This window comes from Phaseolus vulgaris, chromosome 6 (assembly GCF_000499845.2).
Source record: "Phaseolus vulgaris cultivar G19833 chromosome 6, P. vulgaris v2.0, whole genome shotgun sequence".
NCBI classification, from domain to species: Eukaryota; Viridiplantae; Streptophyta; class Magnoliopsida; order Fabales; family Fabaceae; genus Phaseolus; species Phaseolus vulgaris.
The window spans coordinates 7,175,150-7,247,238 of NC_023754.2; the positions used below are offsets into that span (position 1 = coordinate 7,175,150).

A 72,089-nucleotide genomic window follows, 5' to 3' on the forward strand; every position below is an offset into this window, starting at 1 on the left:
ATTTATCTTTGGTGTGAATGAACAGGGGTCACCATTTTCAATATCATCTATGGTCTCCCCTTGTTTTTTGCCGTGTAAAACGACATACCCGTGTAAAATCTTTCCGGTATAATATACAATCATTAGGACATGCATGTATCTTTTTGTACTCCATACCCATTGGACAAAGAACCTTTTTGGCCTCGTAATTATGATTAGGTAGAATATTTCCCTCTAGAAGCATATCCTTCAACAGCTGGAGCAATTCCGTGAAGCTTTTATCAGTCCATCCGTTTATTGTCTTCAAATTCATCAATCTTAACACCGCCGACAACCGTGTGAAGTTACTTGATCCAGGATACAAAGGAGTCTCTGCATCTGTTGACATACTTCCATATCCATGCGCTTTTGCAAAACACTCAGCTCCCGCATCACGAATCATGTCCTTCAATCGATCGTGTACTGCTTCATCCATGGTAGAACCCACATATTCTTCAGTTACGGAAACACGTGGTAAATTTAATAATTCACCATGCCATGTCCAAGTTGTATAAGATCGAAGAAACCCATTACATAGCAGGTGTTCCCTCATGATATTCACATCCAGTATCCTTCCATTCAAATAGTTAACGCACGGACACCTGATCTTTGCTCCATCATGACCACTAATAATCGCGTTACGCTGCGCAAATTGTATAAATTCCTCTACTCCCCTTTCGTACTCATCACTTATACGAACAACATTAATCCAACCTCGATCCATTATATATTCTGGAATAGTTAGGATTTTCTAATAATTAGTATTCTATCTCACACATTTGCCGAGGGTCGAACACCCTCAGACTCAATCCAAACACGATAATTCTATTCTAAAAGTAACAACTAACATAACATAAAACTTTTATTAAAATGTAATTAACAACTAACTAAATATATAATATAAATTTAAGAAAATACAAATTTATATAATAATATATAAATTATAATAAAAAAAATATAAATTCAAAATATTAAATAAAAATTCAAAAAATTTTAAATACAACACCAATCTTTCCGTGAACCAAGGTTGCTGGTGATCGGAGTGGCAGAGGCACGCGACAAAGGCAGCGGCGGAAGCGGTGGCGGTAGTAAGGAATAGTAACCTAAAATGCAAATGCGCCAACGAAGTAAGGAACGAAAATGATGAATGAACGAACAAACGAAACTTAAAATGGTGAAAATGCAGAGAGGAGAAGAAAGTGAAACTGAGCGCAAGAACAGTGGAAACGAAGAGCGGAGAAGAAAGTGAAATCTGAAACTGAGTGGCGCGCTTCAAATTTTTTAGGGTAAAATGCCGTTCTAGAGTAAAACCGCATTTGTAAATCAATGCCAATGATTTACAAATTCCGTTCTAGAGTAAAACCGCATTTGTAAATCAATGCCAATGATTTACAAATTCCGTTCTAGAGTAAAACCGCATTTGTAAATCAATGCCAATGATTTACAAATGCGGTCATATGAAAAACCGCATTTGTATTGATTTACAAATGCGGTTTTACTCTAGAACCGCATTTGTAAATCAAATTAATTTCAAAAATGTCACCGTGTTTTTTACAAATGCGTTTATTCGCAAACCCGCACTTAATAAGCAGTATTCTTTTAATCTTTTTGCACTAGTGACTTCACCTAATAATATTGGTTAAAAAAATATTATAGTCAATTTTTTTCTTCAATTACAATTTTGAAGCAGTAACAACCATACCAACTTATATTAGTACAAATTATTCCTAATAGTACAACTTCTTTGTACAAGTTTGTTCCTTTCCTTTCCACTCCCATCGTCTTCCAACTACTCTTGAGTTTATCATTATTTAAAATAAATATTTATTTTTTTATTATTCTGTTCACATAATATCCTCATATGCAACACTAAGTTTAATTATTTAATTTTATTTTTATATTAGCGTCCCACAAAGGGACAGTAACTTTATTATTTTTAATATTTTGGTCTATCTTGTGTTGCCTAAACCTACAGTATAGTTTAAAGAATAAATAATTTATTTTACTTTATGTAGGCTTAAGGGACACTAACTTGCAATTAAATAATAAATAATTTATTTTACTTTATGTAGGTTTAATGGACACTAACTTGCAAATAGTCGTGTCCCCCATAGTCCCCACTAATTCATTAGCAACCTTTGGATTAGTGTCAACTTTTAATGGGACACTAAACTCACTCTAATTATCATTTAGTGTCCCCCTTTTACTTTTTGTGTGGGATTTGGGGAGGCTAATATTATTATTTCTTGAGTGTAGGTACAACATATTATAAGTCATATTTTATATTAGAATGTATGGCTTTAAACTAGAGGTGGGTTTAATGGTTTAAAGAGGGTTTTCGCAAACTTTTAAGTCTAGAATGAAATTACTTCAAGAAAAACTTGAATCAGAATTCAGTTTGCCAAAACACAAAACAAATAAGCACAACACCAGAAAAACAATCGGTTGTTTCGCAAAAACAATTGGTTGTTTCACAAAAACAATCGGTTGTTTCGCAGAAACAATCAATTGTTTATACCAATTCACAAATATAAAACTGAAATTAAAGAGTTTAAGGATAGAGAGAATGCACACAGAGGTTTATACCGGTTCACTCTTAACCAAGAGTTACATCTAGTCTTCCCAAAAACCACTGGGGAATCCACTAAGCAATCAACCCTAGATTACTTACAACACCACCAAAGAAGTGACCTTGATCCCCTCAAGACACACACTTCCTTTGGCTTCAGCACAACACCACTAAGAATGATGATTTTGATAACCTCAAGAACACATAACACTTCTCAGCTTCACACACAGAGTTTCTTTCAATGTACAAAGGATTACACTTGTTACGAAAAAGATCTAAAATGAATACAAGATGAAAATCCTATATGACACTCCCTTTGATCCAACAATCTCAAAGCAATCTCTAACTCTTTCAAAAGCAAAAATCAGTGAAAAACTCAAATATGTTTTTCTTTGATTAAAACTAAGTTGTTTGTTACAAAATCTGAACAAACTATTTATTGCAATTAAAGACTGGTCAAAGCATTCAAAATTGGAGCGTAATCAGTTATAAAATCATTTAAAGCTCAGTCAAAGCACAAAACAGCTTTCTGTTATGGTCCCAAAACAAACAATCGATTGTTTTCACGAATCAATCGGTTGTTTTGGTTTGACAGCAACTCAACCATCAAAAACAGTTTTCAACCTTTCTAAAAACACCTAAGTATAAAACAATCGGTTGTTTCGACAAAACAACAGGTTGTTTTTCACTTAGTTTGAGAAACATTTTTCAATTAAAAGGTTTGAGAATGCTTATGCTTTGGATTCAATCAAGAGTGGATTTACACATAAAATCTACCCCAGATCCTATCTAAAGATAGCTCAGCAACAAAAAGCACATCCAACCTTTCATCAACCTTCAAAGGGTTTGGATTCTTCAAAGCTTGAACACACTTGATTCAACAATCTCCCCCTATTTGATGAAGACAAATCTCTGGTTGCTTGTGTTGGTTTTGATTGAATCTAAAACAGTTCCTGCAAGACAAAGTTTAAGCAAAACACATTATCTCTGATATAGGGTTAGAGTAAAAACAGAAACAGTATATCAGCATCTTAAAAAACCAGCAGAAAAAGGTTTACTTAAACACTCATAAACCACATAGAGTTTTGCAGAAATTTAAAAAAAATAATAAAGCAACACAGCATAACAGCATAAATCTCCCCCTATTTGTCTTCACAAATAGACAAAAAGAAGAGATAAAGAAATAACTGTTTCAGATCATACAAAAATTTAAAGCAAAAGCAATTAAACTAATACATGACCAAAAACAATCGGTTGTCTCATGAATTCAACCGGTTGTTTTTCTTCTAATCATCTTTGCCATACTGGAGTTCAAAAATTTGATTATGAACAACTTTTATCTGTTCATCCAAGGTCATAAGGCGTGTGTTCATGATGTTGAACCTGTTATCTATGCTCTGGAAGTTGCTTACACAACTCATTGAGATTTCTTTGATTCTCGGCAAATCCATCAAGCCTATTGACCATATATCTTTCAAAAGAAGACATGGATGGAATTTCATCTCCTTGATTTCTTGCACTGGTTCCAGCACCTAGATTGGTTTCAGGTTGCTCTTCTTGATGGAAATCCATGTCAGTAGTTTGATCTTCTTCATCAAACTCAGCAGCAGCAGCACTTGAAGAGGCACCATGATCACCATCTTTGCTCACCCATTTGCCACCTATTTTGGTGAATCCCATCTTGCTAAGAGAGCCATTGTTCATATCTTGAGTTGACTTAACCAACTCAGATGACTCATCTTCCAGATTCACTTCAAAATACAGCAGAAATTTAGAAATCAAAACAGCATAGGGATAGTGATAATCACTTAACCTCATGGCTTTTTGCATGTGTTCCTTGATGATGTGGATCCAATTGATTCTGGTCTTCTTCATTATGCAGTAGATGTACACAAGGTCTTCTTCTGTAAGAACAGAATGATTGCTCCCCCTTGGAGTAAGAATCCAAGTTACAATAAGAGCAAGCAATCTCTCATCTAGCTTTAAGCCTCCAACCGAACAAGTTCTTACTTGGGCATTTTGATTCTTCAAGCAACTCTTGTAGTATTGGACTTTGTTGAAATCCTCCACTACTTCCAGATTTCCCTTGTTGATTCTTAGGCCAGCATACTTCAGACCAGCAACAATAGTCCACACATCATATGTGATCTCCATGGCAACCCCCTTCACATGAGAAACAAGGTTGTTTCCCTTAAACTTGAGGTTGATGTAGAACACCCGAATCAAATCAGGGTAGATGTTTCCCTTCATCAACAAGAATCTTCTTAGAGATTGATCTTTGAGCAGCTTCCTCACATTATCTAGCTTTTGACTTTTCAGCCAATCAAAGGAAACAACTTTGGGGTTGTTTATCACCTTTGTGCTAGTTTCAAACCTATACCTTTCAATGAGCCCATTGTCTCCAGAAAACCAGCCCTCTAATCTCCCTCCAGACCTCACTGCTCTGGCTTTGACCCTCTTTGATGTAGGAGGAGTTGATTCCATGACAGCAGAAAAAGGAACAAAGAAAACTCACACAAGGAGAACAAGAGATGTTGCAAGAGATGGCTCAATTGGTTGTTCTTGTGAGAGAGAACAGCTGCAACAGAATTTAAAGAAGAAACAGAACCATACTGCATTCAATGACATGAGTGGGTTTCAGATTTTCAGAGAGAAAGGACTTGACCAAGACTTACAAATAAAACGTCAGAAAAAGCAGAAAACCACATGGTCATCACATGTGATCTTTGACTAGTCATAAAAGGTCTTTAATTTTCAAGATTTTGGAATATATTCCTTTATGACATGTTGTAACTTCTTTCAGAACATAATCAGCTTTCAACATTGCTTCATTGACCAAGGATTCTTTCATCAATGTGATCTGCAACAACCAGAAATCAAAAAGAAATTAAATCCATTCCTTCACAGTGTTGTCAGACACAAAACAATCGGTTGTTTCGAGGAAACAATCGGTTGTTTTTCTGCAGTAGCAAAACAGATTTTGAATTTTTAATCATAAGCAGAAAGGATTCAAATCAGATGTATTTGAACATTTTAAAAGAGATATTTAAGCATGAATATTGATTTAAGAAGGAATTAAAGATAGAGATAAGGAAGGTCTCATTCTTTGTGATGTTCCTTCAATGAGCCATATGCCTTTCGATCAAGCAGCCTCTTTTGATTAATAAGAGCCTTGGACTGATACATAACATTGATTCAGCTTCAATGTTAATCTTTTTCTTCCAAGAACCTGATCAGTTGACTCAGTTCCTCATATTCTTCTAGATTCCCTGCATAAACATGAATTCAAGCAACAAGGTTTGGTCCCCTTACAAATTTGGGTCCATTTGGTTTACTGTTTTCATTTGAAACCTCACAACCTTTAGGAATCCATTTCATAAAGCCTCTGGGAACCGAAAATTTTCTTATTTTGCATAATCTAACAGAATGGCCTTTCTTCATGCAATAAAAGCATGTAACAACCGGTTGTTTCGACTTAACAATCGGTTGTTTACTTGTTGTTTTGGAAAATTCTTTGAAAACTTATCTTTCTTGTTTTGTGGATTAAAACCTAATCCAGCTCTTCCAAAAACACAGTTTTGAGATGGCAAGACATTCTCAAAGTTGGATTTTCCTTTAGAAAGCTTATCCATAGTACTTACAAGATAATGCACTTTCTTTTCAAGGTTTTCACAATTTTCACAAATGAGAGTGTCACACTTGCAAGAAGAGTTTTTGAAATGTGTTTCAAGATTTTTAAAATCCCTTTAAGATTTTTCCAGCTCTTCTTTAAGTGCCTTCACTCTCTTTTCAAGCCAGCTGTTAAGATCTTTCAATCGGTTGTTTGAAAGAACCAATCGATTAGCTTCATCATGTGTTTCTTGAAAAGCTTCAAGCAATTCACTATAATTTTCTTCATTTAAAGAAGTACATGAACTTACCTCACTTGAGCTACAAGACTCATCATCCCCTTCAGCAATCAAGCATATGTTTGCTTTTTCTTCTTCACTTGATGATGAACTTGATGAGGAGACTTCATTCTCATCCCAAGCTATGTAGGCCTTTTTTGTCTTTCCCTTCTTTTCTTTATAGCTTGACTTCTTCTCCTTGCTATCTTTGTTTGGGCAATCTGCCTTTATGTGCCCTTGCTCACCACAACCAAAACACGTGTAGTTATTGGAATTAAAATCATTGGATTTCTTGTTTTCATACCTTTCTTTGTTGCGGTTCCTTTTCAAGAATTTGCTAAACTTTCTGGATAGCAAACTAAGGTTCTCTTCATCACTATTATCACTGGATTCTTGCTTGCTTTTGTGCTTGATAGCTTTTAAGGCAATACTCCTTACATGCTTGTCTTTGCTTTCTTGAACATTGAGTCGATTCATTTCTAACTCATGTTCCCTAAGCTTGACAAACAAAGAAGTCATACTCAATGATGTTAGATCTTTAGATTCAGATATAGTAGTTACCTTAGGTTGCCAAGACCTATCAAGACACTTGAGGATCTTGATGTTTAGCTCTTCTTTTTCAAAGGTTTTGTCAAGGCTCATGAGATGATTGATGATATGCGTGAACCTTTTCTGAACTTCAGCAATTGTCTCACCCTTGAGCATTCTGAACATTTCATACTCTTGGATTAGAGTATGCTTTCTAGCTCTTTTCACCTCATTGGTACCTTCATGAGTTACCTCCAAGGTGTCCCACGATTCCTTTGCTGATTTGCATTGAGAGACCATGAAAAATTCATCTGAATTCAAGGCAGAAGTTATTATGTTTTTAGCAATGCAATCAAATTTGGCCTTCTTACTTTCAGAATCAGTCCATTGAGACCAAGGTTTTTCAATGGAAGATCCATCTTTTTCAAATTTTGGAACAAAGGGGCCATTTTCAATTGCATCCCAAATACCTTTGTCAAGTGATTCTAACAAGATTTTCATTCTGACTTTCCCAAATTGGTATTTCAAACCACAAAATAGAGGTGGTCTGTTGATTGAAGCACCTTCCCCAAAAGGTAGTCTATCAGCCATTTAAAAACAGTTTTAGGATCACACTTGAATAAATTTCAAGAACCAAGCTCTTGATGCCAATTGTTAGAATGTATGGCTTTAAACTAGAGGGGGGTGAATGGTTTAAAGAGGGTTTTCGCAAACTTTTAAGTCTAGAATGAAATTACTTCAAGAAAAACTTGAATCAGAATTCAGTTTGCCAAAACACAAAACAAATAAGCACAGCACCAGAAAAACAATCGGTTGTTTCGCAGAAACAATCGGTTGTTTATACCAGTTCACAAATATAAAACTGAAATTAAAGAGTTTAAGGATAGAGAGAATGCACACAGAGGTTTATATCGGTTCACTCTTAACCAAGAGCTACATCTAGTCTTCCCAAAAACCACTGGGGAATCCACTAAGCGCTCAACCCTAGATTACTTACAACACCACCAAAGAAGTGACCTTGATCCCCTCAAGACACACACTTCCTTTGGCTTCAGCACAACACCACTAAGAATGCTGATCTTGACAACCTTAAGAACACACAGCACTACTCAGCTTCACACACAGTTTCTTTCAAAGTACAAAGGATTACACTTGTTACAGAAAAGATCTGAAATCAATACAAGATGAAAATCCTATATCACACTCTCTTTGATCCAACAATCTCAAAGCAATCTCTAACTCTTTCAAAAGCAAAAATCAGTGAAAAACTCAAATATGTTTTTCTTTGATTAAAACTAAGTTGTTTGTTACAAAATCTGAGCAAACTATTTATTGCAATTAAAGACTGGTCAAAGCATTTAAAACTGGAGCGTAATCAGTTATAAAATCATTTAATGCTCAGTCAAAGCACAAAACAGTTTTCTGTTATGGTCCCAAAACAAACAATCGATTGTTTTCACGAATCAATCGGTTGTTTTGGTTTGACAGCAAGTCAACCATCAAAAACAGTTTACAACCAACCTTTCTAAAAACACCTAAGTATAAAACAATCGGTTGTTTCGACAAAACAACAGGTTGCTTTTCACTTAGTTTGAAAAACACTTTTCAATTAAAAGGTTTGAGAATGCTTATGCTTTGGATTCAATCAAGAGTGGATTTACACATAAAATCTACCCCAAATCCTATCTAAAGACAGCTCAGCAACAACAAGCACATCCAGCCTTTCATCAATCTTCAAAGGGTTTGGATTTTTCAAAGTTTGAACACACTTGATTCAACATTTTACACACATTCTGAGAATATAATGACAGGTATATCAATGCCACCCGGTATATCAGACATTGATATGAATGGAAATTATTCATAATTGTCAACACTTGAGGTGAATATGAGTGAAAATATATCAGGTACAATAACTCTTATCCAAACATATGTTTTGCATTTCTTTTTTGTCAAGTAACAGTGTCTAATAAGAACAACTTCAAAGATGTAATTTTTATTACACCGCATATTAATGCAATAACTTTATATACAATTGAAATTTAACTAATCTTAATATTTTGGAAAAATGCAGTTGATAACATACTGATCAGGATACCCTTATCTGAGATAAATAACAGTAAGTTATTTTTCTTTTTGTATGAAGTATTTGTACTAACAACTTGTTTTGTATATGTCATTTTGACAATTACGAAACTCAAACTCTATATTATACATCAATTTTATCATTAGAAATCAATATTGTTCAATTTATTATGAACTAAAATATGTATTCATTGTGTTAGAAGTACAGGACAAATAGTTTCGTCTATTGAATGTGTTGGCAGCACGAGCTATATAATTCTACGCGAAACATATTAAGATGTTATATAGAAAAACCAAAAACAATAAACACTCTTTCAATTACGAACCAAACAAAGGTAATTTATATTACTACATTTTGCATGCAAAATGTCTTGCTTAATTAAAACAGTATCTTACCTTTGTTTTCACTTGATATTAGATGATGAACAAAGCAATTTCATCTCTGATTTGTATGAAAAAGTTTTAACTAGGTACATTTCTAAAAGGGTGATTGTGTTATTATTATATACTATATCTTATTGCAAACATGATTAATTATTCCTTTTTTTTGGAAATTAGGAATTCTTGAATTTGGACAACCTATTATACAGTGTGACCATTGCATGGCTGATGTTTGGTATGAGGAAAGATCGGATAAAACACAAACATATAAAAAAATTCATTTCTCCATATGTTGTCAAAAGGGAAAAGTTCAACTTCCTTTTTTAAAAAATCCTCCTCAATTGATTCAAAGGTCAAGACAACAGAAGCAATCATTATTTACAAAACATTTGGAACTACAACAATATGTTTTCATTCACTTCAATTGGTGGTAAGATTCATTCTTCAATCAATGATGGATCTAGACCTCCACAATTCATTCTGAATGGCCAAAATTACCATCAAATTGGGAGCTTGCTACCAGAAAGTGGAAACACTCCTAAGTTTGCACAATTGTACATATATGATACTGAAAACGAAGTAAAAAACAGAGTCTTTAACTTTGAGTAAGTGTTCATAGATTGCTTTTCTTTTGAAAAATGTGGTACTATTGACAACTAAAAACTTTCAATATGAATTATACAGGTCCAAAATGAAAGACTCTAGATTTGATAAGTCATTGATTACAAATTTGATGAAGATAATTGATGACCACAATGTTCTTGCACAATCCTTTAGAAGAGTTAGAGATGTCTTACAGACTGATGAACATTCTGACTTTGGATTGAGATTATATAGAAATCAATTCAAGGATCCTAGAATTTATAATACTCCCACATCTGATGAGATAACAACATTAGTAGTGGGTGACCTTAGTACCATGGATGTAGGAAGAGATATCATCGTCAAAAAAAAGTTGTGGAGAATTGACAAGACTCCACGAAACCCATACAACTTTCATTCCTTTGCAATATCCGTTATTGTTTCCATATAGAGACGATGGTTATTGATCTTGCCAGTTCACCAAAACGCAAGAATCTTGCCACGTCAAAGATATCTCCCTCTGGATCAGCTTTGCACCACGCTAGCTTCTGTCCTTCACACCTCGATTCTCCTCAAGAACCTGAAAAAGACAGAGTGGCGCCACTGCGGCCGATCGCGCTCCGACGCTCAAGTCAGTGACAGAATCACCAAAACTCTAAGAGAGAAAAGCTAAAACTCAAGGAACCGTGCAAAATCTCTCTCTGCGTACTCAAGTGTTCTCAAAGCGTAAAGAAGTGTTCTAAACGCGCGTACCTCAGAATCTGTTAAGAGTTCCTTATATACCTGTGCATTTTCTCTCTCCTGACGGTTACACCTCTGGATACGTGGCTCGCATCCAGCTGTACACGTGTCACCATCTGGAACGTCTTCTGCTTGAGCGCCACTTCTACTCTTCAGGCTGTTCCACCAAGTTACTCATATAAGGAGCAACTCGGTGCATAGCTGCCTTGGAGCGCGATCTCTTCTAATGGCAAGCACGGGGTGTCACCATGCACACCTTCTCTGTGGTCTCGCCTGCCGCTATCACGATCTGCATTACTTGCTCATCGTGCATGTTCTGGTAAACTGTTCCCTGGCCTCAACCTCTGGCTAGGGAATGATCATCTGATAACTTCATCCTTCGTACTCGTGCCCTTTGAAAGCTTTGAACAAGCTTTCCTGATCTTTCGGCGATGTCCCCCTCTCGGCGATCTCTGACCACTTGGTCGTTTAAGCTCGCTTACGGCGACTACGACACAAGCCTGTGACCGCCGGTTTAGATATGCTAGAGATCGGAGCACGCCAACTTAACGATTGGCGACTACACAGACTTCCCGATGTCCTTCCCTTCTGTCAGCCAGGTGTTCCGTTCAACACGCCTATATTTTCGCTTGCTGCCACGTCATCACTCCCGACTACCGGGTCGGTACAGTTATCAAGAACATATTCCAATTCGTGAAGCTATCACAACCAGTCACATAAGGAAAATTATTTGTATTTCCTTTAGGGAATTTATTGCTTTTAGAATTCAAGACAGACAAATTGAGTTTGGGAATGTAGTAAACTCTCGTCGACTGTTTCAACAACTTTTGGTTCATTCATACACGATGATTAAGGCACAAAGGTTGTCATTCATTATATCTAACCAAAAACTTATTCGTTGTGATATTCTTCATGGTGTACAAGAAGCAGTGCACCGAGGAGAAACACATTCTTCTATCATAGGAAAGCGTATAATTCTACCCTCATTGTTTACAGGTGGTATGAGGTATATGTTCAATAACTACCATGATGTGATGTCCATATGTAAGAAATTTGGATATCCAGATTTGTTTATCACAATTATGTGCAACGTAAACTGGCCTGAAATACATGATTTAGTTTCCTCAAGAGATTGTGCAGCATCTGATAGACTCGACCTTGTGTGTAGAGTATTTAGAATGAAGTTGGATCAACTGATGACTGATTTCAAAAACACTGAATTCTTTGGCAAAGTAAATTCAGGTAATTTAATTTTTTTGCTTGTTATACATATTACTATTATTTCATAAGTTATGAAGTATAATATTCAATTCCTTTACTAATGTAGGCATGTTGAATTTCAGAAAAGGGTATTACCACATGTTCATATATTATTATGGTTAGACGGTGCAAATAAGTTGTTAAATCCAACAAATATTGATAAAGTAATTTCAGTAGAATTACCTCATGCGGAATTATATCCTAAATTGGCAAAGACAGTTGTTGCATTCATGATATATGGACCATGTTGTCCCACTAGGTTTAGCTCACCTTGCATGCAGGTAGATGTTCTAAATTTTATCCCAAAAAATATACATTGTCCACTACTATTGATCAAGATGGAAATCCATGTTATAGACGTATAGATAATGGCATATTCATACCAAAGAATGGGATTAAATTAGATAATAGAAACAATGTCCCATATAGTCCATTGCTTATCATGAGATATCAAGGCCATGTTAATACACAAGATTGCAACAAATCCAACTCAATCAAGTATTTGTTTAAATACGTCAACAAAGGTCCTGATAGGGAAAGTCTTAAAATCACAAAGTTTGATGAAGACTTAGTTATAGATAAGATAAAAAAATACTATGATTGTAGATACACACTCTGTGTGAAGCAGCTTGGAAAATATTTGGGTTTGATATTCATCATAGATGACCTCCTATTCAAAGATTAACATTCCATTTATTTCGTGAGCAACCAATGTTGTTTAAAGATGATGATGAAATTGATGGCATCTTGAAGAATAATGAAAACAAGAATACTATGTTCTTAGCTTGGTTTGAGGCTAATAAGAAATATGTTGAAGGGAGAACTCTGGCGTATGCTGATTTCCCTACCAAATTTGTTTGGATGGCTCAACAAAGAGAATGGAAATCAAGAAAAAACGAATTTAGCATTGGAAGACTTACCTTTGTCCCTCTAGGCTCAGGCAAATTGTATTATTTGAGGATATTGCTAACAAATCAAACAGGTTGTACTGATTATGACAGCATAAAACTGTTAATAGCGTAACTTATAAGATGTATCAAGAAGCTTGCTTTGCAATGGGCCTATTGGCCGATGATAAAGAATTTATCGATGCAATTAAAGAATTTAGTTGCATTGCTTCTGCACAACAACTAAGAACTTTGTTTATTACACTGTTAATAATGATACAATGACTAAGCCTAATGAAGTATGGAGATGTGCTTGGAAGTTACTATGTGATGATATTCTATATAAAAAAAATGAGAGAGTTAAACTTACCAGGTATAAATGAAACGCTTATTGCAAAGTTAAATTATAATTCAAAGCTATGTAATTTCTGCTTACATTTGTATGACTTAAATCAAAATCAGGTAATAACTGAATTCCTATCTAATATAACTTTTTTTTCTATGGCTTCATATTGACGAATCCGAATTGCAGAATATTTGTCTTTTACAAATAGATGAATTATTAGTTTCAAATGGTAATTCTTTAAAGGACTTCAGCTGTCTACCTCAGCATATTCGTTCAAATTCATATATTTTGGAAAATAGATTTCTTATTGATGAACTCAGTTATGATAGAACAATCATGTCTGAAATGCATGAATCACTATATAGATGTCTTACTGCTGAACAACTGAATGTATATGAAAATATAATGACAACAGTACATAGTCAAGTAGGAGGTTTTATTTTCCTTATATGGATATGGTGGAATAGGAAAAACATTTATGTAAACATTATCCAGTGGAATCAGATCTACAGGAATGATAATATTAAATGTAGCTTCAAGTGGGATTGTAGCTTCCTGGCAGAAAAATAACTCATTTTACCCTTTGTATTCCACTTATGATAAATGAGGAATCAACCTGTAACATAAGTCATGGAAGCTTTTGTTCTAAGTTATTGATTGAGACAAAGTTGATTATATGGGATGAAGCTCCAATGATGAATTGGTTGTGGTTTGAGGCTTTCGAAAAAACATTAAGATATATTATGAATGTTGTAGATGAAGAGAACAGTAAGAAGCCTTTTGGTGACAAAGTTGTTTTTCTAAGAGGTGATTTTAGGAAAATTCTGCTTGTTGTCAAAAAGGGATCAAGATACGACATTGTAAAGGCAACTATAAACTATTCTGATTATGGAAACACTGTAAAGTTTTTACACTCTCAGAGAATATGAGATTAGCAAATCAAGAATCAGTTCAGAGTGCTACAGAGAGAAAGGAATTTGCTAAATGGATTCTAAATATTGGTGATGGAAATATGAAGTTAAATGAAAATGGGGAAGGCATAATTGAAATACCCAAACATCTCTTAATCGAACACAGTGAGTCACCTCTACTCAGCTTAGTCGAATTTGTGAATCCTAAATTTTTGGATAATATGAGCAATGCTAACTATTTTTCTTCCTGCCGGTTGACTCGAACACCTTCATGAACTGTGCTTCTAGAACACCTTTGCTTCTGTTCCAACGTCTCCTTCCTCCGCCGTGAACACTTGAAACAGAGAGACAAATGGCGCCCTCGCGGCCGTTTGCACTCCAATGGTCAAGTCATCTATTGGACAGGAAACACCAAAACACTTCTCATCGCAAAACATCGTAAGGTCAATGTTCAGAGAAATGCGTAACTGAATCGTAACTGAAAATGCTAGCTTCTGGTCCAAATGTCTTAGAATGTGTAAAACGTACCTTATTCTGTTTATCGTAAAACCTTATATACCTTCCCCGGTGTTTTTGTCCACGTGTCAGCCTAAGACTTGCGCATTTTGTGGGCGCTCCTTAGCAACACTGTTCCCAGTCTTAGGGTCCTCTCAGTGTGTAAGGTTGCCCTGTCGAAGTACAACTCGCGCGGGGGTGACTGCATGGGTGCCAACTCAGGCGCCCATTCTTTGAGTCATCCGCCCTGGGTATTCCCTGCCTTCCTCACGTGTCATGCATGTTGATCACCCCCTGGGACGTGACCCTCATGTGGGTCGTCTCTGCCCAGTGGCTCTCCAGCGGTGGTGCATACTCTCGCGTCCCTACACCTCATGCACGGATCCTTCGTGAGTTGGGTCTCTCCCTACTGGTAACTAGGGTTGTGGCTTGAAAACCACCTTTCTTTATGTTATTATTGTTGTCTGGGTGCCGAGGCCTGAGGACTCCACTCCCCTACTGTGTCGCCTCCTCTTGTGTCGCCTCCTACTGCGTCGCCTCCTCCACGGTTTGTTGAACCAAGTGGTGTTCAAGCTTTGATAAATCCAAACCCTTTGAAAGATGTTGAAGGCTTGGTTGTACTTGTTGTTGTTGAGCTGTGTTAGATAGGATCTAGGGTAAATTGTTTATGTAATCCACTCTTGATTGAATCCAAAGCATAGGCATTCTCAATCTTTTAAAAGAAAAAGTGTTTTTCAAACTAAGTGAAAAACAACCGATTATTTTGTCAAAACAACTGATTGTTTTATACTTAGGTGTTTTTAGAAAAGATTGAAAACTGTTTTTCAAATGATTGAGCTGTTAAAACCAAAACAACCGATTGATTCGAAGAAAAAACCAATTGTTTGTTTTGGTACCATAACAGAAAAGTGGTTTTTGTTTTGACTGAGCTTTAAATGTTTTAACTTATTACGCTCCAGTCTTTAAAATGCTTTGACCAATCTTTAAATGCAATGAATAAGTTTGTTAAGATTTGATAACAAACATCTTTGAATATATTCAATAAAACAGATTTAGTTTTTAACAAGAACATATTTGAGTTTTTCAAAGAGTTGAGATTGCTTAGAGATTGAGATTGATCAAAGAGTGCGAGATAGGATTTCTGCTTGTATTGATTTCAGATTTGCTTTTGTAACAAGTGTAATCCTTGTATCTGTTGAACAAGTTTCTTCTGTGTGTTTGCTGAGAAGTGTTGTGTGCTCTTGAGTGGATCAAGATCAGCATTCTTAGTGTTGGTGTGTTGGCCAAGAGAAGTGTGTGTCTTGAGGGGATCAAGGTCACTTTCTTGGTTGTGTTGTAAGTGATCTAGGTTTGATTGCTTAGTGGAATTCCTTAGTGGTTTCTGAGAAGACTGAATGTAGCTCTGGGTTTAGAGTGAACCAGTATAAATCTCTGTGTGCATTCTCTCTCTCCCTTAACTCTTTAAATTCAGTTTTGATATTTGTATACTGGTATAAACAACCGATTGTTTCTGCGAAACAACCGATTGTTTTTCTGGTGCTGTGCTTTTAGCTTTGTGATTTGGCAAACTGGATTCCTTATCAACTGTTTCTTGAGATAATTTCATTCTTGACTTAAAAGTTTTTGAAATCCCTCTTTAAACCAATCACCCCCCCTCTATTTTAAAGTCATTCATTCTAACACGATTATCCCTACCCGTGGGTATCAGGAGAGGGGACACTTCCTTGGCCTGCCAAACTTCCCATGCGCCTTTATTATGCTGACCCTGGCGACGCCCGAGGCCGGTCAACGCCCGAGGTCGTGGTACTTAAAGAAACTCCTTCTTGCCCTGCAATACTTTCCAGTGGATCCCTCCCTCGGGGTCCTACCATGTTGACTTTGGTCAACGCCCGAGGACCGTACGGTACAATTTTGATGGCGATGCAATATTTTGTCCAACAGCTCATAATGTTACAGGTACTTAAATCTAAGTTATTAGCGTGCAGTATTTTCATTGTTGGATGTAACCTGTTTTGTAATATAAATTTAAAGTCCTAGCTATTCACTTATTTAATTTGGTAATTTCTTAACCTTAGTCCATTTTTTAGTTTTCTTATGTCTAATGTAGTAACAGTTGCCTCATTTCAAATGTGCCTCATTTCAAATGTGTTCAATTTTAATTTAATATTGTTACATAAAAATAAGCCAACTATAGCATCACATACTTCATATATCAATTCTAATTGTTAGTTTTTACTTAGTTCTGCTTTTATATGTATGTTACAATTTCAAATGTTTGATTATCAGTGGACTTTAAATTGATTATTATTATTATACATGAATTGCAATAAATTGTTTATTAGGCACAACCCATTTAAACATGCTTACAATAAATGTCTGATAGATATCATTTATTGTGGTACTTAATGCATTTGAAGTTTCATAGTGCAGCTCTAATAGTCATATAGTTCGTGCTACATAACTTATAACTTACTCATTACATTATGCAATTAACCATCACTAGTACAAAATTTGAAAACAACGACTATTTATTTAGTGCGGCTTTGCGTTTAAACGCATTTGTAAAAAACGCGGTGGCATTTTTGTAATTAAATTGATTTACAAATGCGGTTCTAGGGTAAGACCGCATTTGTAAATCAATTAAAATGAATTACAACTGCGGTCATAGTAAAGACCGCATTTGTAATTCATTCTGAATTGATTTACAACTGCGGTCATACTAAAGACCGCATTTGTAATTCAATTCAGAATGAATTACAAATGCGGTCTTTACTATGACCGCAGTTGTAATTCATTTTAATTGATTTACAAATGCGGTCTTACCCTAGAACCGCATTTGTAAATCAATTTTACCCTAAAAATAGAAGCGCGCCACTGGTTTTCACTTTCACTTTCGTCTTCTCCGCTCTTCGTTTCACTTTCACTGGTTCTCAGCTGTCTCCGCTTTGCATTGTAAGTTTCAGCTCTCTCTGCTTCAACGTTTGTTTTCGTTTTTCGTTTTTGTCATTGTCATTATTCACTTCCTTGGCATTGTCATTTCGTTTCCTTACTCGTTTTCTGCATATAGGTGGTTACTGTTCTATTGGTTCTCTGGTTTTTTCTGCTCCGCCACCGCCACTGCTTCCGTCACCGCCACTGCTTCCGCCACCGCCTTCGCCTACGTCTCCGATCACCATCAACCTAAAGGTTGGTGTTGTATTTATTTAATATTTTGAATTTATATTTAAAATTTTGAATTCATATTTAATATTTTGAATTTTTATTTTTCTGTATTATAATATATATTTAATTAATAACTAATATAACTTGGAATGTATATAACTAATAACTAATAATTTATATATTTGTGTGTATTTTGAATTTTTGTATTATATAATTTCTATTTTCTTAAATTTATATTATATATAAATTCTATTTTTGTAATTATTTTTATTTTTTGCACTTTCTCTTTGCATATCTTTCTTTTTTTCCCTGGCATCATTTATTTTTTATAATTGTCACTTTAAACTACTTTTACTTAAATAAAAATGAATATGATATTAATCTTTATGGAAGTATAATTCTATAGTGTATTAAACTTTGTTCTAGAATTTTAATTTTAGAAGTGAAATATTTAGTTAGTTGTTAATTACATTTTAATAAAAGTTTTATGTTATGTTAGTTATTGTTACTTTTAGAATAGAAATATCGTGTTTGGATTGAGTCCGGGGGTGTTCGACCCTCGGCAAATGTGTGAGATTGAAGAGAATACTAATTATTAGAAAATCCTAACTATATTCCAGAATATATAATGGATCGAAGTTGGATTAATGTTGTTCGTATAAGTGATGAGTACGAAAGGGGAGTAGAGGAATTTATACAATTTGCACAGCGTAACGCGATTATTAGTGGTCATGATGGAGCAAAGATCAGGTGTCCGTGCGTTAACTGTTTGAATGGAAGGATACTGGATGTGAATATCATGAGGGAACACCTGCTATGTGATGGGTTTCTTCGATCTTATACAACTTGGACATGGCATGGTGAATTATTAAATTTACCACGTGTTTCCGTAACTGAAGAATATGTGGGTTCTACCATGGATGAAGCAGTACACGATGATGGAGATGATGATCGATTGGAGGACATGATTCGTGATGTGGGAGCTGAGTGTTTTGCAAAAGCGCATGGATATGAAAGTATGTCAAAAGATGCAGAGACTCCTTTGTATCCTGGATCAACTAACTTCACACGGTTGTCGGCGGTGTTAAGATTGATGAATTTGAAGGCAATAAACGGATGGACTGATAAAAGCTTCACGGAATTGCTCCAGCTGTTGAAGGATATGCTTCCAGAGGGAAATAGTCTACCTAATCGTAATTACGAGGCCAAAAAGATTCTTTGTCCAATGGGTATGGAGTACAAAAAGATACATGCATGTCCTAATGATTGTATATTATACCGGAAAGATTTTGAATTGTTGAAAAGTTGTCCGAGGTGTGGGTTATCACGTTATAAGTTGAAACAAAAAGATGATGATTCTATTGATGACATGGAAAAGCATGGACCCCCAATGAAGGTTATGTGGTATCTTCCCATCATTCCAAGGATGAAGCGTTTGTTTGCAAACCCAGACGATGCTAAGAATCTTAGATGGCATGCAGATGAGAGGAAATGCGATGGCATGTACCGACATCCAGCTGATTCTATTCAATGGAAGAAATTTGATGATGACTTTCCAGAATTTGGTAAAGAATCAAGAAATATCCGACTTGGTTTAGCTACAGACGGAATGAATCCGTTTGGTAATATGAGTACAAATCACAGTTCATGGCCTGTATTACTAGTTATTTACAACTTACCTCCTGGATTGTGCATGAAGCGAAAATACATGATGTTGTCTATGATGATATCCGGACCGAAACAACCAGGGAATGATATTGATGTTTATCTAAGTCCCCTAATTGAAGATTTGAAGTTAATGTGGGACCAGGGTGTCGAAGTATTTGACGGATTTGCTAATGAAACTTTCAAGCTTCATGTCATGTTATTTTGCACCATCAATGACTTTCCGGCATATGGTAACTTATCAGGTTATAGTGTTAAGGGTCACAAAGCGTGTCCAATATGCGAAGAAGACACTGCTTCTCAACAATTGAAACATGGAAGGAAAACAGTATATCTTCGGCATCGGAGGTTTCTTAGAAGTCATCATCCTTACCGGAGGTTGAAAAAAGCCTTTAATGGACACCAAGAGGGTAGTGGTCCACCAACTCCATTAACCGGTGTTGAGGTTTACGAAAAGGTAAATAACATAGACCACACCTTCGGCAAGTCCAGAAAAAAGTCATCTGTGACAAATATTTGGAAGAAGAAATCAATCTTCTTTGATCTTCCGTACTGGTCGAGGTTAGAAGTCAGACATTGTATAGATGTAATGCATGTTGAGAAGAATGTGTGTGATAGCTTAATTGGTACACTTCTTAACATTAACGGGAAGACGAAGGATGGTCTAAATGCTCGTTTAGATTTGATTGAGATGAACATACGCGGCAAGTTGGCACCCATACAAATGGGTAAGCGTACATATTTGCCCCCAGCCTGTTACACAATGTCAAAAGATGAAAAAATTAGTTTTTGTCAATGTCTAAAGGGTGTGAAAGTGCCACAAGGACATTCCTCAAATGTGAAGAGTCCAGTGTCAATGCAAGATTTGAAGTTAATTGGGTTGAAGTCTCATGATTGTCACATCTTGATACAACAGTTGTTGCCGGTAGCTATCCGTGGGATCTTACCAAAAAATGTTAGACACACCATAACCCGTTTGTGCTCATTCTTCTCTTCCATCTGTTGTAAAGTCATTGATCCCTCAAAACTAGATGAACTTCAAAATGAAATTGTTGTTATCTTGTGTGAATTGGAAATGTTTTTTCCTCCGTCTTTTTTTGACATCATGGTTCATCTAGTGGTGCATCTGGTAAGAGAGGTTAGATTGTGTGGACCAGTGTACTTAAGATGGATGTATCCTGTTGAGCGGTATATGAAAATTTTGAAAGGTTATGTGAAAAATCATTATCGTCCAGAGGCTTCAATGATTGAAAGGTACATAGCTGAAGAAAGTATTGAATTTTGTTCAGAGTACATGACAAAAGCAAATCCAATAGGTGTTCCAGCTAATTCATGGCACCACAGGCGTTCTACAAGTAAATGTTTACGTGGTGTGAATATTGTAAGCAAATCTCGATCAGAAGTCTTGCAAGCACATTTGTACATATTGAATAACACAGATGAAGTTGTACCTTACATAGAAGCTCATAAAGCCATTGTGAAGGCAAATAACCCAAGACAAGCAGAGAAATGGGTCTTGATGGAACATAATAGAACTTTCATGCCTTGGTTTAAAGATGAGGTGTTCAAGGATTCAACGGCAACAGAGACCTTGACTTGGTTGGCTGCTGGATTGAAGTTTGATGTCATTTCATGTACAGCGTACGAAGTGAATAATTGTATATTTTACATGAAGTCCCTGGATGAAAAGAGTACAGTTCAAAATTCTGGTGTTACTCTTGAAGCCGAGTCAATGCAGTTTTCGACTTCGAAAGATACAAATCCAGTACTTGGATCAATGGCATACTATGGGTTTATAGAAGAGATATGGGAGATTGACTACACTAAGTTTTCCGTTCCAGTTTTCAAGTGTAAATGGGTTGATAATAAAAATGGGGTTAAAATTGATGAATCAGGATTCACACTAGTGGACTTTCGAAAGATAGGGTATCGAGATGAGCCATTTATAATGGTTCAACAAGCATCTCAGGTTTTCTATGTGAAAGATCCTACGTCAGAACATTGGTATGTCGTTTTACACGGGAAAAAACAAGGGGAAGCCATAGATGATATTGAATATGGCGAAACTCGTTCATTCACACCAATGATAACTAATAAAGATGACGATGTACTTGATGATGTACATGCAACCCGTAAAGACCACAGTGAAGGAATTTACATATAAACATTCAACCCACATGCAACATGTAAATAAACATTATAATTTTATGTATTATTTTTATATGATTTTAATTCGATGCACATTAACTAATGTTTGTTACCTAATTTTTTTAACAGAGACATGGATGACGACCAGACTCCAGTTAGACCTCGATCTGGGGGAGGTAGTAGAGGACCTACTAGATTGAAGCGTCTTGCATTGAGACGTGCTGCTGGTGAGAAGACACATGTTGACATTAACGTCAACACTGGAGTGGCTTTTGGTCCTAAGGCAGATGAGTTTATGAGCTATCTTGGAGTTGTTTCTCGTGAAAGGCTCTCCATTTTGATTAATTCATGGGATGAGGTTTCAGAGGTTGATCGGAACATGCTATGGGAGGATGTTCTGGTAAGCTTTACATTATTATTGTTATCATATAATGCTTTTTAATATTGATTAATTAATTTTAATTTGATGATGTTATTTTCCAGGCAAACTTTGACATTCCTGATGTGGAACCGCTTCGATCAAAGATATTATCCAATATCGCACTTAAATTTCGTACCTTTAAGTCAAGACTGACTTCGAGATACATTTTTGGCGACCTTAAAGACAAAAATCCATGTTTAAAGTACCAACATATTGATGAAGAGACATGGCGTCTTTTTAGAGAAAGCCGTGAAAATGAGGCTTGGATGGTAAGTGAAGTAACTTTTTTGTTTATATAACATTAATAAGTTTATCTTATTTACTTCAGTTTGTTTATTTCAATTATGACAGGATCGTCGGAAGAAAGCTCAAGAGATAGCTTTGAAGAATCTTACCCCGCACGTTATGTCTCGTTCGGGGTATAGAAAACTTGAGCAAACACTGATGGTGGAAAAGGAGAAATCTCAACAGGGGACGTATTATGAGAATGTGGAAACAGGGGTCACTTCTCCTCCACCACCTTTTCGCCATGAAAAATGGAAGAGGGCCCGAATTAAAAAGTCCGGTGCACCAAGTTCCGAGCAATCCGGGGTTATAATCGAAAAAATTGTAAGTTATTTTTGTTATTTTCAATTTTTTTAAAGCATTAATTATATTAATGATTGAAAATATGATTTTTGTGTACTCTTGCAGGATTCCTTGGAATCCGACGGTACATTTGTTGCTGAAGGTCGTCACGATATCCTGGTTGAAGCAATTGGACGACCTGAACACTCTGGTCGTGTTCGTGCCGCTGGACAAGGGGTCGGAATTAAACTTTTTTTTGGAGTTTCAGAACGACAGCCATCCTCCTCCTCCAAGAAGGAAACTCAAATGAAGACTAAGTTACGTGAAGAAATAATGGAGGAGATGAGAAAGGAGACTGATTTGATGTGGCTGCAGATGAAAAAGGAGAATGATCGAATGCGACAAGAGTTTCTATCGCAACAAGTTTGTGCTGAGCCGATTGAACCCCTTGTTAGTCCCACTCCCAAGAGCACAAAGGGGAGTTGTGCGGCTCCTCCAACATCAGGGGATGATATCAATGGGCAGACAGAGGATTGTGAGCTACTGGTAGTGGGCGGCAAACTTCCTCGGGTGGTGGCACTTGGAAAAGTCTATAAAAACGCCACCACCTTACATAACGTTCCTCTCTCCCCTGATGTGGCGAAGGTAACTGTTGAAAAAGTACGATTTCCTGATGCTCGTGTTCCACTACCTTCAGATGAGGTAACCACTGTGGCCGATGCATTTCAGACATTCGTTGCCTGGCCCAGAGAGCTCATTCGATCTATGCCCGAACCTCATGTAATAATTTCGTTTCATTATATTATTTTTTATTTATATTTATATATTACATATAATTTAATACAAATGTTGTTTATCTTGTAGGAACCTTTTCAGCCACCAACTCCGAAAAAGAAGCGTGAGGTTCCAGTTGACGATCCTATGGCTTCCCTACGTCTCATTGCTAGTCAGATTGGCAATGATCCTTTTCCAGTTCCGTGGGATAATACATTTTTTCAAATCAACACTGAACTGCCACTGATGATTTACAACACAGATTTATCAGAATTTATATCTGGGAACCAGGAGCTCAATATAAGTATAATTCAATTTTTTATGATGTAAGTATCTTTACCTATTATTCAATTTACTTTATGTTAAATTATTATTGATTATGCTTTAACTAAAAACTTGTAGGTTTTTGCATAGAGTCTGTATCACTGAGGGGAAGGAAAATATGTATGGATTCGTAGATCCTGCATATACTAATCCCGTTGGACCAAACTCAACTGAGACTCAAGCATACATCACTAACATCCTGGAAAAAGAGGGAAAACAAATTTATTTATGCCCTTACATTAATGAGTAAGTTTAATTATATGTCATCAATTATTATTATTTCATGTTTTAAATATTTACTAACTCTTTTCAATGATCATATAGGCATCATTGGCAGTTACTTGTCTTATCAATGGTTGATAAGACTGCTGTGTGGTTCTGTTCCCTACACAAGAAGATGCCCACAAAATTTAAGGATATCATTGATACGTAAGTATAGTATAAACTTAACTTTGTATATGTTACTAATTAACCATCTACTAACGAGGTTTTTTGTATTAACCAGTTCATGGCGTGGATATAACATCCTAAAAGGTCGATCCAGTTCAAATAATTTGAACTACATAAGAGTAAAGGTTTGTAATTTTTTTCTTTCTCTATTATCATTGTTTATCAATATACTAACATATTACTTTTTATTGAATTATATAGTGTAATAAACAACCAGGAAGCTATGAGTGTGGCTATTACATTATGCAATGGATGATTACCATTATAAGACTAGGTGTTAAAACTGGTTGGAAGGAGGTATATGTTAAATCATTTTTATAATTCTTGAACATATATATATCTAGAAACTAATTTATGTCAACTTTGCAATGCAGTTATTCACAGAAGAAACACCAATGAGTGAGGAAGGCATTTCATATGTTAGAGATTCTTGGTCCACATACTTCATTAATTTTTATAACTCTAGCATAAGTAAACAACATTAGTGGTTTTATTATATGTAATTTGATCACTTGTAAATGTACATTTTGATGATTTCAATTGGTTACTACATTTTTGTATTTGTCTGGCTGGGTTTAATCATTATGCAGGTTATTTAAATATGGTTTCTGCACAAAACAGGATGTACCAAAAAAAAAAAACACTATTTACAAATGCGGTCATTTACCAAGACCGCATTTGTAAATAGTGAATTCGCATTTACAAATGCGGTCTTAGTAAATGACCGCATTTGTAAATAGTGATTTATGAATGCGGTTTTTACCAAGACCGCATTCATAAATCCTAAACCCCAAACCCACTCCCTAATTCAGAATAATATACAAATGCGGTTATCTAAAATGACCGCATTTGTAAATGTGATTTATGAATGCGGTCATAGGACCGCATTTGTAAATTCCAGATTTACAAATGCGTGTTGATCAAATGCGGTTCTATGACCGCATTTGTAAATTTAAAATAGCCGCATTTGTTTAACTTATCTGCACTAGTGCATTATTAATTCACTCTAACTTTTCATTAAAATGTTAATATATATATATATATATATGTTTTTTAATATATATTTATATTTATGTATATATAAATATTTATTTAATATTTATCTACATATAAATCTTTATATATATATAAATTAATACTAATCAATATATTAATATATTATATATTATATATTATTTTATTTTATAAATATTAAAAGAATATTAATTAGAAAATATATTAATATATATATTTATTATATTTACTTATACTTATATATTAATTAATTTTGAAATGCTTTGAGTGAAACACTAGAATTGATGGTTGCAGTTTGGGAAAGTCAAACGTCTCACATTTTGAAATGCTATTTACAGGTGTGGTTTCTGAGATTATTATATACCCATAATCCTATTTCATTGTTTGCGCTATAAGTCATTTCATATTCTTCTCTTCATTTTTTCCTTTCATTTACTATGAAGACAATAATGACAACTGTTGACGAGATTGTCGGACTGGATACCAAAGACATGTTCTGGACAATGAGTGTTAAGGGTGATGTATGTGTTTTTATGGTTTATGCCTTTATATTTGATTTTTCACAGTTCAATGAGTTCCTTATACTTATATATATATATATATATATATATATTACTATGTATATATTACTATATTAATATTTAAAAATGTAAAAAATATTAAATATTAAATTAATATTAATTGAGTGAAACGTCAGAATTGATGATGGCGGTTTAGAAAAGCCAAACGTCTCACATTTTGAATATTAATATGCTATTTATAGGTAGGTGTGGTTTATGAGATTATTGTATATCCAAAATCCTATTTCATTGTTTGTGTTGTAAGTCTTTTCATATTCTTCTCTTCATTTCTTCCTTTCATTTAGTATGAAGATAATAACAGCAAGTGTTGAGGAGATTGTCGGACTGGATACCAAAGGCATGTTCTAGACAATGAGTGTTAAGGATGATGTATGTGTTTTCATGGTTGTGCTTTTATATTTGATTTTCTACAGTTCAATGAGTTTCTTACAATTTTTATTTTGATTTTTAAATAACAGTATGGTAATATTGATCGCGCATTTGCTATAGAATTTCAAAATGAACTTGGTGAGCACTGGTTGCTGGGAGATAATAAGGGGAACACCCATGTTGTAATGTACAACATGGATTTGCTTAAGGGGGAACATTGTGTATTTTTATGATCTTAAGGGGGAACACTGTGTATTTTTCTGATACGTTGGTGTGATATATAACTGTTTTCATATTACTTTGTACATGGTAGAGGCTTCTCAAATGTTGGTATCTAAGTATTTTGCTGAAGCTCAACGTCATCAACCACTCACCAATGGTCCTTTTCACATTTCTCTATAACATTGTCTCTTCATCAGACCCAATCAAGTTCTATAGTGACATTTTACTTTTGTCTTTTTTAATATTTCAATCCTTATTTTGTATATTAAGTTGTTTACACATCGTTTTATTTTCTTGAAGTATCTACCTACTCCTTTTGCCAAATACATTCGTAGAGACAAATTCAAAAAAGTTGTTCTTCATGGGCTTATAATAGATGTTCAATGCAAGGTTTCGTGGAGACTTTTACCTGCAAAAAGTGTGAAGATTAGATATGACTGGAAGAACTTCTGCCAAATTCATTCTTTTCGGGAAGGAGATAAAATAATATTTGAGTGTTCTAACAAACCTATCGCATTTCAGAATTCTTACCCTTATACAAAATTAATATTTATTTTATTTATTTTTATTTTATTATGTATAATTATATAGTCATTTAAGCACAGGGCTAGTTATTGCACGGGTATATATATATATATATATATATATATGTGTGTTTTTTCTAACTCAGACCTTGGATTAGTACGCTAGATAGGGGTGGATGCGCATTATGGGCTATGAGTAATTGGTCCCACAAAAATTTATATTTTATATGTTAACATAAAAAAATTTGCCCCATTAAAATTTATATTTGACCTCATATTATAAGTATGGTGAAAGGTGAAACATAATATCATATTTAGTACAAGACATTCCTCTAGCATTTTCGAGGGAGGTTAAGTTATGAACCTGGACATGGATCAGCCTGCCAACTTAAGGAGAGAGATCAATTTTTCGTAACTACTCCCAAAACACCATCTTCTAGTGCACAATGAAGGTATAACACCAAATAAGTTACAACTCCTTGGAACCCTTATAACACAAAATTGAGTTGCGTTAAATTTCAGACTAACCATGATTCGTAGGACTAAAAGAAAGATATACTCACAGCATAACTAAGTTCTTCAAGAGAGAGATATTTGGTGGAGAAGTTGCCAACTCTATATGAAACTAGGTATTGTTCCAATAAAATTGTTATTATTTATTCTACTTGTAACATCTCTATATTTTCCCACATCTAAAAACTTAGATTTGTATAAATTATTAAAATGAATATATAAACATAATACAAATATGTCCACAATCCTTTCTTAAAATATTTCAAAACATATTTCTCTTCATAAGACTTTAAGTATCTACATAAATCTAAAACAAATAGTCAAATTTCAAATAAAATAATTTCATCTTCCAGCTTCTCACTGAGGAGAGTTTTATCACCTGTAACATCATTTGCTCCCGTGTAAATACACGATCATCACAGATATAGAAACAACACAAACAAATAACAGGATAAGCTAGCTATATAAAACAAAATTCTATAAAATCTCAATTTGAAATTAATAAACATAAATCGTCAAGTCTCATACAAATTTTCACATCATCAAGTGTCTATTAAAATTCAATATCCATCTTTCACATGTCAGACTTCCACTAACTCATATAACATAGACACTTGACTCTACTTCCGGAAGACTCGTGTATTGAAATTAGAATCCTGAGACTTGCACCTGTCATACTACTAGTTGTGAATCCACACAACCATGCGCATAAACATCTCAATATCTCATAATCTCGTATGACAGGGTAAATTCATATGACCTGAAAGACCAGATTATATTTCAAACCCCAGACAAAGTCATATGAACCTCCATCGACTCTCACCAACTGAATAACTTCATCTATGTGATTCCATTATATCAGTAGAGTCAGGATGTCTCATTACGGGCCTGACAGATCAATACACCCTAACAACAATCTCAACACGGTATTTCCTTTCCTGGAAATAATATGTCTTGATCACACTTTCACATCATTCCATATCTCATGTAACACAATCAATGCACCATTCAACCTTATCATAATTTAAACTTTTCTAAACAATTCAAATATATCCAAAAATTTATTTAACAATAATAATTCAAAATAAACTATGCTAAAATAATAATAATAGTAATATATATATATATGTATATATAATTGGATTGATCGAAAATATTTTAGTGTGAGCTAAATGACACCAGAGTGCATCCAGTACTTTTGGATTGAACGAAAATAGTTTAGTTTGATCTAAATTACACCAGAGAGCACCCAGAAATTTTGGATTGAACGAAAATAGTTTAGTTTGATCACTTTCACCAGAGAGCACCTAGAAATTTTGGATTGAATGAAAATAGTTTAGTTTGATCTAAATTACACCAGAGAGAACCTAGGAATTTTGGATTAAACGAAAATAGTTTAGTTTGATCTAAATTACACCAGAGAGCACCCAGGAATTTTGGATTGAACGAAAATAGTTTAGTTTGATCTAAATAACACCAGAGAGCACCCAGGAAATAACAAAGTCCATGTTATAGCTGAAAATTTATCTCAATCCACATCAAACAATCTAATACTCAACAACATTAAAAGTGTATAACAACAACCATATATCAAATTTCACATTTAAATCTCAGTCAATTTCTAATATATTGAAAACAAACAATCTTGGAAGAAAGTTTGAGACTGGTGACCACGTCACCCCGCACATCCAGATCTTCTAGCCTAGTGTTCTATTAGAAGTTAAGGCTAGCTTCCCTTACTTGAAATTTAGTAGATATTCACTAAGAGCTCCAAAACCACCAAGAACTCAAAGGTAACTTAACCTGCACCACAGAGTCCTAATCAAGAATCTAACTATATCATTAGGACCCTGAGCTAACAGAGATTAACCCTAAAACTAAAAGGGTCACATGCAAAGCAAAGACAAAAACAACCTAACAAGTTCAAAATTTGACTCAAATAGAAGAGCAAAAATGAACTTACTCTATCAGAGATTTTGATCGGGCAGTCTTGTAGTATTTATTGTCAGGAGTCTGATGGTGGACTCTGATCGTCGAACTGGTGAGCGAGGAAGTCAGAATCTTAGAGAGAAGGGGGAGGAAAGGAAAATAACTTTCTAGAGAGATGGTGATTTTTTTAAAAATGAAACCTGAATAACAAAATTTATATTTATATGCTCTTTTAAATTTAATAATAAAATATCCAGGTGTCATTTTAATTTTACCACTTCTAATCTAAGATTATTTTTCTCAATCCTTACACTACTGGAGTGCGATAATGAATTGTATGCATGAGATGCAGTGTATGAGTTAAGTAGTTGGGTTATAATTAAGAAGAAGGTTAAATATCAAAGCTCACAAGTCAGTCAAATTTTGTAGTCCAGCCAATGTAAGTGGTAAGTTCCTAGTCAAATTGATTGGATGACAAAACCCTTCAATGTTAAAATTGCAGAAAAAAAAATCATAAGAAAACATGATATCTTAAGACAAAGTAATAATAATATTAAAAAATGAAAACAATAAAAGGAATTAATGTCCTACAATGTCCGCAAGTTAATTAGTTTCTCAAGCTCCAGTGGAACAACACCAGAAAATTGGTTTGCTTCAAGCATCCTAATTGGAGACAAGACAACTAAAGAGACAACTGAAGAATGATAAACAACATACTACCACAATAACACCTTCAAAGTATACCTAATAGGGTTTAGGATTTCAATAAACATGATAAGAGTATTTAATATGAAGTAATATAGGAATGAATTGAATTAAAACTTGGAACATACAGGGATGTAAGAGACGTAAAATTTCCTAGGTGCTTTGGAATTTCCCCAGATAAACGATTCAGAGAAGAACTGCACACAGTTTTATGTAATATGTAAGTAATTCATTTATAAATGAGAAGATTTGACAAAAAAAAATTACTGTAATTTAAAAGATAATAGCTTATATCTTTTATATATTATCATTTTAATATTTATGTTTTTTTATAATAAAAATTAAAAAATATTAAAATGATAAATTAAATTATGCTAATAATTTTAAATTATTTTTCATTATATTAAAATATAAAATAACACACTTCTAAACTTTTTATTATTTTTATGTTTATAGAGTTAACTAAATTATAAATATAAATGATAATTTTATATATAACTATACTTTTTGTTTTTCACTAATATTATTCTTATATTATAATAAATAAATAACTAAATAATGCATAAAATGAGATAATTTAATATTTATTAATGTATGTTTTAATAATAAATTTTATTTTAATTATATTTTAAAAAAATTAATTTATATTAAATTATTTTAAAATTTTATTGGAAAAACATTGACATTGGTTGCAGACTTTGAAGATAGGTAATATTTCCAAAGCAAAAAGACACCATTCCTCAATTTCCTCTCTTCTCTATGTCTCCTCTATGGTTGTTGAAAGATTTTGCTTTTCACATATGTATTTATATAGATAATATTACACTTAATAAAATAAATTTATCTAATTAAAAATAAAATAAAATAAAATATAAATAATATTGCGCTTAATAACTTAAATTTATATAATAAGAAAATAGAATAAATCACCATAAAAATTAATATTACGTCCAAAAACCTAAATTTAGCTAACAAGAAAATGAATAAATCACTATAAAATATAAATAATATTACGGCTTAATAACATAAATTTATATAAAAAATAAAATAAATTATCATAAAATGTAAATAATGTTACTCTCAATAAGATAAATTTATGTAACAAGAAAATAATATTACACTTAATAACATAAAGAAAATAAAATAGATCACTATAACATTTTAATAATATTATGCTTAGAGGATTACTATTTTTTTTATTAAGATTATGTGAAATTCTTTAAAAATTGAGGATGGAGATTATAAACTAGATAATAGATTAGGTAACGGTAAGATATTAATAATATTATATGTTCACATAGATAAAGTATTTAAAAGGCTACATTTCCATTAAAATTATTATTCTCATTTAAATATTTATAATGAAAATTATAAAAGATAAAATTTAAATATAATAAACTAAATAAGATATTAATAATATTAAGTTTAAAAAGACAATTTTTCACATTAAAATCATGTTTATTTGAAAATTGATGATGGAAATTACCAAGAAGATTGTTTAAAAAACTATATTTTATTTGTATAATATTTTTTCATGCAATAAAGTACAATATTGTTTAGGGTTTAAACAATAGTTAAAATTAAACATTAAAATCATCAATTTAGTCATGCAAAAATCTTTGATTAAACATCATAACTTAATAAGTTACAAAATCTTACTTTCAAAATTAATAACCTTTAGTACGAAAAAAATATTGTTTAGAAGTTATATTTTATTTGTATAGTTATTTTTTATACAATTAAAATATTTTATAAAATTTTAAAGTTATAATTAATAGTTTTAAATTTATATGTTACAGTAAATATAAATATAAATATTTACCATACAATATGTCAAATAAAAATTATGAGGGATATTTGTATATAAATTAATATCAGCAAAGTTATATAAATTAGATAACGGTAATATATTAATAATATTATTTGTTAATCAAAACTAGATAACTTGATAAAACATCTAAAGAATACTTTTACATTAAAACTTTTTTTCCACATTTAAATATTTCTAATGAAAATTATAAAAGATATAATGTATATAACAAATTAAATAGTGATAAGATAGTCATAATATTTAAATAGCCCAGATTTAAATGTTATAAACTGAACTAACTCATTTTTAATTTTAGTTGGTTTGATCTATATTTCGTATAAAAAAGTAATTGAAAACTTTTAAATAATAAATTGAAAAAAAAATGAAGTAGTCTAGATTTTAATGTTATAAACTTAATCCTAAAAAAAAATATATTTAAAAATTATGTTATGAACTTAAATTATGGTATGTCATAAAAAATTAATAGACGGTTTACTTAGTTTATATTCACAATTTACGCTTAATCTCTCTATCCTTATTATTCATTAATCCTTATATAATCAAAATAAAATATTCGTTCATAACAATACAAACAATTTTTGGGTAAATTCCCTATCTAGCACCATTTAGACTTTTATTTCCCTAACTAGCACCCTTTTGTTTTTATTTCCCTATCTAGCACCCTTTTTGTTTTTATTTCTCTATCTAGCACCCTTTTATTTTTTATTTCCCTATCTAGCACCATTTCAAAAATAAATAAATAAATAATAATTTATTTATTTATTGATAATTTTAATTTTGAATGCATTAAAAAATAAATATTTTTAATGTTTAAAATAGTTAGAAATATAATTAATGAATAAATAAATGAGTTTTTATAAAATAAAATAAAATGTTTAGTTTAATTTTTTTTTAAAATAAAGAAAATAAAAAATTAAACCCTACAACTATATAAAAGTTGAATCTATAAACATAAATTACTATTTATTTTTATTATTATTGATGATGTAATCATATTAATTTCAAGTAAAAAATACATGACATAATTACAAAAAAACCAAAGCAATTAGTATTAATTAATAGTGGATACACAAGTAATATTGAAGTGTCTATCCTAAATGTAAAATCCTAAAAAATAAACTAATGCAAATGTTACACTTAATGCTTAAAAATGAGAAGCAAAAAATGAAAAAAGAAAATAAGTCTAGAATATAAAAACGACAACAATAAAAAAAAATAATGGTAGAAAAAAAATAATAACTAAAAACATAAAAGATATAAAATAAAGGCAAAACAAATTAAGATAAAGATAAAATATATAAAAATAAATCTAAATAAGATAAATATAAGAGATATAAGGCGATACTAAATAAGTATATGTTGATCATAAAAATGAAAATAAATGAAAGATGATAATTCATTTAATATTTTCTTCAATGATACATTAAATAGTTTGTGTGAAATGAAACATAATTAATGACGAGAAATGCACAATCCTTGGGACATATTGTTTATGTGTGTCTTGGTGTTTGACAATATGAACATTTTTTCCGATCATGTTGTTCTTTTATGTCCATATCATTCCTTATTTAACTTTGTTTTTTTATAATTATGTCCTGTATTTTTTACTTGAAATTAACATAATTACATCATCAATAATAATAATAAAAATAAATACTAATTTATGTTTATATATTCAACTTTTATGTTGTTATAGAGTTTAATTTTTTATTTTATTCATTCTTAAAAAATAATTTTTAAACTAAACATTTTAAATTTATTACTTTTTTATTTTTATTTTGTAAAAACACATTTCTTTATTCATTAATTATATTTCTAACTATTTTAAACATTAAAAATATTTATTTTTTAATGCATTCAGAATTAAAATTATCAAAAAAAATTAATTTATTATTTTTTAATTTATTTTTGAAATGGTGCTAGATAGGAAAGTAAAAAAATAAAAAGGTGCTAGATAGGGAAATAAAAACAAAAGAGTGCTAGATAGGGAAATAAAAACAAAAGGGTGCTAGTTAGAGAAATAAAAGTGTAAATGGTGCTAGATTGGGAATTTACCCACAATTTTTACCCACTTTAATTATTATTAATTCATTTAATTTAATCAAAATTTAACAACAATTATACACCACATTTATCACATCAGTGGTGCGCACAAACCATTAGTGTTTCTTTTTCATGCTTACATTTAAATAAAAATATTAATTATAATATACTTCTTAAATAATTGTTATTATTTTTTTCTTCTTGTCTTTAAAATAATTGTAGAAAGTGTTACTAATTCTCTATCGTATTTTTGTTTGGTGTAGGACCAACTAACCATGAACACATAGGGATCCTAAATAATTGTATAAAATACACGACGTTTTAACCTTTTCTTGTAGTTTCGATTTTTTTTTTTCACAAAAGAATAGATATGTTTAGTAGTAATTGAAGAGATTTTAGTATAATCTAAACTCAATGTTTATGGTTTCGGTCAATTTTACATTATACAAATAAAACTGAATTATGTGTGACATTGAGATTATTCTGAAATATTATATTAGTCTGAAAAAATTGTGACCTAATTGTACTTTTAAAAATAAAATTGTGTTTCTAAAAGACTTTTTAATTAGTTTTTTTTTATAGTTCTAGTGTCTATTTTTTGGATTTGGATTAGGTCAGTTATATTGAGACATGAGTTGGATTGATTCATTTCTCTTAATATTTTTATTTATGAATTAAATGGAAAAAAAAATTATGACCAATTTTTACTTTTAAGAACTCCAAATCATATCTCCAAAAGTTTTTTTTATTAGTTTTTTACGGGTAGCCATACATAGTACTTACTTCTTGGGTCTGGATGAGGTCCAATCGTAGGGGACATGACCCAATTGTTATCTTGTTTTTAATATATTTAATTTATATGTTTGCTTATTTTTATGTTTTTTTTTTTATGTGTTGTAATACGAGAGGTATCAACTCGATGACAAGTAAGGTAAGAGATATAAAGTTGTTTTGCTTGGAAGATTGATTTGGGATATAATTCGTTACTTCATGAATTGAATATAGTTTGTGGATGACAACTTATTCTTTAGCTATAAGAAAAAGAGATTTCATCATGAAGGTGTTAGAATTTTTTTCAAAGATGTTTAGCGTCTTTTTAATAATATGAATACATTAATATGTTTTGAATTATACTAAGATAAATTGTGAATCGTACGTGCTTGAATAGGATGTGACCATGTCACAACTTTATATACTCAGAATTGCTTTGCATATATGTCAACTTTTAACTCTGTCCCACTAAGACGCGTGAAAGAACTATCAACATCACTACACAACTTCTTATTACATTAAGGCTATGTTTGGATTAGGGAGGGGATGTGTGAGGATTTGAGGGAGTGGATGTGTGAGGAAAGTGTGAAGAAAGTGAGGGTGTTTGGATTTGGGTATGTAAATCAAAACATGAATAAACGTAAAACTGAACACATACAATAATGTTCAAATATAGATCTTTCATATCATGATTCTCACACAATCATATAATCAATAATGAATAGGCACTTACCTTGATCCATGAGTGATCCTACTTGAGCAATTACTTTATCTCCTTTATCTCAATCTATCTCTTAGCAATTCCGTTCTTGTCACACACTTTCGTGATGGTTAATAGTGAGACAACTATTATTTGCTGAGACAGAACCCTATAGCCTTTAGTACCCAATCTCCATCAGATGTAGGTTTTCCATTAGGTATATCATCAGATATATATTTCTCACATTAACCAATGGGCCTTTAATTCTATTATTATTATTAAATCATATTCGGGCCCAAAGCCCAAACTCTAAGTCATGTGAGTCACTTTATAGAAATTAATTTACATAATTTCTTACATTCTCCCACTTGACTCATATGAGTTATAATACTTTCATGATTTAATAATTACATAAATGCGCATTTAAAAGGCCTTACATAAATTGGTTCTATCATTATTCATAATCAAGAATACATAAATAATAAGAGTCATGGCGGTTACATGTCATTTGAATCAACACATTTCCTTCCATGTACTACTATATCATTCTTTCTCCTTAATATGACTTTATAATGAGAAATTCATAATAGGTTCAAACATAATATCATTGTCATCAATAACAACATAATTTGTTTTCCACACCATAATAACATAATTTGCATGCATATACATAAAGTAGAAAACAACATAAATTTCAGAAACTTTATTTATCAATGAGCTCAGAGTGTCAAATAAGCATTAACAACATTCATAATTCACTAGTAGACATAATGCCCATATTTACAACATGACCAGTAAATGTTTTGGGCGGTAACTCTTTTGTTAAAGGGTCAACAATCATAAGATCAGTGCTAATATGTTCTATTAACACTTTATGTTTCTGAACTTCTTCTTTAATGGCAAAGTATTTCAATTCCATATGTTTAGCACCTTTGGAATACTTGTCGTTTTTAGAAAAGAAGACTGTTGCGGAGTTATCACAATAAATTTTCAGAGGCTTGGCAATACTGTCAACAATTCCAAGTCCTGAAATAAAATTCCGCAACCAATTAGCCTGAACTGTGGCCTCAAAGCATGCCACAAATTCAGCCTCCATAGTGGACACAGCGATGACTGACTGCTTCGCACTTTTCCATGAAATCGCTCCTCCGGCTAAAAGATACACATAACCAAATGTAGACTTTCGTGTATCCACACAGTCAGCAAAATCTGAATCTGTATATCCAATCACCTCAAGGTGATCAGATCTTTTATAAGTAAGCATGTGATCCTTCGTTCCTTGCAAGTATCTTAAAACTTTCTTTGCAGCTTTCCAATGATCCAATCCTGGATTACTCTGGTATCTACCAAGCATACCAACTGCAAAACTAATATCTGGTCGTGTACAAGTTTTGAGCATACATTAAACTCCCAACAATAGATGCATAAGGTATATTCTCCATTTGTTTTCGTTCCAAGTCATTCTTTGGACATTGCATGAGACTAAATTTGTCTCCTTTCTGTATTGGAACAGGAGATGTCGAACATTTATCCATTCTGAATCTCTCTAAAACTTTATTAATATATGCTTTCTGAGACAAACCTAACAGTCCTTGTGATCTGTCACGGAATATTTCAATTCCTATCACATAGTATGCCTCACCCATATCTTTTATCTCAAAGTTATTAGAGAGAAACTTCTTAGTCTCACTTAATAGACCAAGATCATTAGTTGCCATGAGAGTCACATATAGTCTTAAAGACCCATTTACACCCGACTCTCTTGCATCCTTCTGGCAATTCTATAAGGCCCCATACATCATTCTATGCCATTGATTTAAGCTCATCTTTCATAGCATCTAACCATTATCAGAATTATCATCATTGATGGCGTCTAAAAATGAAACTGGATCATTATCAATACTTAAGTCATTTTCTGACTCTTGTAGATAAACCACATAATCATTCGAAACAGCAGACTTTCTTTCTCTTTGAGATCTTCTTAATACTATTTCTTGTGGTTGTTCTACTACAAGTTCATTGTTTTCTTCATGATCATTAATTTGTTGTTCTTCTTCATCGTTGAGTGACTCAACTACATTAGAAACAACAATACTTGAAGTAAAGGTACTAGTTAAAGGAACTTGTACTCTAACTTCCTTAATCTCCACATTTTGTGAAGTATTACTCCCACTGGTTTCACCATTTTCAATGAACCGTGCATTTCCAGATTCAACAATTCTTGTGTTATGGGTAGGACAGTAAAACATATACCCTTTTGACTTTGCTGGATAACCAATGAAATATCCACTGATTGTTCTTGCATCCAATTTCTTCTCTTGCGGATTGTATATTCTAACTTCTGCCTGACATCCCCAAACATACAGGTGTCTCAAACTGGGTTTCCTTCCTGTCCACAATTCAAAAGGTGTCTTTTGAACTGCCTTATTAGGAACCCTGTTCAACAGATACATGGCAGTTTTTAAAGCATACATCCACAATGAAACAGGTACAGTTGACTTACTTAACATGCTCTTAACCATATCCATTAAGGTTCGTTTACGCCTTTCTGAAACACCATTTTGTTGTGGTGTACCTGGCATTGTGTATTGAGCACAAATACCACGTCTCTCAAGGAACTTAGCAAATGGACCAGGGTGTTGTCCACTTTCATCATATTTTCCATAATATTCACCACCTCTATCTGACCTGACAATTTTCACCTTTCTGTCTAATTGCCTTTCCACTTCATTTATATAAACTTCCAAGGCATTCACCGCTTGCGATTTTTCATGCAGTAAATAGACATAACCATAACGTGAAAAATCACCATTGAAGGTGATAAAATACCTTTCTTTATTGAAAGAATTTGCATCAAAAGATCCACATATATGAGTGTGTATAATTTCAAGAAGCTGAGTACTTCTTGTGGCTCCCTTCTTTGTGTGTTTTGTTTGTTTGCCTTTAATACAATCCACACATACATTCAGATCAGTAAAATTCAAACTTGGAAGTATTTCATACTTTACCAATCTCTCCATTCTTTCCTTGGAAATATGTCCCAAACGTTTGTGCCACAAGAAAGCAGAACATTCATTCACCAAACTTCGTTTAGTGACAACATTATGATGCGAGGTCATAAGAGTTTCAGCATATAGTTTATCGAGATTCAATCTATATAATCCATCATAAAGAGTACCAGATCCAATAGACTTAAGTCTTGCCGCAATATTAGTCATTTCAATGACATGTTCGTGCATAGTACGAGAACCATCAAATTAAACATAACAAAATTCTTATCATTGTTAGTTTTTTCTGAATTTACTAAGTACAATATATATGTTTCCAAATACTCTTTTAGGGGACGTAGAATATTTGGATTGCGGTGGTTAGTGAAATTTGGAGTCATAGGAATAAGATTATTTTTAAAGGTGAAGTTTTGGATTATTATGAGATCTTTTCTTTGGTTCAATTGCAGGTTTGGTCTTGGTTCTCTTCTAAATTTCCCTCTAATCTGTCATTATTCACTTTTAGTTTGGTGACGAAGTTTGTTTTGACAGAGTTAGTATTTTGAGTAGTTGTCGGGAAGATGTTTTGTTGTTAGGTTGTCCTTATTCTTTGTATATGAGTTGGATCACCCTTGAAGTGGTTCATTTGTATATATTGTTTAAAAAAATGTTCTCAAATAGTATAAATGAAAACAACTAAAATGAAGTACAAAAAGAAGAGTGAGAAAAGTACAAGGCAAAACATATGATCTTAACTCTTGTGAGAACAATTTTTCCAGAGACAAATATAAGCAAGACTATTTTAGATTGTTTCATATGGTAGATTACACATGAAAAATATCATATGAAGGAACCTAAAATAGTCTTATTTATTTTTGTTTCTAAAAAAATGTCTTAAATGAGCTTATAATTTCCCCTTATATTTTTCTTCCCTTTTTTGTACTGGATTCCATTTGTAGGTGACCCACCATCTCTGTTTCTTGCATGGATTATACTCTCTTTTAAATGATCATTTTGATTTTATATGCAATGACCCTTCTAATCTTGTTGGTTAACTTTGCATAATGTTCTTAACATGAAAAACGGAATAACATAAAAGGGGCGAAGTAGATTTTCATTTGACTTAGTATTTAAGAGGAACCCGTGTTTGTTTAAGATTCAACTAGGTCAACTGGTTATTATTTTTTTCTTCTTGTCTTCAAAATAATTAATTGTAGAAAAAATAGGTGCAATTGGTTTTCTGTTCCTATCATGGTTTCTGATGGATGATTTTCCATAATTAAATTTTTGTCACTGAATGCAATTAGGTTTTATTGAATAATTAATAGGTTATTATACAGCTATGCTCCAGTTTTCACATTACTTTCTCAAATTTTTGGATTGGTTGGGTCCTCTTATCATTACATCAATATGGGGTAGTTTTCTGTATTCTTTATAAAACTTCTTCCCAATGGTAACCTGGCATCGTACTATGGTTTGATATGATACGTACAAATTATTATATCCTGAACAAATTAATGATTGACATTTCATGTTCCATAATGCTAATGTTTACAAGAAAACAATCTTAGCACTTTTTCTTGTATAACTGACATTGAATGTCACACTTAATGTTTGGGAGAGGACCATTTAGCCTTGAGAATATTCATACATTCTCCTCATACTACTTATTATGCCTGTAAATTACAAGATTCTCCATCAACTGCTTAGTGTCATAAACATAAAACATATGTATGTCATGAAAAAACATGTGGCTTTAGGAATTAATTTATAAGAAGCATGGTTTGTTATTCTAATATTTAATTTTAGAATTAGGTTTTAGATTTTTATTTAGCCTTTTGTTTTTTTAATACTAGAAAAACATAAATTATATATGATATATAATTATAACATCATTTTAAGCTATAATAAAACTCATTCTTTATTTTTCTATAAAGATAATTTTAGTAAATAAACAAAGTGACATGATTATATTATTATATGATGTTGATTATTTAAAATGATTTTTAAATTCATAAATACTCATTCATATTAACACAAGTAGGGGGAAAGCTGTGTGTAAATGAGGTTGCTAAAAATAAAACAAGAGAAAACAGAATAGAAGAAGTTAATTAAGATTGAATTGTAATTTCCTTGTGATTCCATTGAGTTTGATTTGGTTTATAAAAAACTCATAACTGTGTAAAATAGCAGTGGTTGGTCAAAAGGAATTAGGAGGAAAATACTCAACATCCTGGAAGGGAAACTCTTAACTCTTTATTGTTTCTATCTTCTGCAAAAATTAATTAAAGCTTAAATGATTTTAGAAGACAGCTTCTTCAAACTCTTTTTGTTCTCTGTAATATTCTGCAAGATAGTGCAAAGCTTCACATTCACAATCTCTACAGTTTTCTTGTTTTTTCTCAGGGGTGAAAAAGGAAATGTGGAGTGTGATACATCAGGTTTTTCATATTTTTTTAGACTAATTGCATCTTAGAGTAAATTAACATAAGGACTAAGGTTAAAATTAAATAAAAAAAAAACTCTCGCAGGTATATTACAGTTTATATATGATGGATGTACGATGTTGAGATCATTCAGGACTAAATCTATGAAACGAGTAATGCACTTTATAAGAAATGCTATAATCATAGACTAAGTCAACTTTTGTATTATAGTTATTAGCCATTGATTTTGTAATGAACAACTTCTATTAAAGAATATGGATACAAGAGTTATAGAATGATATTAATATTAATTGTGTTTTTTCTAATTTTTAGTTGTTTCTCTTTATAGAAGGTGAATGACCTTTATTTTGTCTTTGTCTATTATGATTCTATTATTTATTGATTGATTCTTTCTCTCTTTAGCTAGACCTGAAATGAGTGTATTGTTTGTATATATTCACACTTTTTGTTTTGATTTCAATGGAATAATAGAAGAGATATTCATTCTCGTATATTTTCCCTTCTTTTTATTCTTTTTGTTTATCTCTGTTCTATTTCATAATATGGTAAAATTGTTGATCCCTCACAAAATTTTTGTTCACCTTACCATGTTAATTAATAAGATAATCCATCTTTAAATAGAGTTTGCTCTCTCGTTATACAACAAGAGAGGCAAATTTTTGGTGATCAATCCAAGGCAATGATTGTTACTAGCAAAGGATTTTATAAAAACAATGTTATGACCTATGGCAGTGGTGGTGGATACAAAATAGGAAGCTATGAGAGAGGATACTTTCAAAATTTGCAATCATTGTGAAAAGACAAGACATACCATTGATACATGCTATAAAAAGCATGGTTTTCCACCTCATTTCAAGTTTAAAAATCAGAACCTGACATCACATTTTTTGTGCAACAACTTTCTCAGTTTCTTGCTAAGCCTACAATTGTTCACTATACTACAACAATTAGAATTCTCAGATATATTAAAGGAGCTCTAAGTCTTGGTTTATTTTTCTCTTCCAACACATTTGCTCATCTCAAAGCCTTTTGTGATAGTGATTGGGGCACCTACAGTGATTCAAGACAGTCAGTGACTTATTTTAGTGTGTATCTTGGGAATTCTCTCATATCCTGTAAATCAAATAAGCAAGGAACAATATCAAAGAGTTATTGTGAAGCTGAATACAGGGCAATGACCACTATTACATGCGAAATTCAATGGCTAACTTATCTTTTTCAATATTCCAAAGTTCCTTTTCAGCAACCATCTATTTATATTGTTATAATGACTCAACAAGATACATTGCAACAAATCCAATGTTTCACGAGTGTATGAAACATATAGAAATAAATTGTCACATTTTTATGGAAAAATTAAAGAAGGGTTTCATCCATTTACTTCTCATTTCCACCATAGAGCAATTGAATGACATTTATACCAAAGGTTTAAGTCCTCAATCTTTAAGCGTATTTGTTCCAAGTTAGGTCTCATCAATATTTTCTCCCCAGCTTGTGCGGGGTATTAATGGATATGGAAACAAGAGTTATAGAAAGATGCTAATATTAATTGTGTTTTTTCTGATTCCTAGTTGTTTCTCTTTAAAAAGGTGAATGACTTTTATTTTGTCTTTATCTGTTATGATTCTAGTATTTATTGATTGATTCTTTCTCTCTTTAGCTAGACCTAGAATGAGTGTATTGCTTGTATATATTCAGATTATTTGTTTTGATTTCAATAGAATAATGAAAGAGATATTCATTCTCTAATATTTTTCCTTCCTTTTATTCTTTTTGTTCATCTTTGTTCTATTTTATAATAACTTCAAATCCTCTTTATTCTCTTCAAAGAAACACATTTTGGAACTGAATCCATGTCCAAAATACTCAATTCAAGTAGTTCCATCATTAAAATATTCTATTTGTTGATGAAGATGTTCAGTACTCAGACCACACTAGGGAAATTTATAGAAACACTTATCAAAACATATTGAAATGTCATAACTGAATGTCTGACACTTTTACATTTAGCTATGTGATTTCTTACTCCTCAAAATCATCTTTTTTTTAAATGTCAAATCAATAGAACAATGTCTGACACTTTACCAAGAAGATCAATAAAAAAATCAACTCCTTTGTCGTAGTATTTAAAGTTCCACAAACTTTTCTGCAAGACTCGTTGCTCTACTCTTTTTGGACAAATTTGCCTTAACCATGTCAAATATTAAATCATGGTTTTATACCCAAAAATAGTGATCAAAAGTAGAAAAAAACCATTTCCTTTTGAGAATGCATCAAATGTAACTACATAGATACTCGCACAAAAAATACAACCTTACGAGATCTATATCTAATGCATTCATAATTTTGGTGTATGTATTGAAAATGTTATAATATATGTAGACAAATTCTTATTATTGTTGTTTTTTCCTAAATTCAATAACTTCAAGATATATGTTCTCAAAGGCTGTATACAATCTCATCTCTCACCTAAAATACCTAAAAGTGTAAATGAAAACAGCTAAAAGCCAATAAAAAAAAGGTGAAAAAATTATAAGGAGATCTTTAAAGCAAAAAATATCATTTTAGCTTCTGTTAGAACAATTTTTTCAAAAATAAAAATAAGCAAGACAATCTTAGGTTGCTTCATATGGTAAATTAACCTGGAAACAACTCTAGTTCATATTACCATCACACAATTTGCTTGTTTGTGGTGATAGTATGAACCAAAACTATTTCCAGGTCCAATCCACCGTATAAAACAACCTAAAATAGTCTTTCTTACTTTTGTCTTTGAAAAAATTTTCTAGCAAAGCTAAAGGGATACTTTTTTATTTATAATTTCTTCATACAGTTTCCTCTTTTTTCTTACTAGTTTTTAGCTATTTTCATTTCCATTATTAGGTGATAGATGAGACATATACAGTCTTTTGGAAACATATATCCTTTACTTACTGAATTCAGGAAAAACCAACAATGGTGCGAATTTGTCTTCATATATTTAACTTTTTCAAAGTGAGACTCTTGTCTCCCCTGAATAACTACTCAACTTTCAAACTTAATCCCTTCCTACAAGGTTCCTTTAGGTTAATTCCCTCTTCCACCCCACTGGTTTTCAAAATTCCTTATTTAACTAATACAACAAAATTTTTCCTCCAAAATTCAACCCTCTTACACTTTTTACAAAAGACTTTATTAATTAGTTACCTAACACATCTAAAGCAAACAAACACCAAATCACAAAGGAAAAAATGTAATCAAAGACATAATAATCATGTTAGCATAAATGTCCTTACATAAATGTGAATGATTTTTCTTTTCTTTTGCATTTATTTAATGCATAAAATATTTTTGTGCGACCACTTCTACAGTTTGAAATGTCTTTCCGATCTCCTTTTTCATATTTCTCAAATTCTTCCAGAAACCTGCCTATGGTGAAAAATAAATATATAATATTTTAAAATAAATTAAAAATTAATAAAAACATTATTATAATGTCATTTCAAAAATAAAGTATAAACAAAAATATTAATATTATATGTTGGAGATCCCACATCGACTAAAGATTAGGACATTTTATTATATATAAGTGGGTGCAAACCTCATCTCATGAGCCGGTTTTATGGGTTTGAGTTAGAGCTAAACCCCACTTCTTAACATGGTATCAGAGCCAATCCTAGCGAGTATTTGTTGGTCTTATCAGATCACCCGCTATCGGGCCGTTATCGGACCACCCATAATATATATCTCTACGCACGAGTTGGTAGCCTCGGCGTGAGGGGGTGTGTTGGAGATCCCACATCGACTAAAGATTAAGACATTTCATTATATATAAATGAATGCAAACCTCACCTTATGAGCCGGTTTTATGGGATTGAGTTAGGCTTAAAGCCTACTTCTTAACATTATATACACAATGTTATGCTCTTCTATGATCCGAACAATTCTTATTCGTTTATTGGACTGAATCTGGATGCAGTGTTGGGTTGAGATGTTTGAGACGGTGACAACAACATTGGAAGAGTTGTCGAAGCGATCTAAAGAAAGCAACCGAAGAGGAAGGTTGTTTCTCACATCAGTAAAAGAACATTGACGTTGTTAGTGATCCCAAACATAGAAAATAGGTAACACTTCCAAAGCCAAAACACCAACTCATTCCACCATTCCTCCTCACTTTCCTCTCTCCTCCAAAGTTCTTGAAAGATTTCACTTTTCACATATGTATTTATAGATAATATTATGCGTAAAAACATAAATTTATCTAATAAAAAATAAAATAAATTACCATAAAATGTAAATAATATTATGCTTAAAAATAACCTAACGTTATCTACTAAGAAAATAAAATAAATCACCATAAAATATAAATAAAATCGCGCTTAATAACATAAATTTATCAAACAAGAAAATAAAATAAATCTCCGAAAAATATAAATAATATTACGCTTAATAGAATAAATTTATGTAAACAAATCATCATAAAATGTAAATAATGTCACGTTTAATAACAAATTTATATATAAAAAATAATATTACCCTCAATAATATAAATTCATCTAAGAATAAAATAAAATAGATCATTATAACATATTATGCTTAGAGAATTACTATTTTTTTATTAAGATTATGTGAAATTAGTTAAAAGTTGAGGATTACTCTTGCACTTGTACTGTACTGGTTGCATCCTTAAAATTTTGTGAAATTGCAAGATTTGTATTAAAGAAGTTAAATTTTGAATATTATTACGAGTTTAACACAACGTCATACAATGTTTTTCCTTTTCTTTCCTTTTCTTGTACTTTTTCATATATGGTTACTTATAAAATATTTTTGTACATGACTGCCACTTCTTCTTGAGTTGTATATTTTATTTGAATGAAATTTTAATTTTTTTCTATATGTGAAGTCCTTCCAAAAATAGCTGATGAAAAAATAAATATTAGATTAAAACAAATTAAAAATTAATATAAAAAAAGAAAAGTATAATTAAAATATTGATATTATAGGAGTATATGTTCTTCTCTAATCTAAGTAATCATTTTTCATTTATTAAAATAAACCAGGATGCAGCAGTGGAGTCTTTGAGAAGGTGAAAACATTGAAGGAATAATATTCTTCCTTCTTTCTTCTTTTTTCAATGCTTTTTTCGTTTCTAAACTCACTACAAAGTCTCACCATAAAATGTACATAATATTACGTTTGATAACATAAATTTTTATAACTATAAAACAAAATAAATAACTATAACATTTTCAAAATATTACGCTTAAAAGGACTTCTATTCTTTCTTTAACATTTGAAATTATTTACAAGTTTATAATACGTAATCTAAACTAGATAAGAAATTGGATAACGGTAAGATATTAATAATATTATTTGTTCGTCAAAATTATATAACTAGATAAAATATTTAAAAGACTACGTACTTTTTTCATTAAAATTATTATTCTCATTTAAATATTTATAATGAAAAATATAAAAGATATAACTTATACTACATACAATATAATAAATTAAATAGTGATAAGATATTAATAATATTTAAGCAGTCCAGGTTTAAATGTTATAAACTGAACTGACTAATTTTTAATTTGGTTGGTTTGATTTATATTTCGTAAAAAAAAAGAAATTGAAAATTTTAAACTAATAAATTTAAGTAGTACATATTTAAATGTTATAAACTTCATGCTAAAAAGTTTATATTTAAAAATATAAATGTTATGAACGTAAATTAAATTATGGTATGTCATAAAATATTATAATAAACGGTTTATTTAGTTTGTTTTCACAATTTACACTTAATCTCTCTTCGGTCCCTTATTATTTCATTAATCCTTATATAATCAAAATAAAATATTTATTCATAAAAAAGATTTTTAGTCACTTTAAATTATTATTAATTTATTTAATTTAATTAAAATTTAACAACAAATAAAAAACATTTTAAATTTTTTATAAATTTTTTTTTATATAAAAAATTTAAAATTAGTTTTAGTTCTTGAAGTTACATATTCAAATTGAGAATGACTTCAACTTAACGCGAAAGATTTAATAAATTTTATATTAAAAATTTATTTGTAACGTTGTACAAATTTTAGAACTTATATGTATGCTACATTTTGATTACAGGATTAATAGCGGTTTTAATTTTTTTTTAAGTAAGATTATGAAACATGTTAGAATAGATAAAATATTAAAAAAAATTTATTGGTATTGTTGTTTTAATTATGCATAAATTCTATTTCATGTAATTTTCGTTCAAATGAAAAAGAGATTAAAACAATTTTTTTTTACTTCAATGGGACCATATAGTTTAAGCACAAATTATGTCAAGATAATTATTTTTTTTCAACCAAAAATATCTTGCTTGAGTTATTTGAATACTTAAATTTGATAAAGCATATAATAATATGACATATGTATTTATCAATCATCATGACTCATAAGTGTAATGAATTGACATGTTGTGTATGATAATTGAATAATTACTAGAATCATAATAATAGAATTATGATAATATTTATAAAATATTTACTATTAAATTTAATACTAAAATGTGGTGTAATTAAATTAGGAGATTTAATGAAATATCCAAATTCTAATTATTACACACTAAATAGACCAAAAAAAAAAAATCACGTATCAAATAAGTAATAAAGGTTTGATATTTACTAAGTTGAGACAAGAATCACCAATATTCAGGAAGTATACAAATCATAAAACTTGTAAAAATAAATTTTATACTTAAATGATTAAATTAAACTCTTAAATAAAGTGTGTAACAAATTAATATGATAGTAAAATATTTAATACTATTCCTCCAAATGTAATAAGCTTTTAATAGCCATGTCAATAAATTATTATTAAAAGTTTAAAACATTAACGCACTTTTATCTTTTGAGTTTATGGATGTATAATACATCATTCGAGATGAAGAAGCTTAAAAAAAGCAACCGTCTCTCTAGTCTCTATATATATAATATACTAATGCATTACGAAAATATATTAAGACATCTTTTAAAATGTTAAAATATATAATTCATGATTTTATATTCTAAGATAGTAATTCACAAGAATTTTACGATTGAAAAATTATTCTTAAATTCGTCAATACAAAACAAGGTTTCTATGTTATAATTATATCCGCTAGTGAAAAAAGACTTTTTATGACAATTTTACAACTTTTTATAACAGTTTTGATGACGACATAGAATCAACCATTATAAAAATTCTATACTTTTTATGTCAGTTAAAAACTGATAGAGTAAGTTGACTTACTATGATGGTTGTCTGTGAATTGTTATAAAATGTAAATATTATGTTCACTCAAAATTTTCTATGACTAGTATTTAATACTATTCCTCCAAATGTAATAAGCTTTTAATAGCCATGTCAATAAATTATTATTAAAAGTTTAAAACATTAACGCACTTTTATCTTTTGAGTTTATGGATGTATAATACATCATTCGAGATGAAGAAGCTTAAAAAAAGCAACTGTGTCTCTAGTCTCTATATATATAATATACTAATGCATTACGAAAATATATTAAGACATCTTTTAAAATGTTAAAATATATAATTCATGATTTTATATTCTAAGATAGTAATTCACAAGAATTTTACGATTGAAAAATTATTCTTAAATTCGTCAATACAAAACAAGGTTTCTATGTTATAATTATATCCGCTAGTGAAAAAAGACTTTTTATGACAATTTTACAACTTTTTATAACAGTTTTGATGACGACATAGAATCAACCATTATAAAAATTCTATACTTTTTATGTCAGTTAAAAACTGATAGAGTAAGTTGACTTACTATGACGGTTGTCTGTGAATTGTTATAAAATGTAAATACCTGTCATAATATGTTCACTCAAAACTTTCTATGACTAGTATTTCTAGAAATATATTAAAACTTTCTATGTTCACTCATCAGAATCATCATTGTAAGTGGTTATCTATGACAAATATTCAAACACTCATCATAATAAATAAGACTTTTTGTGTCATTTATTTCAATAACCATCATAGTAAAATTTCTTTTTTTAGAAAAACGATTGCTTTATAATTTTTTCAACATTCATTAATAACAATTATCTGCATATAAATTTCAGACAAACTCATTCATTGATCAATTTTCTTTCATTCATTAATAACAACCACCTACATATCAATTTATAGAAAAACCCATTCATTGATCACATTTTTCCCATTCATTAATAACAATCGCTTGCATATTAATATTATCCAAACAAATCCTTTCATTGATTAATTTTCTTCCATTCATTAATAACAATCACCTGCATATCAATGTTATCCAGACAATTGCATATAATTTATAGACAAATCCATTCATTGATCATTTTTTCCTCATTCATTAATAACAATCATCTGCATATCAATGTTTTCAGACAATTGCATACAATTTTCAGGCAAACTTAATAACTGATCAATTTTACTCTATTAATTGATAACAATCACCTACATATCAATATTATCCAGACAATTGCATACAATCTACATACAAACTCATTCCTTGATTAATAAACTAACAAAATTTACATCTTATCATAATCACTTAAAAAGAATGAAGCCCAATGCATTCTAATGTCTTCTATATCTTTATCCTTGAATGGAGATGGATCGTTGAATAACTATAAAAATAATTGACTTAATCAATAAAAAGTGAAATTCACAACTAAATAATTAAGGTATTTGAGTAAATTTTTTATTACCTCTTTCCATGAGTCAGTAATGTTTGCAGATATGATTGTGTGCATGTGTTTCATTACATAATATTCACACTCATAGCTTCCCGATTGATGTGAACACTGCAAATTAAAAGTCAAATATAAAATATTTATATCATAATTAAATAGTGATGGGACAAATAATTACATTGGGTGCAATTAATTGTATCTTCTTCCTAGCTACATGTGGAAGGCCTTGTAATCTCGAATGAGCTTCCAAAGCCCTATAGAAAGGTGTACATTCGTTAATTCATATTAATCATTAAGGTAGGAGATATAATACGATAGAAAAATTACGCGTCTAGTAAATGCTTGATGGCCAAAGTGTTAATTTTCTTATGCAATGAACACAAGATAACCATGAGAAAATGACGAGGAATAATGACCAACAACTGTCAATGACCCCTACAAGTTATAATAATATTAATAATCCAAATTAATTAATTGTAATTTAAAATTATATACTTACTGAGACAAGTAAGGTGCTAAATACACTTCTTTGCCTACATTTTGAAATGTCTATATTAAGCATGTTTGCACTTCACTTGCTTTATTTCCTACATTCTAAATGGCAACTGGGTCAAGAAATCCATAAATATAAGCATTCTTCTTCTCGATGCAGAGGTGATGTAAATACCTTAAACATTGAAAAAATAATGTTAGAGTAAAATATAAATATATTAAACTATTTTAAAGGTTAATGAAAGTATACTTACAACAACCAAAGTTGTAGAACATATATAGATAGTTGATCGGTGCCAGTAACAATCTCACAAATATCCTTATGACATATAAAAAAAAGGGATGTTACTGGTCCTGCCTACAACATCAGGAGGCATATCTATTTGGACTATTTGCTTTCCAATTGTCACTACCACTGCACCAAGTTGCTGGAGAGAAGACATTTGTGATTCTTGAGGGTTGATAACTTTTGAATTTTTAGACTCATCCTAAATTTAAATAAAATTAGTATATGAATATAATTCGTGTGAAGATATTAAAAAGGATAAAAACAACATTTACTACAATCGGCTTTGCCAATCTAGTTGGCTGATAAGTGTCTAATTTCAGTAATATTTCATATTAAAATATAGACACTTATGAGGATTTATTGCTAATTTACATATAAAATAATCCCTAATTTATGAATTTATACCTTTTTACATTTTTTATGATCTTTATTTGAATAAGAGTATTTTATTCCCAAATTTGGTGTTAATTGCAGATTTCTAAGGAAGATTGGAGATTTGGATTAAAGATGAATGATTTGAGCTAAAAAGATAAAGATAGAAGGTCCCAGAATGGAAAAAGATGTAAAGAAAGATTGGGCCTTTTTTATGTTTTATCATTTAGCCCATTAGCGCGACATAGGAAACAACCTAACCCTAGAAAACTGGGATAAATAGAGGGCTAGAGGCTCAACCTTAGTGTGCCAGATTGAGAGGAAAACACCATAGAGTGAATTGTAACCCAATTGGGAGAATGGAAGGTGATAGAAGTATGCGTGGCTAATTCTACCCTTTGGGATTGGGAGTAATCTGCTCAAACTCTTATGTATTGAGGTGATATTTTATATATTAATATTCAGTTCTTGATTGATTATTGGTATTGTTGTTTTACTTTTAATTTTCCGTGACAAATTGAGAATCTTAAATCTGACCGGGAGGTATTTTTAGGGTTCGGACCTAAACAACAATACTTAACATATTTGAGTGCTAGGAATAGACTTGAAATGTTAATTGCTATTAAACGTCTGAGCTTCGTTCTAAGTTGTTCTTATAATTATGCGAGGGATCGATAGTTAGGGGACATTCTTAAGGATTTTATATGCGAGGAATCGATATAAATGATTTTTATACGGGCATCAATTTCAATCAAAGAACTTAATATTGACATGCTAATCAAAATACATGAGAGTGAGAGAGATGAAACCTAATCCTTATTTTTCCAATTGAAACAACTAATTTTTTGTCTGTTTTCTTATTGATCATTGCCAACACAACCACTTTCAATACACTTTTAATTGTTTTTGTTCTATATTTAGCGATTATTGTACTTGATAATTCATTGTTCCTTGTGGGATCGACATCCGTCCTTAGGGACAATTATTACTTCTGACAAAGCGGTGCACTTGCCGTAAAAAGTCATCAAGTTTTTGGCGCCGTTGCCGGGGACAGGTTTTGATTTGTTGAGTATAATTTCCTAAATATTGTGAATATTTTAATTGTTTTGATTTGTTTTAATTTTTTATTTATTTTTTACATATTCTTTTTTATTTTATTTTAGTTTGCTGATTTGCTGTTATTATTTTAATTCTTATTTTGATTTTAGTTATTTCTATTTATTTTCAGATTTAGTTTGATTTTTGTTTTGATTTTATTTTATTTTAGTTCTTTTTAGGTTTAGTTACGTAGTTTTATTTAGGTTTAGGTAGTTTTTATTTATTTGTTTTAATTATTTATCTATTACTAGTTTTAACTTTTATTTTTACGTTAGTTTACGTAGTATCTTTAAAATAAGTTAGTTAGTTATTTACGTTTTGTTTTATCTGTTTTATTCTATTTTGTTTTTATTTTTAGTATTTATTTTATTCTGTTTTTATTTCTTGATTTTAGTTATTTCTCGTTTTCATTGTTTTCTTCTATTCTGTTTTAGTTTTTATTTTATTTATATATTTTTATTTTTATTTTTGTTATATTTTTTATTTTTATTTTTTTCTGAATATCTTTGTCTTATTTTCTTAGTGTCATTTTAGTGTTTTGTTTTGTTTTATTTTATGTTTTAATTTATAGTTTAGGAAGTTATTTTATTTTAGTTAGCAATTTAAATTTCTGTTTATTTTTTTAAAAATAAAAAATAAAAAAAAATTAAAATTAAAATATACTCTATTTTTTCTTCTTCTTCTTTTCCACTAATATTTTAGGAAGCAACATGGCAGAAGAACAAGCCAAGAAGACACTTGGAGATTATATCATATACCAAGGACCACGACATTATTCTAGTATCGCAATACCTGCTACCGCTAAGGCCTTGGAAATAAATCCCAATTTTCTTACTCTTATCAGTGCCCATCAATTCACAGCAATGGAGCATGAAGATCCATATTCACATTTGAATACATTTTATGAATTGGTGGGAGTAATGGGCTTTGAATCAGATGATGTTGATAATGTTTGTATGCGCTTGTTTCCTTTTTCATTGGCAGGAAAAGCTAAGGATTGGCTTAGTTCACTTCCAAATCAGAGCCTGACGAGCTGGAAGGATGTAGAAGAAAAATTTCTGCAAAGATTTTTTCCAATCTCTCGCTACATTAAAGCTAAGTCTGAAATCTCTATGTTCAGACAAGGAGCAGAGGAGTCTTTTTGTGAGACATGGGAAAGATTTAAGATGATATTGAGAAAATGCCCAAATCATGGGTTTGAAGACATTGCTCAACTGAGCATATTCATTAATGGTCTCAAATTTGATATGAAGATGCTCTTAGATGCCGCAGCTGGTGGCACAATGATGACTCTTGATGCCGAACAAGCAACGAGGATTATTAATGGATTGGCATCAACAGATTCTCAAGACCAGTATGATGGACGAAGTACTCGGAAGAAAGGATGGATTGAAAATACATTATTGGCTTGAAATCAAATTTTGACACAACAGGTTGAGCAGTTAACCACACAAATGGCGAAATTGCCTCAACAATTACATGTTATTCAAAGGCAGAATCAAGAATTAAGGTGCGAACTGTGTGGAGGTGAGCATTCCAGTGAGCAATGTGCTTACCATAATATTTCTTTTGAAGAAAAAGCGTTTTACATGGAAGATCAAGGAAAGCAAGGGACTTTTCAACAACTCCAACTATTAGATCATGTGTCCCAAGAGAGAATGAGCAAAATGGAAGATTCTACAAAAAAATTTACACACACCATGTTGGTTGTGCAGAAGAACGTTGAGAATTTTGAGACACAAATTAAGCAACTTACACAAGAGTTGAGGGAACTCAGGGAGAAATGTAAGTCAATCACTACAAGAAGTGGAGTAGTTGTAGGAAAGGGGATTGGTGATAATCTACAAAGTAAGGAAAGAGACATAGAGAGTGAAGAAAGAAAAATTGATAGGGAAGAAAAAAAAGAAGAGGAAGAAGAAAACAAGAGTGAAGAGGGAGAAGTGAAAGAAAAAAATGAGAGGGTACAGGAAGAAAAGAAAAAAAAGGAAAAAGAGAATGAAAAAAAAAGTGTTCCAATTGTAGATTTACCTTATCCACATGCCCCCTCCAGAAAGAATATAGAAGGACAGTTTATCAGATTCTGTGAAATTCTAAAACAACTAGAGATAAGTATTCCGTTCACTGAAGCTTTGGAACAAATGCCTACTTATGCCAGATTTATGAAGGATTTGTTGACCAAGAAGAGAAGATTAAAAGAACAAGGAATTGTGGAGCTAGAAGCAGGATGTAGTGCCATTATTCAAAAATCATTGCCACAAAAATCTAAAGATCCTGGGAGTTTTACTTTGCCAGTCACAATAGGAAATTTTACAGTGGCCAAAGCATTACTAGATCTTGGGGCAAGCATAAATCTGATGCCATTATCTATGTTGAAGAAAATCGGGGATGTTGAAATTCTGCCTACAAGGATGACACTGCAATTAGCTGACAGATCAATAAAATATCCACATGGGATAGTAGAGGATCTTTTGGTGAAGGTAGACAAATTTTACTTCCCAGTTGATTTTGTGATCATGGACATAGAGGAAGATGTTGAAGTACCTCTTATTCTTGGACGCCCATTTATGAAGACTGCAAAAATTATGATTGATGTGGATGAAGGAAAGTTGAAGGTTCGAGTGCAGGATGAAGAAGTTAGCTTTGATGTATTTGAAGCAATGAAACATCCGATTGATCAGAATGATTGTTTTAGGATGGATGCATTGGATGAACTGTATTTGGAAAATCACAGAGAAATATTTATAGATGATTCATTGATGAAAGCAGTCTTAAATGATAATGAAAATTGTGAGGACTGTGGGGAGAAGGAAGTCAAGGAATGTTTGTTAGAGCTGGGAAAGACAAAAGAAGTTCAACAAAGGATTTTTGATGAATTAGAACTGAACAAAGCCAACACCCCTCAGAAAATAGAGTTGAAACAGTTGCCAACTCATTTGAAATATGTTTTTCTTGAAGAAAATGGGGAGAAGCCAGTTATCATAAGCAACCATTTATCCAAAGAGGAACAACAAAAGTTGATAAAAGTGTTGATGGCAAATAAAGAAGCTATAGGATGGACATTTGCTGACTTGAAAGGTATAAGCCCAGCATATTGCATGCATAAAATTCACATGGAGCAAGATTTCAAACCTGTGGCTCAACCACCAAGGCGCTTAAATCCTTCCATGAAGGAGGTTGTTAGAAAGGAGGTACAAAAGCTTTTAGAAGCAGGAATGATTTATCCCATTTCAGACAGTGCGTGGGTTAGTCCGGTACAGGTGGTACCTAAGAAAGGAGGTATGACAGTTATTTATAACGAAAAAAATGAATTAATTCCTACAAGAACTGTTACAGGATGGAGGATGTGCATTGATTATAGGAAACTGAATCAAGCTACGCGGAAAGATCATTATCCATTACCTTTTATGGATCAAATGTTAGAAAGATTGGCAGGTAAAGAATATTATTGTTTTTTGGATGGTTATTCAGGATATAATCAAATTGTGGTTAATCCAGAAGATCAAGAGAAGACAGCATTTACTTGCCCATTTGGCGTTTTTGCTTATCGAAAAATGCCATTTGGTTTATGTAATGCGCCAACAACTTTCCAAAGGTGTATGTTTGCTATTTTCGCAGATATGATTGAGAAATGCATTGAAGTTTTTATGGATGACTTTTCTGTGTTTGGATCTTCTTTTGATGATTGTTTAGCTAATCTTGATCTCGTACTGAAGCGATGTGTGGAGACAAATCTTGTGCTAAATTGGGAGAAATGTCATTTCATGGTCACTGAAGGAATTGTCTTAGGCCATAAAATTTCTCATAAAGGGCTGGAGGTAGATAAAGCAAAAGTTGAAGTCATTGAGAAGTTACCTCCACCAGTCAACATCAAAGGAATCAGAAGTTTTCTAGGGCATGCTGGATTTTACAGAAGATTTATTAAAGATTTCTCCAAGATTTCAAAGCCCCTATGCAACCTTCTCAATAAGGATACTCCTTTTAAATTTGATGATAATTGTTTAACTGCTTTTAATATCTTGAAAGAAAAACTCATTTCTGCACCTATCATAACTGTTCCTGATTGGAAACTTAATTTTGAGATAATGTGTGATGCTAGTGATTATGCAATAGGAGCAGTTTTAGGACAAAGGAAAGAAAGAATTTTTCAAGTAATACACTATGCAAGTAAATTTTTGAATGAAACTCAAAGTAATTACACCACAACAGAAAAAGAACTACTAGTTATAGTGTATGCACTTGAGAAATTTCGATCTTATTTGATAGGTTCTAAAGTCATTGTTTTCACTGATCATGCTGCAATAAAATATTTATTGAATAAAGCAGATTCTAAGCCAAGACTTATACGATGGATACTTTTGTTGCAGGAATTTGATTTGGAGATCAAAGATAAGAAAGGATGTGAGAACAATGTAGCAGATCATTTATCAAGACTAGCAAATGATGAGGTAACCACATTAGAGCCGGAGGTTCTTGCTGAATTTCCAGATGAAAAGCTACTGATAATCAAAAAGAGGCCATGGTTTGCAGACATGGCCAATTTTAAAGCTACTGGAACAATCCCGGAGAATTTGGACTGGCATCAAAAATTAAATTTTTTTAAGGATGCCAATCATTATGTGTGGGATGATCCTCATTTGTTTAAAATGGGTGCAGATAATTTGCTGAGAAGATGTGTTTCTTCAGATGAAGCCAATAAAATTATATGGCAATGCCATAATTCAGCATATGGAGGACATTTTAATGGGGAAAAGACAGCTGCAAAAATTCTTCAATCAGGTTTTTTCTGCCCTTCGTTGTTTAAAGATACACATGCATTAGTACAAAGATGTGATAGGTGTCAAAGGACAGGAAGCATTTCTAGAAGACATGAGATGCCATTACAAAATATTCAAGAAATTGAAGTCTTTGATTGTTGGGGCATTGATTTTATAGGGCCTTTGCCATCTTCTTTTTCAAATGAATATATACTAGTGGCAGTTGAGTATGTTTCTAGATGGGTGGAAGCAATTCCAGCACAACATGCAGATTCCAAGACAGTCATCAAATTTCTTAAAAGGAATATTTTTTGCAGATTTGGCACTCCAAGAGTATTGATAAGTGACGGTGGGTCTCATTTTTGTAATATCCAATTGAAGAAAGTGTTAGAGCATTATGGGGTTAGTCATAAAGTAGCATCAGCCTACCACCCACAGACAAATGGGCAAGCAGAAGTTTCTAACAGAGAAATCAAGAAAATATTAGAGAAAACAGTGGTTGCATCAAGGAAAGATTGGTCAATCAAACTTGATGAAGCTCTGTGGGCGTATAGAACGGCATTTAAAACTCCTACTGGCCTTTCCCCATTTCAGCTGATTTATGGGAAAGCCTGTCATCTTCCGGTGGAATTAGAGCATAAAGCATATTGGGCATTAAAAACACTAAATTTAGATGCTAAAGCGGCTGGGGAAAAGAGAAAACTGCAAATCCATGAACTTGAAGAGATGAGGTTAAACGCATATAGTTCCTCAAAGCTTTATAAGGAACGCACAAAGAAATATCATGACAAGAAGATTGTGGAAAGAAATTTTTACCCTGGGCAATCTGTGCTTTTATTCAACTCTAGATTAAAAAATTTTCCTGGAAAGTTAAAATCTAAATGGTCAGGTCCTTATGTTGTGAAAGAGGTAAAGCCGTATGGAGCAATAGAGTTAGAAGAACCAAAATCACACAGAAGTTGGGTTGTAAATGGTCAGAGGGTAAAGCCTTACTTGGGTAATGAACAGGAAACACTCACTATGGTAATCCTTTTAGATGACCCATAAAGACATAGGCGTCAAGCTATATGACGTTAAAAGAGCGCTTACTGGGAGGCAACCCAGTCCACATTTTAGTTTTATGTTGTTTTATTACCTTTGCTGATTTATATATATATATATATATATATATATATAAAGTAAATAATAATAAAAAAAAAATCCTGTATGCCTCCTAATCATTTTGCAGGTTATGTATTTTGACCTGAGGACAGGTTCTATTAGTCAAGGGGGCAGATCCAGCAAATGAGGCAAGACTATAGATAAAATTTTTAACAAAAAGCTGGATGACTTCTTAAGAAGAGAGGATTGAGAAGAAATATGGTTCTATCTCTCTAATTCTCTTTTCTTTTCAATTATTTAACTTTTATTTTCTGTTTAGTTTTATTTATTTTATTTTATTTTTCGGTTATTTTGTTTTTTTTATTTGTTTATTTTTTTAGTTTGTTTTAATTGCTTATTTTGTGTTTTGAATAAATTTGCTGTTTTTGTTAGTTTGTTAGTTTTAGGTTTTGAATTATCTTTCTTGAATAAATTTTCAGTTTTAATTTGTTTGCTTTCTAGTTTATTTTTCTCAAATAAAAAAGAACTAGAATATTAATTTCGAATTGTGGAAAAAGAATTTGTGTTTAGATATTAAACAGTGAGATGAATTAGACACAGGTTAGAAAAGAAAATATGATTGAATCCCTATTCAAATGTAGTTAAAATTATGATACATGAAAATTTAACAGGATGATTGATTAGGACAAATAATGACAAGACAAAAAGGAATGAGACTATTTAAACCAAGTGAGTGTGTGAACCTTAAACAGTTTTGAGAGTTTTACTGATGAATTGACTTGACAGTTGTGGTTGCTTAATTTTTATTTTTGTTGCATCATAAAAGATCATGAAGATGATTGAGGCATTTGTTTGTGTTAATTAGGAGCCAGGGCCAAAAAGCCAACCTTTATATTAGAATTCCAATTTTTTTATATCCCCTTTGGGCTAAGAAATTTTTTGTTAATATTGCACCTTAACCTTTATTGATATAATTTTCTACCCTTTAGCATGTCTAAGGAAGGAGAACATAGATGCAATACATATAGAAAAGGGAATGGTTGGTTCTGATTTTGAAAGTTCAAAAAGTTGAAAATAGGAAGAATTTTTTCCTATTATTGAAAAAAAACAGAAACAGAAGAAGAAAAAGAAATAAAAAAAAAAAAAAGATAGAAAAAAATTTCATGAAAATCATGAAAAGAAAGAAAATGAGGAAAAAGGTGACATCGAAAGAAAGTGGTAATTAGATAACATATATGTTCTCTATAATTGAATTGTAGGTACGTTCTTCTTCTTTAAGATGTGCATTTTGTTATCTAAGAAAAACCAATATTTTTTGGAAGCCCAGCCTCATTACAACCCTGTAAAAGACCTTAAGATTCATGTTTCTAATATGTTTGTGATTTGAAGATGACATGAAAAGCAACTGTGATTTGTTATGATTCAGTGAAAATAGAGAGAAACACTTACCCGTGAGCATATGAGAAGATATTCCTTGATGAATTTTCATTTATTTGTTTTGATTTTATCCTGGAAATTGATTGTGTCTATAATTTTCTATATTTGAAATTGGAAGCATCATAAGTTTCTAATTTGATTTGTTGTTTAGTGAATTAAGCTGTTTGATATTTAAATTCAAATATATTCATTTACTTTGCTTGAGGACAAGCAAGATTTTAAGTTGGGGAGAGTGATAAGTGTCTAATTTCAGTAATATTTCATATTAAAATATAGGCACTTATGAGGATTTATTGCTAATTTACATATAAAATAATCCCTAATTTATGAATTTATACCTTTTTACATTTTTTATGATCTTTATTTGAATAAGAGTATTTTATTCCCAAATTTGGTGTTAATTGCAGATTTCTAAGGAAGATTGGAGATTTGGATTAAAGATGAATGATTTGAGCTAAAAAGATAAAGATAGAAGGTCCCAGAATGGAAAAAGATGTAAAGAAAGATTGGGCCTTTTTTATGTTTTATCATTTAGCCCATTAGCGCGACATAGGAAACAACCTAACCCTAGAAAACTGGGATAAATAGAGGGCTAGAGGCTCAACCTTAGTGTGCCAGATTGAGAGGAAAACACCATAGAGTGAATTGTAACCCAATTGGGAGAATGGAAGGTGATAGAAGTATGCGTGGCTAATTCTACCCTTTGGGATTGGGAGTAATCTGCTCAAACTCTTATGTATTGAGGTGATATTTTATATATTAATATTCAGTTCTTGATTGATTATTGGTATTGTTGTTTTACTTTTAATTTTCCGTGACAAATTGAGAATCTTAAATCTGACCGGAAGGTATTTTTAGGGTTCGGACCTAAACAACAATACTTAACATATTTGAGTGCTAGGAATAGACTTGAAATGTTAATTGCTATTAAACGTCTGAGCTTCGTTCTAAGTTGTTCTTATAATTATGCGAGGGATCGATAGTTAGGGGACATTCTTAAGGATTTTATATGCGAGGAATCGATATAAATGATTTTTATACGGGCATCAATTTCAATCAAATAACTTAATATTGACATGCTAATCAAAATACATGAGAGTGAGAGAGATGAAACCTAATCCTTATTTTTCCAATTGAAACAACTAATTCTTTGTCTGTTTTCTTATTGATCATTGCCAACACAACCACTTTCAATACACTTTTAATTGTTTTTGTTCTATATTTAGCGATTATTGTACTTGATAATTCACTGTTCCTTGTGGGGTCGACATCCGTCCTTAGGGACAATTATTACTTCTGACAATTTTTAATCTAGTTGGCCAAATGATAAAATTCCTTGGGGCCTGTCCTACTACTTGAACCTCCTCAGTGGGCACAAGAACTCGAGCAGAAGAATCTCGAACATCTATAACCACCACTCGCATCATATCATCCTTAATTGTCCGATGGTGGATGGTCGATCCTAACTTATAGATTTGACCTAAAACCACATAAATATATTATATGAGAATAAACAAAATATAAACCAAAAAGTATAATTGGAATAAAAAATTCCTAAGGTCACCAAATGTTAGGGAGTACTAATTTGATTCAACTTTACGCTAAGCTTTGCAACCATATCCTTTAACTAAAAAATCTTCAATTTGTTGCTACTTAATTTTGGCTTTCTTACTTAAAGGTTGTGTTGTGTGTACTATATATTCCTCTCAGCCATAAATAAGCAGAGCTAAGAAACAACAAGTAAAAGTAAAAGTAGTTGTTACTATTATTGAATGTGTTTCATTCAGCTTGACATTGAGGAATGTTGGTTTCTCTAACTTCATTAATTAATGCTACACAAGTCATCAATGAATGATACACATTATGTTGAAATGCTGACTCGGGTTCCAAAACCCAAATAGTGAGTAAGAATAGAGAAGAATTCCAAAATTTCATACGCATTCGTAAATACATATCAATTGAAGTATCAATTCGTAAATTTCATAAGCAAATAAAAAAGCACATTCTCAGTTTCAAAAAATTGCAAACACATTCGTAATATAAGCAAAACGCGTTAAACCTCAAACCACTGCATGAAACTGCAAGGAGAAGGAGAAGGAGCTAATGTAAACGCACCATGAACACTGCACGAAGGAGAAAAAGTATTTATGGATTAAAAAAAAAAGGGAAAATCAAGTTTCGAAACCAAACAAGTTTCGGAAAAATGGAAAACACATCAGATTTGATTTTATAAGTTTCGATTGACCTACCTCAATGGTGAAAGAAGAAGCTTTGGTGCGGAAGGGTTTTGTTTGACAGCAGAAAGTGAAGATGGTGGAAGGAGAAGCTTAAGCTATGGAAGAAGTACCACCGTAGGGTTTCAAAAAATTGTTGAGGAAGGAGAAACTTCAGTGTGTGTGGAGAAGGGTTACTGTAGGATTCAAAAAAATGTTGAGGAAGGAGAAGCTAGCGTGTAGAGTGGGTTACAGTAGGGTTAAAAAAAAATTAGGTTAATTTTTTTTAGGTTAAATACTTATTATGTTAGTTGTAATAAAATATGACATAGTAAAAATTTATTATGACGGATCTATGCTAGTTTTAATTTTAACCGTCATAATAAACTTCGTGATAATTACAAAAATGTCACCGCACTACTTTTTATGATTGGTAAACTACACCCGTCATTGTAAGATGTCATTGATTCTTATTTTAGCACCTGTGATCACATAAGTAGCCAAAGTAATTAGAAACAATTATAATAGCCTTTTTAGGTTTAACTTATATGTAACAAAACTCAATACATGAAATGAAATGTAAAAGATAATTTAGACGTGGGGTTATAGTTGATCGCTCCTCCTAATGTTTGTGTCGGGATGAAGTTGAGACTACAAGGCACTTGTTTTTTGAATGCAAAATAACTTGGTTAGTTTCGAGTCAATCTTATGCTTGTCTTGGGATGGCGTCGGTAGATCATTCTGATTTTGGTTCACATTTCTTACACTTTATCTTGTACAATGTTCCAGGCTATGTAAACGCCACTTGGGGAAACATTTTCTGATTTGGTGTCTTGATTCGTTGACTTGTTTGATTTCGATTTAAAGTCTCTGTTACTTTTGGTTGTGTTTGAAGGTTTGGTGGTAGTGTTATGTTTAGGTGCTTTCATTGATTTTGTGTTGACAAGTTCTGACAAGGTTATTGGATCTTTCTTTTGAGTAGTGCAATTGATATGTATATGAGTTGAATCACCCCTTAAGTGGTTCATATTTATTTATTTATTTGATAAAAAAATATAAAAGATAATAGCCTTTTACATGAAACTTATATATAACTTAAAAAAGCATTTATATTGATCATTGTCCAATTGCTCCATGTTCTACATTAATACATTTACTAAAACATTTAATTTTATGTGAGTTATGTTTATAATCATTCTCAATTTTTTTATTAATAATTATTCTTAATAAATTTATAGTCTATATTAAATTGTTCATGCCTAATAATCCAAAAGAAAAGAAATCACCAACAAGTAATGAAAATCTTGTTCGTTCCACCCATTTGATCGAGATAGTCTATATAATATTATGACAAGTTTTCACTAAAGAAAAAAATAAAATTGACAATAATTTTTCTTTTATAAACAACTATTTGAGAATAATTTTTAATAATAAAATGTTAAATTAACATATATAATTAAAATAAAAAATAAATCATTCAATAAAATTTAAATTAATAAAAAGAGTTGTAGTAGCTACATAAAATAATATTGTTGTCTATATATTATTATTATTAAAACAAATTACATTCAAGATATTATCCTCATCACCAACGCATACATTATATATAGTTGCATATGATTAAACTATGTAGGATGTACTATATTGTTAATAGAGTTCATATCCATCTTAATTGCATCTGATAAAACTGTGTAGGATATACTACGTTGTTGATAGAATTGCCCTCCATCATTTGACGTATTTCATTATATTGTGAATGATGATTTATATGATTGATATGTTTTGACTCCATCATAACTGTTATTGGTGATATTTGATGAGACATATTAACAGGATTTAGATGTCCTGGATGGGACATGTTGATAGGAGGATTGAAGTGTACTTGTATTGATTGACTTAACACCACATCACGAATGCTTTTCCTTTTCTTTTGCTCTTGTGATATATTGTTACACATACAATATTTTTGTGCATGACTCGCCAACTTAAGTGGCGAGTCATACGCTATTATTTCATTAATCTTTATATAATAAAAATATATATTCATTCATCTATATCTATATATAAATATCTATATATAAAAGGTTATATGTAAAGGAGATTCCCCATCATAACTGTTTTTAGTGTATACAAATTTATTTCTATTTTATCCTTATCAATATTTCATTTTATTAATTTATTTTGGTTATTTTGTCATTTTATTGTTATCTTGGACACTCTTCTCTTTTCCTTTTTTTGATATTCACTTTTATTTTTTTAATTCTATTATCTAAAAACCAAATGTAACTTCCTTCAAAACTTATCATTCCCCTACTTAATCTTCTTTATCTTTCTCCAATCATCTATTAATAAATTATACTATTAATTAACCAAAATAAATCACTCACATGTTGCTTACATTTTTCTTATATTATTAGGTAAATTCCTACAAAACCTATGATATGCATCCAATTTTTTTTTTAAATTACCATTCATTTCATTAAAAAAATACATTAAAAAATGATAAGAATAAATTGTATATGATGTATTATAGTTCTTTTTAATAAACATAAATACACATATGATAGTGATAAAAGTAAAAAATGCGGATATACAAATAAAAAAAATGCAAATACACATGTTAATATTTACACAATACAAATAGTTTACATGAATTAAACTATTACAATATGAATTTATAGTTCATTTTAATAAATACAAATACACCTATGATAATGATAAAACTAAAAAAATCAGATATACACTTTGATATTTAAAAAATATATAAACACATAAATTTATGATGAATTAAAATGTTTGAGTATAAATTTTTATAGTTCGTTTTAATAAATACAAATACGTATATAATAATGATAAAAATAAAAAATACGGATAAATAATAATGATAGAAATAAAAAATGTGGATACATAATAATAATTAAAAAAATTAAATACTCATTAATAACAAAAATAAAAATGAAGATACACAATAATGATAAAAGTAAAAAATTGGATACAATAAAAGAAATATGAATACATATTAAAAATGTGATACACCAGCACACGAGAGTCTTTGTTCCTGCTAATAATAATAAAAAAAAAAATAGTCACTTTTAATTATTATTAATTAATTTAATTTAATCAAAATTTAACAATAAATTATGCACAACATTTATCGTATAAAGATTGATTAATGGTGACGCAACATGAACAAAAAAATCATTGGGTGTTCATTTCTCATCTTAGATTTTTAAAAACTTATTAATTATAATATATTTTTTAAACATTTTAAGCTTTTTTTAATAAAAAAATTATTTTATATAAAAGATAAAAATTACTTTTAGTTCTTGAAGTTTCATACTCAAGTCGACAATAACTTCTCGTTGACGTGAAAGATTTAATAAATTTTATATTAAAAGTTTATTTGTAACGTTGTAAAAGTTTGTTAACATCATGTATTTTATTTCAGTAGTTTTCAAAATACAAAAAGACAAATAATCAAAAGTTTTGAATAAGAACTAAAATCAATTTTACGTAAAAGTATAACTAAAAAAAATATGTTCAACACTTGAAAAATTAAGCTAGATTCTATAAATTGGATCATTAGTATTTTTATAGATTTTATAGGTTGTTAGAATATGTGAAAGTTGAATAAAGTGATAGTTTACTCTAGTGTTTTTGTGAATGGTTGAATTGATATGTATGTTGTATTTTGATTACATGATGTGGTTTTGATTTTTGTAGTAAGATTATGAAACATGTTAGAATAGATAAAATTGAAGAATTTTGATTGGTGGATTGCTTTTTTAATTATGCAAAAGTTCTATTTTATGTAATTTGTGCTCAAATGAAAAAAAAAAAGATTATTTTTTTTTTACTTTAAATGTTTTCGTTTAAATGGCAACCATGTCGTTTAAGCACAAATTGTGTCGAGACAATTACTCTGTTTTGTTCAATTAAAAATGTGTTGCTTGAGTGAGACATATTTGATGTTTTATTTGAATACACCGAGTGTAATAAATTGATATGTTTTGTATGATAATTGAGTAATTTCAAGAGTTATAATAATGCAATGACTTCGAAGGAGTGCGCGAAAACAGGAACCCTAGTGTGCGAAAATAGGAACCCTAGTGCGGCGGTGGACAACGGTTGTGCGGCAATGCTCGTTCGGTGTCGTTGCAGGCTCGTGGTGACGCACAAGTACTGGGGCAGCAACTCTGCACGAAGTCGTGTGGCACAAAGTTTTGGCTGTACGGAGCACGCGTCCTCTGGCTGTTGCTGGACGCACGACGACTTTCAGTGTGCATGAGTGCGGCTGCGTGCATTGCGCGATGGACGCACGACAGCTTGGGTGGAGGCGGTAGAGCGACGATGGTCTGGAGTATGTGGCGTTCTAGTGCGGCTGATGTGCGACGGTGGTGTGGTGTGTGCTCAGTGCGGTTCTTAGCGGCTACTTGTTAGCCGTTGGGAATGCGGAGGGTTCTAAGGGTTTCCTTATCCCATGGAATTGTTTGAAGGATCACGAAGTATCTCCAAATGAGAACGTATATGTTATGCCCGGCCAAAGCAAAACTTTTGTTCGGGCATTGGGAACTACATGTGACATTCCTTTGTTCGAATTACCTACTCCTTCTATTAAGGGAGATGTACTGGACCGAAACGCTTAGAACTTAGCACTCGGTGGTCGGACCTCGGTACATGACACAAACAGGTCAGCTCGGCTCTTGGGCCAGAATAATGGGCCATGTAATTGGGTCACAGTGGTATGAGTAAGTCCATTTTTGTATAATTAAGGTAATCATTTGTACATGAAGCCCTGACGGCTAATGAAGGGTATGATGGGCCTAGGAGTGCGCTTAGTGCGTATGGAGTCCAGGTCAAGTAAGTATCTTCTTTTAAACCTAAGCCCATGCGTTTTAGGGCACGTAGATGTTATGTTGCATGTATAATGAAAAGTAGTGTAACACCACTGAGACCGTGCCTACGTAAACAGACTGGACCCCTGATGTTGGTACATGAGTTGGTACTGTTAGAAAGGATGGCTTTAAACTAGAGGGGGTGAATTGTTTAAAGATGGTTTTCGCAAACTTTTAAGTCAAGAATGAAATTATCTCGAGAAACAAATGATAAAGAATTCAGTTTGCCAAAAACTCAAAGCAAAAACAACAACACCAGAAAAACAATCGGTTGTTTCGCAGAAACAATCGGTTGTTTATACCAGTTTGCAAATATCAAAACTGAATTTAAAGAGATTAAGGATAGAGAGAATGGACACAGATGTTTATACTGGTTCACTCTAAACCCAGAGCTACATCCAGTCTTCTCAGAAACCACTGAGGAATTCCACTAAGCAATCAAACCTAGATCACTTACAACACAACCAAGAAAGTGACCTTGATCCCCTCAAGAAACACACTTCTCTTGGCCAACACACCAACACTAAGATTGCTGATCTTGATCCCCTCAAGAACACACAACACTTCTCAGCAAACACACAAAGATTCTTGTTTCAACAGATACAAGGATTACACTTGTTACAGAAGCAATTTTGAAATCAATACAAGCAGAAATCCTATCTCACACTCTTTGATCAATCTCAATCTCTAAGCAATCTCAACTCTTTGAAAATCTCAAAATCTTGTGTAAGTTCATAAAACTCAAAACCATTTTTCTGAATATATTCAAAGATGTTGTTTGTTATCAAATCTTAACAAACTATTCATTGCATTTAAGGATTGGTTAAAGCATTAAAAACTGGAGCGTAAACAGTTAGAAAATCATTTAATGCTCAGCCAAAGCACAAAACAGTTTTTTGTTATGGTACCAAAACAAACAATCAGTTGTTTCCACGAATCAATCGGTTGTTTTAGTTTTGACAGCAAGTCAACCATAAAAACAGTTTTCAATCTTTTCTAAAAACACCTAAGTATAAAACAATCGGTTGTTTCGACAAAACAATCGGTTGTTTTTCACTTAGTTTGAAAAACACTTTTCTTTTAAAAAGATTGAGAATACCTATGCTTTGGATTCAATCAAGAGTGGATTACAAAACTCAATCTACCCAAGATCCTATCTAAGACAGCTCAGCAACAACAAGCACAGCCTAGCCTTCAACATCCTTCAAAGGGTTTGGATTCTTCAAAGCTTGAACACCACTTGGTTAAAAAATCTCCCCCTATTTGATGAAGACAAATCCCTGATGCTTGTGTTGTACCTGATTGAATCTGAAGCAGTTCCTGCAAAGCACAGTTTTAAGAAAAACACAGAACTTCTGATATTTGGTTAGCACAGAAACAAATATAGAGGTTTAGAACATAATATCAGAGCAAGGAGCAAAGAGCAAACAAATATAGGAGCAAAAACCTATAAGGTTTCACTCATCCAAACTGTTTTGCAGAATATAAAAACTGAAATCAAACACAACATATATCTCCCCCTATTTGTCTTCACAAATAGACAAAAAGAAGAGATGAACAAGATAATTGTTCTCAATACATCAGATTTAAAACAGCAAAAGCAGAAAAATAGAAAACTGATACAACCACCAAAAACAATCGGTTGTTTTGACACATCAACCGGTTGTTTTTCTTCATTCATCATCATCAGCATATTGAAGATCAAAGATTTGGTTCTGTACTGTCTCAATCTGTTCATCTAGGGTCATGATCAGCAGCACTAGATGAGGCTCTAAGGTCACCATCTTTGCTAATCCATTTGCCACCTACTTTGGTGAATCCCATTTTACTGAGAGATCCATTGTTCAACTCTTGAGTTGACTTGACCAACTAAGATGTTTCATCCTCTAGGTTCACTTCAAAATAGAGCAGAAATTTAGAAATCAAAACATCATATGGATAATGATAATTATTGCCTTTTGCATGTGCTCTTTGATGATGTGTATCCAATTAATTCTGATCTTCTTCATAATGCAGAAGATGTACACCAGATCCTCCTCAGTAAGCATTGAATGATTTCTCCCCCTTGGAGTTAGAATCCAAGTCACAATTAGGGCTAGCAACCTTTCATCAAGCCTTAAGCCACCAACCGAACAAGTCCTAACTTGTGCATTTTGGTTCTTCAAGCAGCTCTTGTAGTATTGAACTTTGTTGAAGTCCTCCACTACTCCAAGGTTCCCCTTGTTGAAGAACCTTAACATGGTTCTTCAAGCAGCTCTTGTAGTATTGAACAAAGGGTTTGGATTCTTCAAAGCTTGAACACCACTTGGTTCAACAGGTACCCTAGTGGTTATTCTGTTATTATTTTATGCACTCCTGGGAGAACATTTTCGTTCTGTTGCAGCATCGAAAGAGTGTGCCCTTGAACAAAGTATTTTTCTATTGAGTATGCTTTCAGTTGAGATTAGATTCTCGTGATGGAAGGTTGTTACAATAGGTAAGCTATAGGGGCTTGAGACCCCATGTTAAGGTACGTTGTTTCTAAGACTGAAACTCATTACTTGTTAATTCTTATAAGCCCTGTACTAACTTGATCATCGGAGTGCAATCAACAAGTAAGGCCTTATCTGTTTCAACGGAGCTACGTTCCAGAGCAGCAAGAGATAGGACGGACTCGTGAGGAAACAAACGGAGCTAGAGCTTGTCATCAGAGTCAACCGGGAAGAACAGGAGACATGATTGTGGTCTGGATCGATGAGGCAAATTACTTGGTTGGCCTTGAGGATTGCAAGACCCACTACATGGTCGGGTTATTCTTTCTAAGGCAGATAAACCTCTCACACACTAGGATTTAACTAAAAATTTGCAGTCGGTGTGGAAGGTTCTTGAATCGTGGAAAGCAATCCCTCTCGAAAAGGGTTTTTATGAGTTTGAATTCGCTTCTTTAGAAGACATGCGATGGACCCTCAAAATGGGTTCCTTGAAGTTATCTTCGGGTTTCTTAAGATTGTTTGTCAGGACAAAAGACTTTGTTCTAGCTACTATGAAGAGTACCAAAGCTCAGACCTGAATTCGAATCCACAAATTTCCTTTGGAGTATTGGAGATCAAGGTCAATTTTTTCCATCATCAGAGGTCTTAATACTCTTTTGTCTTTGGATGAGAGTACTATGAGAAAGAATAGGGGTATGTTTGCTAGAGTCCTAATGGATATTGATATGATGTCCCCTCTTCTCGATCACATTTAGGTTGAATGTCCAGATTATACTTTTGTAGTTGGTGTGGAATATGAATGGCTCCCTCCTTTTTGCTCTCACTATAAGATGATAGAGCATGAGCTTGCTCAGGTCGGGTGATTCATGATCAGAATCGTGTTCCTGGGCCTCAACATAAACCTTCTCAGAATATAATTTCTGATGAACGGAATCATGGGAGGACCGCGGCTCCTAAACAACGTAAAGAGTATCAGAAGAAAGATCCGCAGTCGAAGCTCGTGGTGGACCCCACAAACATTGAAGTTCCTGGCAGAGCTAATGTAGGCCCCCCTTGGGCGACCTTGCTTTTGATAAACTAGGAGGAAGGCAGGATGATTTTGCTAATATGCCTCCTCTTGAGGATGCCTCAGATCATGAATCCAGGCATGGGTTGTCCCCTTACACTTCGAATTTCCCATAACAGGGGATGCTACCTGCCATTATGCAAGCGAAGGGCTCAGAGTCTCATGCGCCTATTGAGGATCATCATATGGAGGTATGGGCTCTTGTGGCGATACCATCTCTGTTGCGTCCCACCTGTCATCGGAGGGCTAAATCACCTGCAGATTCTACACACCAATCAATACTCCAATTGATGGCCATCACGTGGAGATCTCTACAATTGTGATTGTACCATCCCCATCATTGGTCCTGCAAAATCATTTTTCCTCTCTCGAGGGTTTGGAATCTACGGATGTGGGAGGTGATCCTTATATTCCTATTGATGATCATCATGTGGAGGTCTTTGCTCCTGTGGTTGTACTGTTGTGTCCTACCTCTCATCGGAGGGCTAAATCACTTGCATGTTCTAACATACCAACTAAAAATCTAATTGATGGTTATCATGTGGAGGTCTCTACTATTGCAATTGTACCATCTTTGTCGCCTCATACCTCCCCTCAAAAGAGCTAAACCTCTTGGGGATGTTAAAGCTCTATCGTTGGTCTTCCAAAATCACTTTTCCTCTCTTGATGGTTTCGAAACTACAAATGTTGTTTCAAAATTTTGGGCTGATCCTAATGTATGGAAGAGGATGCCAGTGATATTGGGGAGGAAATAGTTTGCACTAAAAGAAAACCAGGGAAACCACCTAAGGGGACTCGTAAATCCAAAAAAATTGCTAAGACAGTTCTCTCCACAACGTCCCAATGAAGGTCTCTTCATTTTTCTAGAATGTTAGAAGACTGGGAAACCACAAAACTATGGAGATGTTGATTAGTTCACTTAAACTACATAAACCCCTTCTGGTTTTTCTTGCTTAACCTATGGTGACGTACACTGATGCTTTTGAAGTCCTTTTCAAATTTTTTAATATGCATTTGGTGGCTACGTCTCCTATTGTTAATAAATTTGCTAACCTTTGGTGTTTTTCGGTCCTAATCTGGTCTGAAATTTCTTGGTAAATGAATAGTTTATTTCTGTAACTTGCCATTTGCATGATAAATGTTTTAGCTTTGCAGGTGTTTATGGTGCTAACACATACGTGGCTAGATAGTTTTTGTGGAGGGATTTTAGTTCCTTCATAGGGCCTTGGTGTATTATGGGAGATTTTAATTTGTGCTCTCGGCAGATGACTGTAAACGGGGGTGGCTCCTAATCAGGTTTCTTGTAGTGAATTCCTTGATTGGATTAATTCTAATGACCTTTCTTGTATGCTTTTTATTGGTACTTGTTATACTTAGTGTAATGGAAGGAGAGGGTTGCATAGAATTCATAGAAGACTGGATAGAGCGTTATGTAAGGTGTCTCTGGATGAATGTGATTTTTGTACTTATCAGGTTCTTGTTAAAAATTGTTCTGATCATCCCCCTATACTTGCTAGTCTTACTAGTAATTCTTTGAGGAAGGTTAGCAATTTTCGTTACTTTTCTATGTGGCTTTAGGAAAAATCATGTCTGAAGCTTATTCATGATTCTTGGGATAATAAGGTTGTTGGTTGTCTTATGTTTATTTTGCAACAAAAGTTAAAAGGGTTGAAAATTGAGCTCGGTGACTGGAATAAAAATTCTTTTGGTAATGTTCACAATGCAGTTCTTCTTAACCAAGGTCTCCTCCTTGGTATTCAACAAACCTTAGAGACTGCTAGTATGTATGATATTGATGAGCTTCTATGTCAAGAAAAGATCGCTAAGGAGGAGCTTGATTAGGCTCTTCACTGTCAATATTTGTTTTGGAAAGAAAGGGCTAAGATATTTTGGTTTAAAGATGGGGATAGAAATACTGCTTTTTTCCATGTTGTGGTCAAGAGGAGTAATAATTCTAGTGAGATTAATCGTCTACGGATTGATAATGTGGTTATTGAGGATCCTAAACTCATTGAGGAACATATTTTGGACCTTTATAAAACTCTTTATGCTGAGTCTATTTCTCATGTGCAGGATACAAACAATATGGAAGATTTTATTAGTACATATATTCCTGAGTTGGTCTCTGCTGAGGAGAATATGATGTTGATTAAATGTCCTGATTTTTTGGAAATCAAGAATGTTGTTTTTAACCTTAATGGTAATAGTTCTCATGGTCCTGATGGTTTTGGTGGTGTTTTCTATCATTCTTGTTGGGAAATTATTGGGACAAATGTTTGCAATGTTGTCCAACAGTTTTTAAACAAAACTGGGTTCTCCTTGGAATGAAGAGTAATGTGGTATCTCTTATTCCTAAGATT

The 72,089-nt window shown here is 32.0% G+C and overlaps 2 protein-coding genes and 1 pseudogene across 2 annotated transcripts; 2 read left to right on the forward strand and 1 right to left on the reverse strand.

Annotated features, from left to right (window-relative positions):
• Window positions 1–11,636: 11,636 nt before the first annotated feature.
• LOC137833304 (uncharacterized) lies at window positions 11,637–14,470 on the forward strand. The gene is made up of 3 exons (XM_068641662.1): window positions 11,637–12,033; window positions 14,041–14,091; window positions 14,205–14,470. Exons 1-3 carry the CDS (start codon window positions 11,637–11,639, stop codon window positions 14,468–14,470), a joined length of 714 nt encoding a protein of 237 aa, XP_068497763.1.
• Window positions 14,471–22,579: 8,109 nt separating this feature from the next.
• Window positions 22,580–24,769, forward strand: LOC137833023 (uncharacterized). The gene is made up of 5 exons (XM_068641417.1): window positions 22,580–22,695; window positions 22,780–23,433; window positions 23,518–23,753; window positions 23,830–23,997; window positions 24,076–24,769. Exons 2-5 carry the CDS (start codon window positions 22,960–22,962, stop codon window positions 24,182–24,184), a joined length of 987 nt encoding a protein of 328 aa, XP_068497518.1. The 5' UTR covers window positions 22,580–22,695; window positions 22,780–22,959; the 3' UTR covers window positions 24,185–24,769.
• A 28,115-nt stretch (window positions 24,770–52,884) lies between these two features.
• LOC137833770 (small nucleolar RNA R71) lies at window positions 52,885–52,990 on the reverse strand (annotated as a pseudogene).
• Between the last annotated feature and the right edge of the window lie 19,099 nt (window positions 52,991–72,089).

Excerpts from the sequence above, each read along its gene's own strand:
- LOC137833304 (XM_068641662.1), top strand. The coding sequence starts at position 11,637 with ATGATTAAGGCACAAAGGTTGTCATTCATTATATCTAACCAAAAACTT. Across the intron at positions 12,034-14,040 it reads CTTTGGCAAAGTAAATTCAG|ATGAAGAGAACAGTAAGAAG; the intron begins GTAATTTAATTT and ends TGAATGTTGTAG. Across the intron at positions 14,092-14,204 it reads CAAAGTTGTTTTTCTAAGAG|AGAATATGAGATTAGCAAAT; the intron begins GTGATTTTAGGA and ends TTACACTCTCAG.
- LOC137833023 (XM_068641417.1), top strand. The coding sequence starts at position 22,960 with ATGAAGACTAAGTTACGTGAAGAAATAATGGAGGAGATGAGAAAGGAG. Across the intron at positions 23,434-23,517 it reads GATCTATGCCCGAACCTCAT|GAACCTTTTCAGCCACCAAC; the intron begins GTAATAATTTCG and ends TTTATCTTGTAG. Across the intron at positions 23,754-23,829 it reads ATAATTCAATTTTTTATGAT|GTTTTTGCATAGAGTCTGTA; the intron begins GTAAGTATCTTT and ends AAAAACTTGTAG.